Here is a 72,089-nt window from a genome sequence, read left to right on the forward strand (position 1 = left end):
CAAGATGATATTAAATCAGCACTAGCTATTATGATGTCTTGTTTTCTTCAAACAACTGTTCCTACCATCCAACCTTCTCTGCCTCATTTCTGTTGAGCTCTTTTTCTGTCATTAGTTGTCAGTTTGTCTTCTTCATTTTACTTTCTGCTCCATTCATTGTGGCCGCTCTGGCACTGTTTCTGGAATCTTGGTATTTTTCTTTTTTAGAATTTCCTGCAGTATTCTCTGTAGATTTGAACTGGTGGTTGCAAATTCCCCTAGTTACTCTTTATCCTGAAAGCACCTTGTTTTTCCCAAATTCTAGGAACAGTTTTGCAGGATATATCAGTCTTTGCTTGAGGTCATTATCTTTCAAAGCTTGAATTATTCCCCCCCACGCTCTTTGTGATTTGATGGTTTGTATGGAGAAGTCTGCTGTAATTCTGATGGGTATTCCCTTGTAAGTAGCCTCTGTCTTGTCTCTGACGTGTTTTAATATTCTGTTCTTATAGTGGATTTCTGGAATTTTGATTATTATATGTCCGGGTGTAGCTCTGTTTGGGTTGTAGGTGGCTGGGGTCCTCTATGCCTCATACATCTGAGAATCTTTAACTTTTGCTAAATTAGGGAAATTCTCCTGCATTATTTCCATGAATAGCCTTTGTAGTTCATTTGTTTGTGTCCCTACTTCTTCTTTTATGTTCTTAATTCTTAAGTTATAGATCTTCCTATCATCTTCTAACCTTTATATTATTGCTGTTTGTTTCCTTGTTATTTTTAAGAAGTTTTTCATTTCATGCTCCCACTTTACAAATCTGCCTTCCAGTTCAGATAATCTATCCTTAGGTTCTTTCAAACTGTTAATACCATCTTTCAATATTTTTTAGTTTCCTGGTAATCTCTTTGTACCTGCTTCACATATTCTATGTTTTCTCTATTTTATCCATGAAACAATTCTCCCCTTTTCTTTCTGTTCTTCCATTCCACCATCTGTTTTTTCTTGGGCGATGCTTAGCATTTCTCTAACTATTCTACTTATATCTTCCCTTACTTCACTAAATACTTCATTTTTGAACTCATCTATGAGGCTCTGGAGCTATTGTTTATGTCTATTGGTACTATGTCTGATATAGCATGTTTTCTATCCTCATTCTCCTTTGCATTTACTTTTCCTGGATTGGTGTTCTCAGGATTGGGGACTGAGGACCCTTTCTTGTTGCTCTCTCTTCCCATACTTTTTGTTCCTTCCATACAAGCATATATAGGAGGCCCACTTTCTTTGTCTGTTACAGTTTGTTTGAATATGCCGGCTAGGTGTTCCTGCTCACTGCCCTGTACTATGGAGACACAGGCCTGGACAGCTTCTGCTTGGTCCACCCCTCCAGGTCAACCTGCTGAAGGCTTCACTGCTAGGGTGCCCCACCAAGCACTGGGACCTGGTTTGGACTAACCTACTGGGTATTAGTCCATGGCGTCACCTAGGCCAAGCACTCCCCACCAATCCCATTTGAGATGGTAATATGTGACTAAAGTCACTGCAGCACCCTGTTCCAGCTAGTCTGCTCCATCCCAGAATGTCCTCTGTTGGAACCTCCTAGTCTATTAAGGGGTCCCCATTCCTCTCACTCTCAGCAGGTCAATGCAGGGCTCCCCACAAGTTCCGCTCTCAACTCTGTTCACTGATTCCTGCTCTCAGAAATTTTGTGCGTCTCTCTCCCTGCTGTGCCAACTCAAATGCAGCAGCAGTGGCATGGAATTCAAATCATGGTTTCTAGACATGTGGGTTCCAGCTTCAGTGCTGAGATTTTATCTGTTCCAGTTATAGCACTGGGATTGCATTTCCAGTTGATTTCTCTCAGCTTAGTTCATTCCTGGGTCTGCAGGGTATATCTTGCCTTGCTTAGGACTCCTCACACCACACCATTCCAGGATTCTATGCTGGCTGTCTCAGAGAGCCTCCATAGCTGATGTTATCTATCCTCCATGTTCTCCCAGAAGCCTCTGAAAACTTTTCAGCTTTGTCTATTTATCATGATGTTGCTTGTTGGCTTGTCATAGATGGCTTTTATGAGATTGAGATAAACACCATCTATGCCAATGTTCTATAGGGTATATTAAATGAATGGCTGTTGTACTTTGTCAAAACACGTTTTTTGCATCTACTGAGATGACCATATTTTTGGTCCTAGATTCTATTAATGTGGTATATTACATTTATTGATTTGTGTATGTTGAACCATCCCTATATCCCTGGGATGAATCCGACTTGGTCACGGTGTATAATTCCCTTCACAATTTAATGGATTCTTTTTGCAAGGATTTCTGGATTCTGTTTGCAAGTCCATTTTTTCAAAATGTTGGTTCAGTTGATATATCTTCTAAATGCCTACGTTTACTGGGGAGATTACTTGTAGCTCAATTTTGGTTGGATTCCTCTCTGGCTTTTGAATCAAGGTAATACTGATTCCAGCAGTGAATTCAGGAATGTTGCTTCACTTTGAAGTTTATTAAAGAGTTTGAGAACTAGAGGCATTAAGTATTTTCTAAGGTTCTTGTAGGATCCAGCAGTGAATCTACCAGGGCCCAAGGTTGTCTTTTATGGTAGGTTTTTTATTAAATCTTTAATTTCATTGACTTATACTTGTTTACTTAGAAATTTTAGATCTTCTTAATTCAGCTTTGGTCATTCATATTTATCTAGGAATCTGTCCATTTCTTGTTTCCCATATTATTACAATGCAGGTTCTTGAACTTGGGCGACTGAGGCAGGAGGATCACCACAAATTTGAGGTCAACCTGAGCTACATGGTGAATTCAACTTCAGTCTCAACTACGAGATGCTGTCCAAAACCAACCCATTGACAGAAAAACTGCAAAAATACAGGTCTCCAATTAGGTATTGATGATCTTCTGATTTCTGCACAATCTGCTGTGATTTCACCCTTTTCATTCCTATATACATGGATGTGAATCTGTTCTTTCCTTTTTCTGAAAAGGTTGGCTATGGGTTTTTAACTTCGCTTAATATTTCAAAGAACCAAATATTTAATTCATTGATTCTTTATATTGTTTTCTTAGTAGCCTTTGCATTAACTTCTGCTCTGATCTTTATAATTTCCTCTCATACAGGATTTTTGCTTAACTTGTTTTCTTTATGAAGAAACCTGAAATATTGTTTATTTGATCATGCTCTGTTTTTCTGATATGGGAATTCAGCACTATGAGATTTTCCTCATAGAACTGCTTTCACTGCATCCTGTAAGTTGTTCACTTACACAAAATTTCTTATTTCTTTTTAATTTCACCTGTGACCCACTGGTTGTTCAGGAAGGTTTTATTTAATTTTCATATTTATATGAATTTTTGTGGTTTCTTTTGCCATTGATTTGCAATTTCACTGCAAAAGGATCTGATGATATTTATGGGATAATTTCAGTACCTTTGCTTTACTTAAGCATGCTCAAGTAGTTAATATATGGTCTATTTTAGGAAATGTCTCATGTGCAGCTAAGAATGTGTATTCTGATCCTGTAGGGTAGAAAACTCTTGCAATTTACAAAGTCCATTTTTTCAAAAGATTGGTTCAGTTGATATATCTTTGTTGATTTTGGTCTAACTGATCTATTAGTGCCATTACACTATTGAGGACCCCAATAACAATTGTATTAATTCTTACTTGATTTCTCATGTCCATAAATATTTTGTCTGCACTGATATTTGTTGAATACATATTTATGATCATTATCTCTCCTTGAATTGAACCCTTTACAAGAATGTAATGGCCACCTTTGTGTCTCGTTAATCTCAACTTGACATTCGTCTTGTCTGCAAATAGAGTAGCTATCTCTGCTTTTGTACAAGGTCCTGTCACATGCAGTATTTTTTTCAATTCTTTTACTTGCTTTCTATGAATTTGTTTAAGTGTACTTCTATGATGTATATGGTTAAATTTTCTTTTTTATCTATTCTGCCAGGATTTTTTTTCTTTGGAGAATTGAAACTATTTACACTGACTGTTACAACTGATATGTATTGATTGTCTTTGTCATGTTTTCTTGTTATTGATATCCCCTCTCGTTCCCCTTTGTTTAATTACTTCCCTTGCCTGGCAGATCCATTTTCTTAGGATTCATTGAGATGTAGTCCTTGTTACCTTTTTCCACAATGTACTTCAGAGCATTTTAGAGTACTGGTTTAGGAGTCATGGCTTTCCTCACGAATTTTTTGCCATGGAAGTATCTTATTTCTCCATTTAAGAATTCTATATTTATGTTTTAAAGAAAATAAAATCTAAACAAAATAAAACCAAATAAAGTCAATCAAAATAGAACAATGAGAGTGATACTAGACTTCAAATCAAGATAAGAGGAAATCAACAATGGCTACCTTAATATTTCTTGTTATCTTCAAAATAACTGCCCATACCACCAGATATAATAAAATCAAACAAAACACAATAAGCCCAAACTAAAGAATGAAAATGGTACAAGACTTCAAAACAAGATAATAGGAAATAAATAACTGCCATAATGCTACTTGTAGCAATAGCTGCCATAATGCCACTTGTTATCTTCAAAATACCTGTCCAGACCTTCAGACACGGGTGTGTAAAATTAGCCAAACAACACAAGGAATAAGTTGCTTCTTTACTTCATTTGTTACCTTTGCAGAAATTTTGGGTATATGATCTGTAATTTGTACTTTGTCTGTGTCTCCTGATCTTATTCAGTGTGGGTTAGAGGTCTGAGGTGGTCATCATGACAGTTTCCTGCGTTTTACTGCTATATTCTGGGTGCACCCACCATTGGCTGCCAGGTCCTCAGTGTAGTGAATTTGACTAATCACTTGGCTTCCTCCAATCCAGGGTTCTTGGAGTGGTAGAGTCACAGGACAGTGATTCAACACTGATGTTCGCCTGATGGTGGCATGGCCTGGGGGCATGGCTTCTTCCCTGGGCTGGTGCTGGGCTTCCCAGACGCATCTAGGCCTCTCTGAGACCTGGGGGCATGGCTTCTTGTCTGGGCCTGCAAAGGGCACTTGCCAAATTTCTCTGGGCCCACTGCATGTAGCTTCAGATCACAGCTTCTTCCTATTAACTCCATTTGTTCCCAGGTTTGGTTCGGCTCTAATATTTCTTTACTGGTTTTCTGTCTAATTGATCTGTCTCTCTGTGACACTGGGACAATGAGGCCTCTTGTGACAACTGTGTTATTGCTCATTTCATTTTCTATGTCTACCAATAACTGGCTTATATAGTTGGGTGCTCCTGTATTACACTCATAAATATTTGTGATTGTTATGGCATTTTTGCTGTCTCCATCATTCTCATTGACCTCAATCAATGCTGTGTTATTCTTCCTTGCCTTATCTTGTGGCTTTCGCATTGAGCTCTCATGGTCTCTTGATATTTTTCCATTGTCTTTCCATGATTACTAGTTGAAATTCTGTCTTCAAGATCTTAAATTCTATCTTTTCCTACATTCAGTCTGTTTTGTACACTTTCATTGGAGGTTTTCAATCTCCTGTATCTCTGTTTGGGTCTGTTTCATGAATTTCATTTTTCTCCTAAGTTGGGCATTTTTTTTGTTTCCATCATTTGCTAAAGCTCATCTATTCTTTCATTTGTATCGTCTCTAATATCTGTGACTTTTAAAAATCATTTCTTTTTGTGCCTCATAGATCATTTTCTTGTCAGTTTTTTCTCTTCTGTTGACTTCCAACTTCATCTATCTCTTTGAGTTCCAGGCCTGTACAGGATGGACTGAGAGTTTGTGGCCTTATCCTGCCTCTGCATCTTGCCCTGCCCCACCTTCTCTTTTTTCTTTTGTTTGTCTTCTATGTTGATGCCAACCATCCTCCCATTACATATAACTATTATGAGCATTAAAGCCTCTCTTGAGGATATGAGATATTTGTTCCTGGAAATGATCTACAGATCTAGTTGGTTCTTTATAGCTATCAGAAGAAACTATTTTTTTTCTGGTGCTTACAGTTCTGTAATGATGTCCATGTTACATCCCAGAGATGTGTCAGGCATTGAGTGGATCTTGGCCTCTGGGTGTGGGGTTGGATCTGGTCTTCTGTCAGCAGAGTTCTCCACAGTTCAAGTGCTGTCTCCTCACTGATGCTTCAGATTCTTCCACATTACTGGCCTGTTGATTCCTTTACCCTGTAGAGTTGTGTGTGGTTCTCTTCACCAGGTTGCTGTCCTGGGTCTTGGGGTTCAGGTCAGTCTTACGCTCTTCCAGCCAGCCCTGCCACCTTGAAGGCCCAGAACTTGAATTCACAGTATTACAGCAGGTCCACCATCCAGGATGTAATGGCAAAGGCATCGATCATGATCTCACTGTCCAAGGTGGCCCCACCTGTGGGATGTAGTGGATCAGTACAAACTACAGACTCACTGTGTCCTAGCTTACCCACCTTCTGGGCTCTAATGGAGGAGCCCCTCATGATGAACTCACTGTCTTTCAGTTGGCTCCCTCTCTGAGACATAATTGAGGGTATCTACAACATTTTTGGAAAGACACTTTTGCAAGACATATCACTCTGTGTTGGAGGTTTCTTTGCATTTATTGCTTGAATTACTTCTGTATAAATTCTCCTTGATTTTTGAGAGTTTGTGTTGAGAAGTGATTCTGATGAGTTTTCCCATATATACAGTTTGTTTCATTTCTCTTAACATTTTATTTGTTGTTGCTGCTGTTCTTTGAGACAGTGTTTCACTATATGGTTCTGGTTAGCTTTGAACTGACTTTGCAGCCCAGGCTGGCATTCAAACTCACATAAATCCTCCTAATTCAGCCTCCCAATTGCTGGGGTGATGGGAATGGCCTACAGTGCCCTGCTTTCTTAATAGCTATTCATCATCTGTTCTGGTGTTAAATTTTTGGAATCTTGTCTATTACAGAGTTTGGTGTAGTTTTATTTATGACCATGGCTACTTTGAGTTCTTATATGCCTTACTCCTTTGTTTTACCAAAATTTTATTTTTGCCTGCTTGAGAAGTTTTCTGCCATTGATTTATCAACAGGGGCTTTTTATGTCATTTCTGCTATTTCCTGCTTTGTCATACACTCCCAAGAATCTTATGTTATTCTTTTTGCATCATCTGGTGGCTGTTAGATTCAGTTTTCATGGTGCCTTATAATTGTAACAAATCATGTTTATCATGATTTCTAGCAATCCTCACTTCAAGATCTGATAGTCTGTCCTCATGTTGACTCATTCTTCTATGTATATGCTTTTAATTTTTATTTTTGTTACCAGGGATTGAACTTGCAACCTCACAGCTGCTGGGCATGTGCCACTGAGCTATATCCCTGGGCCTGTGTATACTTTAAATGGGATTTTTCAATCTCCTGGTTAGCTGTTTCTAGTGAAAATCAGTCCATGTAAGCTGCTGTGACACCAATCCCTTTGATGATAAGATCCTGTTACACAAGGTCTACACTCAAGGCCTGGAACAACGTAAGAATAATGAGAAAAGCTCCTTTATAGGATCCTTAGTTTTAGTCAAACACCAAAATCCTTAACACTGGTCAGGAGTAGATCTAGAAGAGTCAGTTTTGGTGCATGGATGTGCTGACAAAGAGTTTCATTGCCTAAGAGATGGCCACTCTCCTGGGGCTGAAGGGATACCATACCATGTGAAAACAAATCAAAGCATGAAATAGGATCACAGCCTGTTGCAGACTCATTGCTTGATCAACAGTACTGGAAAACAGAAAAAATATTAGCAGTTCTTTAGTTGCATGATGACAAGTTTACCTCAATTCCTGAATTGCTTTTTACTCAAACTGTTTTCTTTAGCTTCATGTTATTATTTTTCAGGCTAACAGCCCTGAGCACTGCCTGTGAATCCATTCTGCCCAGTAAATGTCCCCTGTGGAAAGAATCCTGATATAAAAGGCAAGAGCCACATGTAACATGCACTAGGATGACAGGGTCTTGGGATGCACCCATGGTTCCTCCCCTCTCCAGTTTCCCCAAGGACACTGGGAAATGTGTGATTCCCTTGTCTGCCACTAGGAGCTGGGCTCTCAGCTCTGAAGCAGCTCCTATCTTTAGATTTCACATTATCAGGCCAGTTCACTCAGTTGATCCCATTGGAACCACACTCTTTACCACCAGCAGCACCAAAGACTAAGTGCCTCTCCCTACATCCAGGGATAGTGTTGGTTTTTAAGTGTCACCATTGAGTTGGAAGGCCATGCATGCCTGTGATGCCAGCAATTTGGAGGTTGAGACAGGACAATGAAGGGATTTTTTGTCTCTTGAGACAGAGTGTAGCTGTGTAGTTTGGGCTGGCCCTGAACTATGTACCCCAAGCAGACCTCAAACTCATGGTGATGCTGCTGCCTTGGCCTCAACAGTTCTGGGATTACAGATGTAGGCCCCCATGCCCAACCTTGGATCATGAATCTGAACCCAGTGTGGGAAACTTTTTGTCTCTATGTTTCTGATTTCTTGTCTCTGAAACTTCTGGATCCTGAGACAGATCTTGCTAGGTAGTTCAGACTATCTTGAAGTATGTATCCTAAGCAGGTCTTGAATTTGAAATGACCCTCCTGTCTCGCTCTTTCAAGTGCTGAGATTACAGGCCTGTACTTCAACACCCAGCTAGGAAACTTCTTAAGATCAGTCTCAAATACTTTAAAAAATGCTGGCCTTTAGTTCAGCATTTCTGGGTTCAATCATTAGTGCTTGTGGCATTAAAAACAGTCACCATTTTTTTCTTTCTAGCAACTTCCACTGAGTAGCAATATGCAGAGGAAAATATTTTAAGCCACAGAGCTTATCCCACAATCACAGAGGCATCAGTTATGTTGGGTTGTTCACAGGTTTGCAGTAGAAACATGAGGAGCAGAGCCCTCTTCCAAGCCCTTTGTTTATCTCTCCATCTAACTGGGGCCCAGTTCCCTTGACCTTAGCCTCCAGTGTACCTCACACCTTTAGATGCTCCCCTCTGCCATCCTGATTGGGTAGATCACCTGCTCTGTTAGAGTACAAAAGCCCAAGTCATGGCTTCATTCACAGAGATTTCTATCCTGTTCTCTGTAGGGGTGCAACATCATTCTTGAGGTTTTGCTTTTTGTTTGCTTGTTTTCTGAGACAGAGTCTCACTATGTAGTGTGAACTGACCAGAAACTCACTAAGTAGATCAGGCTGAGCTTGAACTCACAAAAATCTTCCTGCCTCAGCTCCTTAATGCTGAAATAACAGGCATGCACTAACATGCCCAACAACATTGCCTTTATAAATCTGAATTATATTTGATGTGGTGGTGGTCCTATGATTCAATTTAGGGACTCTGCATTAATTTACATCTTCAGCATATTTTAATTATATTTTTCAAATTTTAATATTGGTTGACTGACTGATGGTGATTCTGAATGTTGAATGCGGGGCCTTTGCTCGTAACTGTATCCTAAGCCTTATAGTTTTATTTCAAGACTGGGGTCTCAATTCCTACATTGCCCAGACTGAACTTTAACTGTTTTTATCCTGTCTCTGGGTTCCTGAGTACTGTCCTTCCTCACATCCACCCCCATCCTCACCTACTCTTTGTTCTTTCATGGTGACAGGAGTAAACCCACAAACTTGCATGTACTAGGCAAGCATTCCACCTGAGCTACACACCAAGCACCAGCCCTCTGTTTTTAACATAGCTTGCAATGGTTTTAAACACTTTCCATGCTCAGTGTTTCCAATGAGGAATGAAAATTCCCACCTTTTGCACAGTGTTTATAAGGAAACCTCACACAAATAGCAAAGACTATAATTTGGACACTTCTAAACAGAAACTGAGGGGCTGGGCATTTAGCTCAGTAGCACAAGCACCAGCCTGGCAAATGCAAGGCTGTGAGTTTGACCCCTAATACCAAAAAAGAAACCAAACAAAAGAAATATTTAGAACTTCAAAAAAATGGCAGCACCACTCCCACCACCATACAGGCATGTACCCCCACATGGAGCTACTCTGCCAGAAACTTTAAAGTGAATTGAAATTATCAATTTACCAAGTCCGTTTTGGTTATTGTTATGGCTTGTGTCTAGATGTCCCCCCAAAGCCTCATGTGGAGCTTTTCCGGAGATAAATGAATTTTTAATGTGTGGCATTATGGAGGACCACCTGGAGGATTATCCTCAAATAAATGTCAGTTATCTCCATTTGACTAAAGTTGGCCCTTTCTTTGTGCACTGAGATGTACAGAGCTGGCTAGGCCACTTTTTTGCCCTTTCAACTTTCTTTAAGCAATGTCAATAGAGCTGGCTGAGATACTGATGTATCATCTTTGAGGCCAGCTGACAATTTTCGTACCCTGTGGCTGAAGATCCACAATTCTGCACTGGGACGAACCTTGAGATAAGAGGCTATCAATTCCCAGGGCAAGAAAGTTTACATATCAGTGTTGAGTCACTAATCCAAAATATTATATATTATCTCAACTGTGTTACTCAGATTAATTGCTTTGTGTATCCTTCTCTCTGAATATTGCAGAGGTGGCTTCAGGCCTCCTATCTAGCCCAGCTCACAGTACTCACATATTTCCTGCCATTCTCATAGTGATGCATCCTTAAGCAACTGCCTTCTTCACAAATTAATAAAATGCAGGTTGAGGCCTGGGTTAAGGTCTTTGTTCATAAACCACCATCTAGGCTGAATTTAGGACCCTCGTGGCTCCCCATAACCATATATATGTATGTATGTATGTATGTATGCATGTATGTATATATATATATGTGTGTGTGTGTGTGTGTGTGTGTGTGTATGTGTGTCTTAGTGTCTTTATTCTTGCCATGGGTTGCACTGAACTTCATAAAGTGGAATTCCAATCTAGACTTCCAATAACTTTTCTACGGGATTACAAACATAAACTTCCCAGACAAAGACAGGGCACAGAAGGGCTTTCTATGTCACACTGGGATTGGTTCATGGTGTACTGTTAGGCTCAAGGGCACTAGGGTTACGTGGGTGCTACCATCCTAAGAAGTTTGGATTAAAATAGTGCATATAAGAGCTGCGGTCATCCCTTCTTGTTTGGCTACCTTCTGCCCACCATGAACTGTTTCTTCTCTGTGATACCTGATTGTTGTGCCACACTGCCTTAGAACCAACTGATTATGGACTAAAGCCTCTGCAAACTGTGATCCAAATAAACCTTTCTTCCCTTAATTTGTGAGTGCTGAGTATTTTTTCTCAGCAATGAGAAAAGTAACTAAGACAGTTGTACACTGGAAACTTCTTTACCTTCCTGGAAGACTAGATGCTATGAGTCAGGACGCATTCAGGCTTTGTGTTCATTATGTACATAACTGCAGAGACCTATTGATAATGGTCTACCTCCCTCCTCATCAAAACTCTTCTTCTATCCTGACAACAGGTAAAAGCACAGACACAGGGCACAAATGTAACATGGTTTTCCCTGTGGCCACAATCTCACCAGGATTCTGCAAAAAAGCAGAAATTTTCCAGCAAGCAAGGCCACAGAAGGGAGCACAAGACTGGCTCCATTCTTAGTGCAGCTGATTCCAAGCTGCAGAACAACCTCCCACCTGTGGGTGAGTCAGGCCTGGTGGGAAAATTTTCCTGAAAAGGACTGCATTTCATGGGTTAGTTTTCAAAACTGCTATTATGAAATACTGTTTCAGTGACAGTGGTGTTATCTTTTACATAAATACCAAAGATATAAATTTCTTTTTAAAATTATAGAGGAACCTGGACATGGTAGCAGTTTTTTATAGTCTCAGATTGTGGCACACTAAGGAAGGGGGATGGGAATTTTCAGCCAGCTTAAACAACTTTGCCAGATCATGTCTCAAAATAAAGATTTAGACAGTGCATGATGGTGCACATCTGCAATTCCAGGACTCCAGACACATGGGCAGGAGAATCATTGTAAATTCAAGGCTAGCCTGAACATTGTGGCAAGACCCTGTCTCTACTAAATAAAAATATTAAAGCACTAGGATGTAACTCAATGCAAATGTATAGGATTCAATTCTCTGCAAAGAAAAACAAGCAAATAATCACATTGCTGTATGCCCCAGGCTAAGCTCAAATTTTTAACCCTCCTGCCTCAGCTTACAAGAGTCCTGGGATTAAATATTTGTACCACTAGGCCCAATTGAAATTGCTTCCATATTGTGAAAATTCTAATTCAGTTGCACAGCATTGCAAACTCCATCTGCACTGTGCCACTGGGTGCCAGCTTAAATAAAGCACTCTTTTACAGACATCTTGCTGCCCCCCCACACACACTTACTGACAACAGACAACATCATGGGGCTTGTTTTTCGGGATTACAACACAGATCTCAGTTTCTTTTGTGACACAGTATTTTCAATACAGTCTTAATGAAAGATGATTGCTTGCTTAATTGTATTCATAGAGATTTTATTGTTTAAGGATTTCTTTTTCAAAACAACTTACTCTTTTATCATATTCACGTTGTTCTCATTTTTTGTCAGGGAGGGTGCTTTGGAGATAGTCTTGTTAGGCAGTTCAGGGTGGCCTTGAACTCACCATTATCCGTGGTTGACCTTGAACCTGATGTGATCCTCCTGTTTCATTCTTAAAATGCTACAGACATACAACATCATGTCCAGCCTCTATTTTATATTTACTGACTGGACATGGTGTTTTGCACCTGGAGATTGACATTCATTCACAGTGGTTTCCCTCAACTCATGAAAAGTCTGCGTCTGCTGCTCTGTCTCTCACTGCCTCTCCCTGTCTCTGTCTGTCTATCTGTTTGGAAATGATTTCCAGTGCATAACAAACACTTCCCTTTAAACTCCTTTTCCTATAAATTAATTAAATCATTTCCTTTCAACTCTACCCTCATAAAGCAATCAGTTTAAAAGTAGTCCCTGTGCTTTTCTTATGTATATGAAACCAATAGAAGAGAGCAGGTTGCCTTCTAAGGAAGATTAAAGATTTGAGCACAGGCTGGGGAGTTTCAGAATGTGCTTTCTAAGAAAACAATAGAAAGATGTGAGGGATTAGCTCAGTGGTGAAGCACTTGTCCAGTGTAGGACTTAGGTTCTAGTCCCAGTAAAGCTAAGTCCCCAAAAAACAATCCAAAGAGAAACTCACTGTGTTTTAACTTGCAGATAAACCCCATTAAGAACATCCATGTACAAATTCATGATCTCAGCATTTAATTCACCTTCAACTTTAATCCTAATTCACTACACATAAGCCCTGACCTGAATCTTAAAGATCAACTTCTCTCAGGTGTGCCCTGTCTGCCAGCATGAATCCATGCAGTGTCCAAAGTCATGTCCTGTAACACTTATAGATCCCTGGGTACATGGAGATTGGAGTTTTGTTTTCATTTGGGGATGCATCACTGTCTTTGAAGCACTGTTTAACTCTGCATTTTTGAGAATTTTCATTTAGCCAAACATACCCTGACCATAATAGTTCAGGCTTAAAGTTTTTGCACCCTGTGCAAAAACAGAAGAAACTTCATCTCACATACTGGCGTGTCTTAATCACCTATGAGTAAAATGCATCAGTGCTCTGGAGGTAACCAGAGATGGAGTCATTTGTTTCCCGTGGTTCTAGTTCTTGCCTTTCAAAATGAAACATCTGGTCTACCACCTAGCTTATCTGGAGAAAGTTGAAAATTGGTCAGGATTCACTGGCTACCTAATCATGTACAATGAGAGTAGCTATGATGGGAGGATATGTGAAAATGGTCACAATAAATTATGCATGTGTAAAAAGCTACCATAGTGAAACTCATTACTTGATATAACCAATAAAACCTGAAAAAGAGCAGAAAAGCATAGAATATAAAGGTCTTAAAACTATGTATCAATAAACTATGTATCTATAAATCTATATTTTCTTGTAGCAATAAAGACATTTACCTCATGCTACACTGGGAACTTTCCAAATCAGCACCCTTTCTACTTTAATGGAGCTTCTGTGTAAGAGGGACATACGGGAGGCCTTTGTGAACAATCATGAGTAGATACAGAAGAGTCAGTTTGGGTGCATGGCAGTGCAGACAAAGAGCTTCATTGCCCAAGAGAGGGCCACTCTCCTGGGGATGAAGGGATACCACACCATGTGAAAACAAATCAATGCATGGAATAGAATCACAGCCTGTTGCAGACTCATTGCTTGATCAACAGTACTGAAAAATAGAAAATTTAGAAGTTCTCTAGTTGTTTTATGACAAGTTAACCTGAATACCTGAATTGTTTTTACTCAAACTAGTTTCTTTAGCCTCATGTTATTCTCTTTTAGGCTAACAGCCCTGAGCACTGCGTGTGAATCCATCCTGTCTGAGAAATGTCCCTTGTGGAATGAATCCTGACATGACAGGCACGGGCCACAGGTCACATCCCCTAGGATGACTGGATCTTTTGTTGCACCCATGTTTCTTCTTTCCAGTTTCCCCAAGGAGACCTGGAAATGTGTGACCCCCTTGTCTGCCCCATAGGAGCTGTGCTCTCAGCTCTGCAGTGTCACCTATCTTTAGATTTCACCTTCTCAGGTCAGTTCACTCAGCTGATCCCACTGGAAACACACACTTTACAACTGTAGCACCAAAGACTAAGTAAGTGTCCTTTCTGCCCTCTGGGATAGTACTGGATTTTAAGAGTCACAGTGGAATTAGATGACAGCCATTTCTGTAATGTAAACAACTTTTGAAGCTGAGACAGGATGGTTACAAAAGGGTTTTGTTAGTTTCCTGAGACTCTGTCTGGTGTGTGTCTGAGGCTGCGTGTGAACTTACTATGTAGTCCAAGCAGGCCCAAATTGATAGTGATGCTCCTGCCTCAGGCTCACCAGTTCTGGCATAACAGGCCTTCATCATCAAGCCCAGTTTTGTCTCCTGACTGTCAACCAAGACTGGGCAAGTTCTTGGGATCCTGCTGAAAAACTTAAAATATGCTGTGGATGTAGCTGAGCACTCCCTGAGTTTTAGTCAACAGTGCTGTGGGAAGAGAGTCACCCATGTCTCTGTAACAACTGCCACTTAGTTTCTTGGTTTTATCTTGCTGAAAAGTCTATCAAGCCTTAGACCAGATCCTATAATTATAGGGCATCAGTTATGTGTTGTTCTGAGGGTTCCGATGAAAACACCCAGAGCCGCCTGTCCAGGTCCCACCTTACCCCCCCCACCAAGGAACCAGTTCCCTGTCTCAGTCTTGAGTATCTCTCAAAATTTCAGTGGCTCCTCTCTGCCACCCTGATTGGACACATGGTACTCTGTGTTGGGGTCAAAGTTCTAAGTCATGGTTTCATAGTTTTTTAATCTGTTCTCTGTGAGAATGATATCATCATGTTTGTAAAGATATCAGAAACATGAAAGTGTGTGTGGGGGGGGTGTTTGGCTTGCAACTGAATTTGGGTTTCTGCATTGGTGTATATTCTCAGTGTATTTTCATTTTTATCTTTTATTTCAAGATTGACATCACCTGGAGTGTTGGCACTTGCCTATAATCATAGCACATAGGAGGGAGAGGCAGGAACATCACACCAAATTCAGAATCAGCATGGTCTACACAGGAGTTCAAAGCAAAACCAACCTAAAAAACACAGTAAGACTGTCTCAAAAAACAAGCAAGCAAGGAAACTAACAAACAAAATAAAACACAGACTGCAGTCTAAGTCACTATGTTTCCCAGGTTGGAATTGAATGACTAAGTAGCTATTTTCTGAGGTTGGACTTGATTTTGGCTCCCCTGCGTCATGCTTCTAGAGAGCCACAAAAACATCCACCATCATAAGTGGCAAATCTTCGTGATCTGTAGTTTCATGGGTTAAAAACAGGAACTTGCACATGTCAGGCCAGCAGTCTGTCACACAGCTACACATAGCACTAGCCCTCTGCCTATTGCATTGTTTTCACAGTTTGAAACATTATTCAGATTCTGTGATGCCAGTAGGGAATGAACTTCCCACCATTACAGTGCTTCTGAGGAAACCACACACACATGGGAAACACTGGTTAGGTGTGGACATGCAGGTAACACTGTAATGCTTTAAAGGAGTTCAAGTGTTATACTGCCCTAGTGCTTTCAAAAATAGTCTTTCATCATCACATTCTGTCATCATGCACGGTGGCCTGTCCCCATCCTGCAGCATGAGTTTTTTTTCCTGCTTTTGCTTGGGCCCAAACTCACTCTGCAGAACCTGTTTATTTCCCTGTGTTTAATCAATCATTGCTAATAATAGTAAAAAAAAAGAATAGACTTTGCCAGAGCTCAGTGTGATGATACATGCCCACATTTGAAAGACTGGGGAGCATATCACATTGTTTCTTGTTATCTTCAAAATAGCTCCCACTTGGTAAGCAGCTATGGTGTGACAGACTACGGCCCCTCCAGGGGGAGAAACATCAGTGTCTCCTGAGATCCATGCCATCTTGGACCTTAGGACCTTAGGAAATGAAGCAAGCAGCTCACCTCCCTGGTAAGTGACTGCAGTGTGCAGGTTGTGGCTATTCCAGGAGGAGAACCACCAGTGTCTCTTGAGATCCATATCATGGTGAAACTTAGGATGATGTGAAACCAAGCAATTAGCTTGCTTCACAGTGTAGCAGACTATGGCCCTACCAGGGGGAAAACAACCAGCAGCTCCTGAATTCATGCCACATTGGAAATTAGGACCCTGGGAAAACAAGCAAGCATTTCCCCTCCCTGGAAAGTGTCTGTGGTGTGGCAGACTGACTCCTCATTGGGGAGAACCACCAGTGTCTTCTGAGATCCAAAGCATTTTGGAACTTAGGATGCTGGGAAACCAAGCAACCAGCCTTCATCCCTGCCAAGCAATAGTGAACTTACTGGTGCATGGCCTAGATTCAAGCACCCCACTTCCTCTACTCCCCTTCTTCTGTCCCCCCATTTGCAAATGGGAACCAGAAATCTGAGCATCTCTTGGGATGTTTACCATAGCAAATAAGGGAGAATTACTTCTATGATCTTTTTGAAGGCAAATATTTTTATTACTGTTTTTGCATTAATCTGATTAATGGTTTTGCACTATTCAATATTCTGTTTTGATAAGTTCTATCATGTTTTGTATTTCATTTTATTGATATACATGACTGAAGAACAAGTATTGTAAAGATAACGAAATATATTATTACTGTTATCCTGGTAAATGGTTGTGAAGTTCTGTACCAATTTCACAACATTGTCTCATTTGGCTTTGTCTGTCTTGTTCTGTGGTATTTTCCTATTTTCAAAATTAAAAAAATAGCTCCCATACCTCAAACATAGTAAAATCTTACGAAATAGAACTGAATAGGACAAATAAAAACAAAACAATGAACTCAATATCAGACTTCAATTTGAGTTCCATAAAGTATATTTTATCTTTAAAATAATGGCCCATGCCATCAGATATAATAAAATTAAATAAGAAAAAACAATAAAATGAAACAAAATAAAACAGTGAAAATGATATAAGTCTTTAAAGCAAGATAATAGGGAATTTAAAAGGTTGGCACCTCATAAAGAGATCTCCCATAGATGTGTTTTGTTATGTTCCAACCAGATGGTCAGACTACTGTGTTTATGCCTTCAACGTCAATGGAACACTGAACACTGCAAGCATTAAGTTGTGTTTTACTTCAATAGCTATGTCAGCCTGTGTTTCTCCAGATAAACCACTAGCTTAAGGCAGCAGTAGGGGTCAGAGGGACCTTGGCTCTTCTTTCTCCTAGCCTATGTGGCAGAAAGGGCCAATGACTGCTTATACTCCCCATGGCCCTCACATGGTACAGCCACAGAAAGGGGCTGGCATCTAGTGCTCCTTCTGTTGGCCCATGGATGGCCAAAAACCCATAACTTTTCATAGTCAGATTGACAGTGTATGTCTCTAGTCTCAGTGAATTGAGAAGCTGAGATACAATCACAAATTCAGGACTAGCCTGGCTTAGGTAACAAGAGTCTATCTCAAAATAGAGACACAAATCTTAAGAAGTAGATTAGCAATAGATGTCTATCTTGATTACTTTTCTCCTGTTGCTTGGATGAAAAACATGAAACATAAAATTAGGTAAGGAAAGGTTTATTTAGCTCATGATTGAGTATTTTTGGCACTCAATCTAAAGGTGCAGAAATGAAGGGAGAGATAGTGAAATATCTTTGATGCAAGCACAGGAAAGATGCACACTATGAGAATGCAGGAGCACTCTCTGGACAAAGGATTTATATCACCTATAAAGATTATGTTTTGGGGGGAAGGGTCTGGTTAGTGGACAGCGATGGATCATTGCCATGTGTTTGTATGTGCAGATTGGGGATTGGGGAATCCTTGGTGTGCACTTGGGGGAAAGACAGGTAGTGTATTTTTGAGCTTTTAGCACAGGACGCAAAAAAAGGACAAGGTGTGTTTATATGCTCTACTCACCGCACTGAATCATTGCCATGAGGATGCAGCAGATAATGTGGTTAAAAACCTATCTGCTCATGGTTTGTGGAACTTTCAGTCCATAACCAGCTGGCTCCAAGGCAGGGTGGCATGTCACTGGGGCAACAGTTCAAGGTGGTGAAAGACAGCAAAAGCAAAAAGAGCAAAAGTGGGGGACAGCAAGCCTCTTTTCATCCCATGTATTCCCAAAGACAACTCTCCCTCCAGGATAGGATAGATGTAGCATTCAAAAAATATCCTTGCTCTCTTCTTACCCTGAATGAAGATGTTTACAAGTAAGGACCCTGGTTCCCTGCTGAGTCCCTTAGTTAAAACCTCTCAACTTCTCAGGTAGACATCATGTATAAACCATAGCACTGTCCCAGTTTTGACTTGCAGTAGGATGCAAACAAGGAAACAAAAAAATTTTTCCACAATTTATTTACTGTTTGAGACAAGGTCTTGCTATGCAACTTAGGTAGGTCCTGAAGTCACTATGTAGCCTTGTCTTACGTTGAATTCATGCATTCCAAATCCCACAGCCTTTCCAGCATGGGAATTGTCATCCTTTGCCACCAAATCCATACATTCTGCAAGAAATTGTAACGCAACACACATTGAAACAATCCATTAACTAAAATGCTTTGATTATACACTGGTGGCTTATTTAACATATTGGAAGTCTAAGTGCTATGATTCAAGACACATTCATGTTTTGTGTCCATTATGTACACAGCACACCTGACACACTGCAGAACATAGGGACAGTGGGCCTCCTCCCTCACCATTAACACACTTCCCCTGTTCTCAAAAGAGGGGACAGCAGGGACACAGTGTACAAGTGCAACATGGTTTTCCATGTAGCCACCAACTCTTCAGGATTCCTCAGAAAAGCAGATATCTGGCAGCCAGCAGGGCTGCAAATGGTAGAACAATGTTAGTTCCTTCCCTAGTGCCTCTGATTCCAAGCTATGGGACAAGCCTGATCCTGCTGGTGATTCACGGCAAGTGAGAGTCATTTGTGAGGGGGACTGTATTTTATGTGGCAGTTTTCAAAACTGCTTGTAGGAAATACTCTTTTGGTAAAAATACTGGTGTTGGCATTGACATAAATAGCGAAGAGATATACATTTATTTATAGAGATACAGAGAAATCCGGGCATGGGGGTTCCCATTTGTATTCCCAGCACTCTGGCAGTGGAAAGAAGAATGCTGGTGATTTCCTACCCAACCTGAATGGTTCATCAGATCTGCCTCAACATAAAGATTCAGCTGGGCGTGATGCTTCACACCTGTATTACCAGAACTCTGGAGGCAGTGGCAAGAAGATCACTATAAATTCAAGGTCAGCATGAATGCAAGAAAATAAGTAAAACCCTGTCTCAGATAAATAGATCAATCAATCAATATTTTAACAGAACCATGATGGAGCTCATTGTGAAACTATTTAATTCAAACTTATGTATCAAAAATAAATAAATGAGCTGAAGTATGCCCTTTGATAAGCTCCAATATGTAATGCTCCTGCCTAGCCTGCCACCTCTCTGAGATTAACATTTCTATCTTGCTTATCTGACATTGCTACATATTATTAAAAGAAGTAAATTAATCTTCATAAATAGGGTTAAAATTTCATGAATTCATGACTGAATTTCCTCAAAGATTTGTCAGTTTAAATGGTCATGGTTTGATTGTGTTTTTGGGTTTCTTTTGTTTTTTGCTTTGTATTCCTTTGAATCCAAAGCCAGGTAAATGGTTTTTAAAATATTAAAACAACTTTTCTGTCCCTCTTATTTGTCCAGTTTAATTTAAAACAATCTTGCATTTTTCGTGATTATTTTAAAGGCAGAGTCTTGCTTTGCAGTGCAAGCTGAGTGTGATCTTAGAGTGTGTAGCCCAGACTCATGGCCATCCTCCTGCCTTAACCTTCTAAATGCTGATGTTACAGGCATGTGCCACCACACCCAGCTCTTGAAGGATTTTTAACCTTCAAATCAATCTTGCATTTCCCATGAACTTTCATCCCCTAATCCAGTATTTCTTTCCTATTGGCCACAGTGCTAGAGCAGGCAATTTCCTGGAAATCTAAAGTCAGGGAAGAAATAAAGCTGCTGAGTTGCCACACGTAACTTGTTGTCCTCAGCTGTGCCTGCATGGCAGCTCCCGACCAGAAATGTAGCCCCTGGCCAGGAAATGCCCGTAAGTGTTTAGAGTGCCTAATTCACCACTTCCCATAGCCTGACTACAAGTAGAGGGATCCAGGTTCTGTCTCTTCTTTCTTCTTCAGGGATAAAGCAAGTCTAATGATCTCAGCCAGGAGAGTGGTCCAAATCTTTAATCCCACCAATCAGGAGGCACTAGGAGGAAGATAAATTTAGCAGCTGCCTGGACTAAGGCAAATTGTTTCCTAAAATGCACACAGACACAGACACACACACACACACACACTTACACACACACACACATTCATACACTCACATACACATACTGCACAGACATTTTAAAAAGTGTATTTTAAGGATATATTTAAAAGAATTTGAGTATATATTGCATTCTATGACATGTTGTTGTCATTAATTTTGTTGTTTTGTTTTTCAGTTCTTAAATAGTTTCTTAAAACGTTTAGGCCAACCAGTGGTGGCATACATCTCTAATCTTAGCACTCAGGAAACTGAGGCAGGAAGGTCATTGTGAGTTCAGTATCAGAACTGAACACATTGTGAGTTCAAGGCCAGAGTTCAAGGTCTCAAAAAACAACAGAAATACAAATGATTTTCAGTTAGAAAATCAAACTTTTAACTGCCACTTTAAAAACACTGGCAAACACAGATGAAGGTCCACAAGGTCAAGGAGCTCACTGCTCCAGCCATATTTGAACCCTGGACTGGGACTCTCCTCACAGCCATTGTGTCTCCCAGACTTGCTCTTCCTCTAGGAAGTAATGATGCTTCCCAGTAGCCCAGCCCAGCAAATGCTGCCATCAGGTCCCCACAGCTACAGGGCACCAACCCTCCTGAGTGACCATGGAGGCTGACTTTGGCCTCTGAAAGCCAGAGGACCTACTGCTGACCATGGCATCTGTGTCCTGTCAGCCTAGAACTGAAGGGATAGCAGTAATGGGAAGTAACGCCATGTCATTGGGAAAAGGGGAATCATTAATTAAAAACAAACTGGAAGCTGAACTTGAAAACATACATGAAAGCAAAATAACTGACACTTATCAGTGGCTGTAACCTCTTTGAAACTGTGAACATTAGGTCAGATGAACTTGGGATATTGTTGACAACCACATCAGTGAGAAACAAACTTAAATTGAGGTTTTCCTATGCATTGAGCTAGTAGGTGATTGTGTACCTAGGAACTTTCCAACCAGGCAATCAAGAAAATGGAAAATTTTGGCACAGCCTACTAAACTAAACATAACACAAACTAGCATAATTAAACTAAAATAACTAATATAACACAACTAAACATAGCATAACATAACTAAGATAACTGAACATAACATAAACAAACATAACTAAAATATACTAAATTCAACAGCTATAACTTCAGATACAGCATAACAGTATTCACAAGTAATGGCATAGCGTTAATGATCTAAAGATCCATAAAAATCAATGTATATACAGTAAAGATAGAGGGGCTGGAGAGTTGAAGAATGAAAGAAATAAAATTTCAGAAGTTAGTTATTGGAAACAAAGAAATTGACAGAGTATTATATTGCAGAGTAAAAGGAAATTGATGTTATTAGAACAAAAGTAACAGGAAAAAAAGCAGAATAAGTGGAAAAATAGCAAACTAAGGAAAAATGAGACCAAAGAAAAGTTATAAAAAGGTTCAAAAAGGGAGAAAAAGAATCCCAAAAATCAATGAAAGACGGGGAAAATTGAGTACATTTTTTTCTTTTTTTTAAAATTAGAATTAGAAGTCTCTTTTCAAGGGTTGAAGGCCTAGAATCCAGGAAGTCATAAGTTTCTCAACCTAACTCTGTTATCTGTGGGTTTCTGAGTGCCTCCTCCATGTCAGAGACCTCTCTGTCCTTGCATCAACAGACAAAAGTGCCTATAGAAGCTCCCCTTGGTAGATGCGGAAAGCAATCATACCAATGGTCTCTGCTGGATGTAGGCAGTAGGGGATGGGTGTGGGGCTCAAGGATACTACAGGATTTTATGCCAACAGTTTCAAATCCAGCCACTGATGAAACTTGCATTCATGGGGTCTGTCTTTTCAGTATGGAAAGAGGCTTGTGTCCTCCCTTTCCTGGGCTTAAACTTCTTCTTATCTAGGTTCAGTCCTCACCCTCTCCACATCTGTCTTTTGTGGCTGCCTTTCACCAGTCGCTGCACAAGTGTAACACTGGAAGCCCTAAAGTATAGTTGTTTTTTAGGTATTTTGTGGCTAGACTTAAACAATGAACACCTTTCTGCATTGGCACCTGATTAAACACTCCTTGGTAATATTGTGGACACCTCACTGGGTTTTTTCTCTAATTCTAACATGTTGTAAAGGAGTCACTTTCAATGTAAAGTCCCCCACAGTTTTTGTAGCATATAATAACTGTGGACTTTTCTGGGGCTAGTGTTTCTGCCCATAATTTCTGGATCAGCCAGCCCTGAGTTTATCTTTGCTTCCTGGACCATGTCCTAAGTTACAATCAGGTTGATTAATTGGCTAGTGGTTCTTCTGTTCTCTGTCAAGAAGAAACGAAATATGGAGTCAGCTCCCAGTGAGTAGGTGACTGGGTCAGCATGGACTCCACAGGCACAAACTTGGTTGAGGGCCAATATGTTGTTGCATCCTTCATGCAAACGGTGCAGCCGTATCATTTGATAAAGTGTTTGTTAATTTGAATTAATATTGGCCAAGTGGCTGATGTTTCTGTGATGAAACTGGAAAGAGTATTAATCAGATGCAGCCATAGTCTGGGTCTTCCATTTGGGTATGCAACTATTTGAATTGTGAGTTCAGTTAGCTGAGCTTTTTGTTAAAAATGAGACACCATTTTTACTCAAATAGTCATGTCCATAGTTTCTGAATCTTCAAACTCTCTGGGCTTATATTCATTCCCTAGGTATGGTCATCATCCATGATCAGATTGACAAGTTGGCTAGTGCTTTTTCTCTTCCCTGCCAGAACCACTTGCAGGCAAACTATAATTATTAAAATCTGAGTGTTTTCCAAATGATTTGTTGAAGGTCCATGCAGCAACTGTATCACTTCAAGAAAAAAAAATAAAAGAGAAATGCTATTGTAATGATGAAATATTAAGATTTCAAACTAAAACCAAAATTTGGGGAAATTGTATCCACCACTATGAACTTCACAACTGTTTTTCAGCATATTGTGATTTTTTATGACTGAGCTCCTATAAATCCACAAGCAATGGTTAAGACAGAAGCTTTAGAAGTGTTTCATCCTTCTCAACCGGTGCAACCTGCATCAAAGAGAAGGTGGAATTCCTTCTTCTGCTCAGGCACCTGGAGACAGATAGGACCAATATGCTGAGCAGCAAGAGCATCTGAAACAGGCACTCCAATGTGTCAGGCAGCCGGAATCCCTGGTGAGCCTGACTGAGATTTGCAGAGTTTAAGGGTTGGCACTGAAGAAATCCCTGGCATTTTGTGCTGCTAACAGGTGCGCTGCCCCCTGCCATGTTGATAAACCTATTCAAGCCAGGTCCTTCTCAGCGGTATAGAAATATTGGTGTTCTGTCACCTCTCTTGAAGTAATCTGTACTACAGTCACATTTCAGCAGTTTATTCTCAAATCTAGTGGTTCAGTGATGAAAATTTGCTAGTTTACACTGTAAAAATAGTATTCTCATCATTTATACGAGTGTCAGCCCAAGATATAACTGAAGTGAGTACCTAATTCCATACTGTATTTGCCAATGTGGTCATATAAATCTTCTGTCCCCAGAATCTTAGTTTTCATCACCAACTGATCATAATTGTTATGTCTCTGGGAAAATGACTCCTATTAGAAGATCATACTTGCCAGAATATAACTGAAACTCTACACATCCAAACTATAATCATGCATCTAACATTTCTCAAATAGCTCAACACATATGAAGAATCAGGAAGAAATTAAAACACTTTATTCTTGACCAAGTTGATAAAATTCAGGCAAACCCCAGTCTATTAGCTGCAGCTTCCTATGTGCTCAAACATGACATTAATAGGGCTTCACATATCGTTGCATGATTATCATACTGTGACAATAATCCAGGAATCTCATTTATGTAAAATTGAGTATCATAGTCTTTGAATTTCTGATAGGATCATTTGAAGTCTGTGTTCTTTTCATGTTCAAATCAAAGTGAGGATTCATGATGCAGGGTTATTTTGTTGTAGTTGTTTTGTTCTTTTTGTTGTTGCTGCTGCTGCTGTTGTTTTTACCAAAGACATTTTTTAAATTTTAAACAGAATAAAAACAATCAAAATAAAATAGAACAAAGTCAATCAAAACAAACCAGAGCAAGCGACACAGGACTTCAAAACAATAGGAAATCACCAATGGTTATCATAATGCCTCTTGCTGTCTTCAAAACAGCTGCAGATACTTTCAGACATAGTAAAAATCAAACAAAACGACCAAATAGAACCAATAAAAACAAAACAATGAATGCATTAAAAGATCTTAAAGCAAGAAAATAGTAAATCCAAAATGGCTACCATAATATATCTTGCTATCTTTGAAATAGCTGCCCATGCTATCAGATAGATTAATATCCAACAAAACAGAAAAAAACCCAAACCAACAAAACAGTGAAAATGATACTGGACTTCAAAACAAGGCAATAAGGTATCACCCATGGCCGCCACACTCAGAAGGTGATCCTCCATAGTCGCTACACTACCATCCTCTGAATAGATGCTCAGATCACAGACTTTAGACCTGAAAAGTCAGTGAAACACTCAACACTACAAGCATTAAATTGTATTCCACCTGGATAGCCATCATCACAGCCTATGTTTCTCTGGATCAGCCGGTCACTTACACTTGGAGCAGGGCATAGGGGAATATAGGCTTTTCTTGTTTCCCAACCCACATGCTGGAAGGGGCTACAGTCTGGCCCTCTACCATATGCCTCATAATCCCAGGACTCTCCATATCTATGTGTATCTGGGCAAACTCTAGTCCTGCCTGGTGGGGGTCCTAGGACAATAGGTAGTTTGGTGCAAGAAGCTGAACATGATTTCTCAACATCTGTCAAACTCTATGTTCAGAGACAGCTGGGAGGAAGTCCTTGTCTCAGATCTGTTTTCATCAAACTATGGTGGAAGCCACAGCTCCCCTCTCCTCATGCAAACAATATGGTTTCAGTGAAGGAGGAGACACAGATCATGGTCATGAGCCACGGGGACTACTGTGAGGCTGAAGCAGAGCCTGACAACTTAATACCTCAGTGCTTCTCTGAGGAGATCAACAGTGATATTAACCAATGTGAACTTTTAAAAAGTATTACATAATTTGGCATGTTAACATTTGAAAATCCAACAGCTCAGTAAACTGTTTTCTGAGTGATCAAGTAATTTTTATTAAGCCACAAAAAAAAACCAAAAAAGTAACTTTTGAAACATGAAATCAACCAGCAACAGTTTTCAAAATTCACTAAGTAAGTTTTAGCTCGCACAATGCAACTTTGTCTACTTATTGCTTGATAAGCTTTGGTGTAGTATCAAAGGTATTATTGGTATGATGTCTTTCTACTCATTACAATCCTGATATCAAATCACTTCTGATCCCATACTAAGAATATTTCTAATTCACTGTAGACAATGAGTGTGCCACAGACTTATTCAGTTCTGACATAGCTACAGAGATAGGGCAAAACCCACAAGTTAGGGGGCAGTCCTAAATCATAGGTAGTGGATCCTCAAGTTACAATTCTTTCTTTTATCACTTTAGATATTAAACATATTTGTAAAAACACAAAACAATAGCACTCAGGAGGCTGAAGCAGAAGGATCACTGTGAGTTCAAGGGAGCCTGAACTGAATAGTGAGACTCTCAAAAAGAAAAAAAAACACAAATAAACCATAAAATGATACCACAATTCTCACTCAATTTTTCTTTTGAAAAAGAGATTTAATTTTAATTAAAAACTTAATTATGTGTGAGGAGGGAAATACAAAGGGCTGATAAGAGTAAAAAATGATCAAAATATACTATGACCATGTTTGAATCTGCCAAAATGAAACCCATTAACCTGAATAATGAATTTTGTTATTTTAAAATTAATCAATATGTTATTGATATATATGTTTTAGTCTCAGATATGATAAATACTGATATAACTGGGGGTATGCTGGCAAACTGTCTGAAAAACATCTGGTGGTTTTCTAGGGTTTTGCTTTATCAAAACTTTTTATCTTTACAATCATTTTAATGAAATTTCATATTATATTTTACAAAGGGAAGCTATGAAAAATGTAATTATACAACATATATGAGTCCTTGACCTTTTATTAGAAAGCCATCCTTTTTATGTCCATCACCAGTCTTTAGCCATCCCTAAACAGAGTTTCTTTCCTTTTTATTGGTACATCATCTCCCATGATCTTTCACAGCCAAGTGCTTAATTTTAATGTGACTCCAACAGTTTTCTGAATTCTTTTGTTTTTATTTAAAGGTCTTTGGAAAACCCTTTCCCTGGATTGCCTTTGGAAAGTTAGTGTCGTCATTGGTATGAAGCAGACTAAAAGCATATAGGGTCCTGCTTCTAGTCCTTGATTACTCTAGTTGTATGTAATGGACATCTGATGGTTTTTCTTAAGAGATGAAGAATGTTTCATTATAAAGCTGTGAATACCACTTTGTTGGTGAATACCTAAATGACTCTGGATTTTTTTCCTGTAATGAATTAGCAAGATAATGGCCTTTGTCCTGTTAAACTAGACTCTGTGGGAGAAGGCCTACTTCTGGTTATTAAATCTTTGCAATCCCATTTCAGCACCCATGACATGGAATATAAAATGCTATAAAAGAATGAAAGAGGAATTCGTAGAAGAATCATACTGCATTAGTTTCAAGCACATATACAAGGGTTTTCCTGGAAACATTTTAGTGAGACTTGCAAACAGGAGGTGAAAAGAACCCGATAATTGAAGATTTGAGTTGGAGTATATTGAAATTCCAGATGTTTCATTTGGTAGTAATGTGACTTCAGAGAGCTGCTTAATATGTCTTTGCTCCAATGATGTCATCTACAAAATGGGTAAAATAGTGGAACCTTCCTCAGAGGATTTCTTTGAGAGAACACATGTAGAAGTCTTAGAATAGGCCTCTTCCATGAGCACTCATCATTTATGTAGGAGTAGGATTCAACCCACCCCTGAATTCTACCAAAGAATTCAAATTGCCTCATTTGTAAAAATGCAGCAAGAATGATGCCCGTCTCAAGGTAAAAACATGGAAACAAGGTCCTTTCTTTATTGCTTTTGTAGTGGTGGTTGTTGGTTTGATTTGGCTCTGTGGGTTCAGTTTTACTCCTGAAGAATCAGCTGTTTCCTTATGAAGCGTATTTATACACAGATTCTCTCACCAGGGAAACAGTCAACATAGAGAACCCAGAGTCACATCACTGTCCCTGAAAGCTGTAAGCAAACTCTCAGGGTTGTTTTGTTCTCTGACATCAGAAGTGTGCCATCCACTTACCAGTCAGTAGGATGACTGGGAAGAGGAAAATGTTGCTTCACTGTCTCCATAGCACTTCTCCCTTCCCCAGAACCTGTCCAGGTGTAAGAACTTGGGACAGCCCTCATCATGCTTTCAACTGCACTAAATCCACATCATTCTCTACACCAGGCTGGCAGATTGAGAAGTACTCAACTACTATCCTTACTGGAAACTGGGTGGAAGAGAGGAGGAAGGTAAGGAGGAAGAGTCCAGGGTGGACCAGAGCAAAAACTGACAGATGTAGGGTAAAGTTCCTCTTCCTTCCTTCCTATTCTTCCCTCCTTCCTTTCTTCCTTCCTTCGCTTCTTGCTTCCTTCCTTCCTTGGCTATACTGTTGGGGATTGAACCCAGGGTCTTCACACTGAGCTACATTCCCAATTCTTTATTCAAATAATTTTTTGAGATGTTTCATCAGAATGCTAAATTGTCTTGGCTGGGCTCTTATATGAAATCTTCCTGCCTCGGCCTTCAAAGTGCTGGGATTAAAGACGTACTTCATCATACCTAGCTTCGTTCCTACTTTCAAATCAAAGGTAGATAGGGAATCTGTGCTCTATCTAAGGCATATTGAAGTTATCATCTAGTCCTTGGTATATTTTGTATATGTAGTGTTATGGTGGAGGTGTCATTATAGTTCAATTTCTCATTATCATTCTTAATGGAATGTTTCTAGGCATCTGAATATATCCTATCCCAAGTTCTTGTATGCCATTATTTGACTACCTTCTCCACTCTACCAGGCCAACCCCTTCCCAGAATAGGGCACTGGCTGAGGAAAGTGTGGCAATCCCTGTACTTGCACTGATGTCCAGTGATGTGCCACGGTTCTGTAGGGCTTGCTTTACAACACATCCCTGCCTGTTTTTTTTCACTTTTAATTTCAAATCAGACATCATAAAATGGAAAGATTGCCCCTGTTCCTTGATAGGCAAAACTAAAATAGAGAAATGTGCATACTTTCAAAACTATGATATAGATTCCAGGACAACAAGAGCAAAGTAGAAGGCATGACAATGCTGGATTTCATTTTACATTATAAATGTACAGCATGAAATTACTAGATAATGGAAATCGGGTGATAAATATTTGGCAAAATGAAAAGAGACAGAGATAGAGGGAGTGGAAGGGAGAAGAAGGGAAGGAATGAATAAAATTAAAATGAGTTATTCACATGTAATTATCAATAAAAATAAAATTACTAATAAAAATAAAAGCAAATAAAATGGGTATGATGACAGTCATCTCATGTCTGAAACAAACAAGCAAACAAAATAACCAAACAAAATACATAATAGGTTCTTGGTGTCCCTTAGTGTTTTATCATTGGAAAATAGGAACTCAGATAGAAAAAATGTGGCTCAGCTCATTTGCCGGATTAGGGGAGTCATGGGGAACAGTAGCAGACACAGCTAATGAAAGCCACCAGGGGACTTCAGATTGGTAAATGTCTTGGGTAAAAGACTATGGATAGAGGACTATAGAACATCTAACACCAAAAGAAGAAGCAGGGATAAGATTTATGAAATATTAAAACAATTAAAAAGAAACATATGGAAAGAAAACCTGGAAAAAGCACATACACCCTTGGCAAAAAGTATACTAGCAAATGCCTAAGAATATTTTCAAACTTTGTGAGGGTTGACCTCAGACTTAGAACATGATATACTTGTTAGAATATGAGCTGCTTGTGTGTTCCTTGCACAAATCCAGTATACAGACTCTGGGACAGTTGGTGGCTTTCCCGCCCCACAACTCTCCAAATTGTTAGTCTTAAAAAAACATAAAATTCAGTTGACCCACAAATCAGAAACTATGGTTCATCCAAAGGAGTAAAATAAAATAAAACCTCTTAAAAATAACATAAACATCCAATTATTAATAAAAAAGGCTTAAGAGTCTTCAATTTGTTTAGGTAAGCTATTTAAGTAACAAAACAAGAAAATATTTGGACAAAGGGAGAATACAAGAAAAAGAGACCAATGACATAATTTAAAACTGAGAAATGCAATACATAAATTGAATAATTTAACAGATGGGTTCAACAGCAGATTCGAAAAGGCAGAGGAAAATATCACCAAATGAAAAGAGTGAACAGAGCTTAAAGAATTTACGTGTCACCATCAAATACATCATAAATATGTCAAGGGAATGCCAGTGAAAGTAGAGAGCTCAAAAGGCAAAAAGACTGTTTCAAAATATAACTACTGAAAACTTTCCATATTTGAGTAATGGATGGCTTTTTAAATCAAAGATGGCCAATGAACACTAACAGGATACACGTTAAGAAATCCATGTTACCATGTATCATAATTAAATCACTTAAAACCAGAGGCAAAAAGAGAATCTTGAAAGCACCAAGAGAAAAGTAGTCTGTCATGTCAAAGGAATCTGCAACAAGATTGTCTTAGTTATTTTTCTCCTGTTGAGACAAAATACCTGACACCCAAAATGAAGGAAGGGAAAGTTTATTTAGCTTACATTTTTTGGAGGTTTCAGTCCATGCTCTGAAAGTCCATACTTCAGTCCACACTTCAGTCCATACTCTGTTGGCTCGAAGGAAGGGTGCCATGGCTAAGGAGAAGTTAGTTGTTCATAGTGGCCACAAGCAACAACACTGAAAAGTGCAAAAGTGGAAAAGTACAGCTCCCTCCCTCCTCTATATTGTATGCTGTCTCTGCTCCGGGGCTGTGCAACACTCCTACCTCGAATCCCACCAATAGACAATGAGCCAGTCACAAATACTAGATTCAGCTGCCTCCATGACTGCATGAGCCATCCAAATACAAACCATAACAAGGATTGTCAGTATATTTTGAGCAGAAAATTTAGAAGCTGGAAGTTAATGAGGTAATAGATTCTAAGTAATAGAAAAATCTATTAACTGAAAATTCTAGATCCCACAAAACTGTTCTAAACAATGAAGAAATTAAGAAATTTCCAAATAAAGGAAGACTAAGGGAGTTCATCACAAGCATACTTGCCTTACAAGGCACACAGAAGAGAATCTTTAAAATGAAAAGATACTACCAACTTAAAGCCATAGGATATCAAAGCCCCAAGTTATGGGAAGCAAAAATAGACAAAATTAAAAGGAGCACTAGATTGCTATACAATGATAGTAATATTTTTAATATTAGATAGAACAACCAAATAGAATACCAATATGAAACTAGGAGACTTGGACCAGGCTGTGGACCATTTTGGGCTATGTAACACTCTGCTTTACAAGAGTAAAATAATTTTTCTCAAGTTCAGTACAAGGATAGAGGTTCAGGTTTGGATAGAAAGTTCTAGAGATACATGAGGGGAATGGTTGCAGAACAATATGAATGTGATTAATGTGTCTGACCTGTCCACTGATAATGATTTTGGGGGTGTTTTAGTGTTGTAGTCAGGGGTTGTACACAGAGAACAATTCTGGTCAGGACATGGAGTTTATAATATTTTTATCATGGTCACTGAAAGTTAACACAGGAGAATGCAGGAAATCTATCCGCAACACCAATGACATAGATTATTTAGTCAAGAGTCTAAACCCCATGGCAATGTCCCACATGAGTCCAGATAAAAACCCAGAGCTCAGAACAACGCCTCCATGAGTCCAACTGGAAGTCCAGAGCCCACAAGAAGGACTCACACAAGTGTCTTTTACGGATTCGTGCCGGGAAGACCTAAGGGTCAGCGGTGGAAGCCAGAAAGTCTATGCCAGCAGGATGAAGGAGCTGTGCTAGTGCGATGAGGGTTCTACACTGGAGCCGAGAAGTCACACTCACAACAAAGAGCGGGGCTGTCCTGAAAAGCACCACAGCTGTCCTCAGTGACACAGAGGCCCCGAGCTCCTCCAACAACAAGCACAGTCAGGTACGTGCCAGGAAGCAGCATGACAAGTTCATCCTGGAGACCAGGCAGCACATATCTTCCCCTCCAGAGCCAGGAAGCAATGCTTGATGTGAAAACCAAAGCTTCTCCAGGAGAACCAACAGCTCAGACAGCAACTCGTAGGAGAACCAACAATGCCTCCATAATGCCTCAATCCCTCTCCACACCTCTCTTCTTCTCCACCTATTTATCCTGGCAACCCTTCTCAGGTGGAGCATCTTCTCTAAATGCATGCTGATGTAATCCAGCTGGCGTTAAGTTGACCACTAGTTATCAAACCATAACATTTAGTTTTTGTCTTGTTTCTTTTTAGTTTTTGGTTCTGGGAATCAAACTAAGGATCTTATGCTTCCCAGGCAGAGGTGTTGTGCTGCTGAACTATATTCTTAGCTCATAATGGTGTTGTACTCAGGGGGTGTACATAGAGAACAATTAGGATTAAGACATGGAGTTTATAATATTTTTATAATGGTCACCAGGAGTTAACACAGGAAAGTGCAGGAAATCTATCCGGAACACCAAAGACATAGATAATTTAATCAAGATCCTAAACCCCACAGCAATGTCCCATATTAGTACAGATAAAAACACAGAGCTTAGGACAATGCCTCCAACGAGTCCAACTGGGGATCTAAAGCCCATAAGAAGGACTCATGCCAGTCTCTTTTACAAATCTGTGCTGGAAAGACGCAAGGGTCAGCAGTGAAAGCCAGAAAATCTATGCCAGCAGGATGAAGGAGCTGTGCTAGTGGAATGAGGCTTCTATTATGGAACCAAGAAGTCACACTCACAACAAAGACCAGGGATGTCCTGAAAGGCACCACAGCCATCCTCAGTGACATGGAGGCTCCCAGCTGCTCTAAACGACAAGTACCATCGGCTACATGCCAGGAAGCAGCGTGACAAGTTCATCTTGGAGAACAAACAGCACATGTCTTCCCCTCTGGAGCCAGGAAGCAATGCACAATGTGCGGACCAGAGCGTCTCCAGGAGAACCAACGGCTCAAACAGCAACTTGTGGGAGAACCCACAATGCCTCAGTGCAACAACGCATTAATGCCTCAGCACCCTCAACACCTTCCTTCTTCTCCATCTATTTATCCTGGAAAATTTGCTCAGGTGGAGCATCTTTGTTCAATGCCATGCTGTTGTAATACAGCTGGCATTAAATTGACCACCAGTTCTTAATCCATAACACATGGTTAAAACTGTAAATATTTAATATTATGACACATTGAATTTTAAGAAAATATAATACAGTGAAAACAGTGAGAGAGAGAGAGAGAAAGAGAGAGAGAGAGAGAGAGAGAGAGAGAGAGAGAGAGAGAGAGAGAGAGAGAGGAGTTGGGAAGAGTGAGCAAAAACAAAGAAAAAGGAAAGGAAGAGACAGGTAAGTGAGAGGAGTGTGGAGAATTTAGTTAAGGAAGGAAACAGGTGAGGGCCATGAGGAGACAGCCAGAACAGCTAGAAGCAGCTTCTGAGGATGGCTGGTAATGAACCCTTGAACCTTTAATCAGTCCTGCAGGATATCCTGGCTTGTATTTAACTTTGTCTGCCAGTCTTTTGATGACCAAGAAGGTGAGGAACAGGCACAACAGAAGTTTGAGAACTGTAACACCTCAGAGGTTCTCCTGAATATTTTGTCTTTTTCACTTCACCAGAGATACTGACAAGACACCCCAGAGCACTCACAGTAAGCAGTATGTCCACTTCTCATTCCACAAGCCAGACAAGAGCACCAGGTGGTATGAGAAGAGCTGAGGTAAGAGAGCAAGCTGGTCCCCCACAGAGGCATGGGGTCCTCCCCACATTCATGACATACAAGCCAACATCTTCCAGGCTCAATATGTCCTGAGCAGTCAGGAGCAGTTTCATGAGCATCTTGCCCCCAGGGACTTCCCTCAGTGTCCTCCTATCACTGCTTCTATGAGTAGGTGATATTTAATCTCAGCATGGTAACAGCCCTGTAAAGAAAAGGGGTCAACAGTTAGGAAAGAATAGAATAAAGGTCTCATTAGGCTATATTAGAGACATCAATAGAAAATGATATTACAAGTCGCTTTTGCCTCTGCAGTTATATTTCAGCAATTAAGAGAACAAAGGTAGAGAAAGAAAGAGAAACTAGACCTAGAAAGGCCCTAGCTAACAAATTTAATATAAGAGTTTACCAGAGTAAGACCTGATAGACATAGCAGATGAAAGCCAGAAGCATAGAAACGTGGCTAGTTACCCCCTTCCCTACTTCAAGTAAAATGAAAGAAAATAAGCGTAGGTCATCTAACTCTTAGTTAGTATATAAAAATATGCACACCTACAACCATGCATCTATGCATATACTACATTGGGTCACTATGTTAGATACCACACACAACACTGTTCTTAATCACTAACCCTAAGCTACCTTTCTGTAAGTAACCCTCAATTTATGTATCACAAAAGGTTAGGTAACAGTCAATTAAAGCCCACCAAAAGGAATGTGCATGTAGGCAAAGGGGTCCAAAGACAACCAGAAAGCCAATCAGAATTGACAAGTTCCAGGTACTCACATGGAGGGAAGTAGTCATTAATTCTAAAAAAGAAACCAGGGTCACGTGTTCAGGGGAATCCATCTTTCATGAACCTCCTGCACCCACTCTGGGGCAGTTTTCTGTCTTCTGATGATTCTTCCTTATAAATAAAGCATCTTCCTATTTTAAACTCTTTCCCTTTCATTCATTTTATGATACCAGCCAGCTGCTTCTCCCAGCAGTGCTGACTCCAGATGTGACAAAAATGTGATCCCTTCCATAAAACTCATTCAAAAAATATTCCTCATTCTTTTACAATAAGATTGTAAATCCTAGTTAACATGTCTTTTTAACTGTAAGTTGCAGTTCCTCCATCTTTAAAAAGCAGTGATATTGGTGGGGAGCATATCTCAACTTGCAATGCGCCCTGATGCATGGTGAGAATGTACATCCTAGATGACCTGTCTTGAATAAACCTCTTCAAATGTACTCAACTCTGGCTCTGGTGTCTCTTGTTTCTCTGAGCACCCATGCTCAGCTCTGGAGTGTGTCCCTTATCTCTAATAAGCTCTTCTTGTGTGTCTTGTACTGATGCATGCTGAAAGTTCTTTTTGTGCAACAGGTCAATGAACATGCAAATTTATTTTACAAATAAGGTGGAGTCAGTTCTTTATTTTAGCCTTAGACCCAACCAGACAACATTTCCAGGAACAGGACGTAGAGCCTTCTACTTCCATTTCTGCTCTTGGTGGCTTCTGCTGGGTGTGCCCTGGGAGAGTCACCTTGTGGGTGTTCACACCCTGGGCACAGTTGTTTTCTAACACATCACACTCCAAAGAATCCAGAGAGGCTTCTTCGGTCAGCCTATTGCTCTTATAGCTGGCCCCTCTCTCCCACCCCACTGATCTTACACCTGCTTAATCTCAGAAAAGTGGCAGGGTGGCACATTGTAAATTGGTAGGAGCCTGTCAGAATCTCAGCATTCTCCAGCTGGAAAGGACCCAAGAAAATTATCAAGATACATACTCAGAGGGAATCAGTGTCTTCCAAATATTTATGGCTTATTGGTAAAGGAAGGGGAAGATGACATCGCTGTAAATCAGGCAAGGCATGATTCAGATGATAACTTTTTTAGTGGCTATCTTCATCATTCAAAGATCCATGTCAGGACTAACAGTGGCAGGCTTTGGGCTGTTGGATGGGTTTCTGGGCTGCACAGGCATGGCTGAACACAAAGGCACGTCTGAATCACACTGGTGCCCACCTGAAGCAGGCATCCCCTTTCTATGCCAATGCTCTGGCTTCTCACCCTCACCATTAGTGTGTGCTGAAGACAGAAGCACACTTTCACAGAAGCAAGGCACAGTGAGCGCTCCTAAGGTAAGCAATCACCTATGTGTTTGTGTGGTAGCTTAGTTTTCATACTTCAGAGTATTAGCTTTTCTTGAACACCTTTAGGCGTATTACAAATTTTGCCCTAGAGCATAACATACAGTCTGCTTAAAATTAAAAAGCCTCTAATTCCAATGCAAATAAGTAAAACTGAACAACTGAATGCTCATTCCTAAGAATTCTGTTCCAAAACCTGTTCTGTGCTGGATGCTGGCATAACACTGCCCCCACATGGTTGCATCACCCATCATCTCTGCTTCATTGTGACTCCTCTCTGTTCTTAGGCATATGCTGTCTGTTCTCCAAACTGATGTTGGTAGCAGGTTACCATTACCCACAGAGGACCCTCTTCAGGGAATGTTCTTTGAGAAGGTCTACCAATCATATTTTTATTTCATTTAATTATCCATTTATTTTTAATGGCAATATTTAAAATTGAATCAATGCCTTTGTAACCTTGGCAGTCATTCCTTTTCATTTTTTTTTTTTTTAGACCGGATCTCATTAAATTTCCTATGTGGAATTAGAATTTGTAATACTTCTTCCCCAGACTCCCCAGTACTGGAATTACAGGCTTGTACTGTCACACTCAGCTTTAATTTTTAAAATTTATTTATTTATTTAAAGAATAAAAACAGAAAAACTGTGGATATAATACATAATTTCAATAAAATAAACAGTAAGAAATCACTAATTGGTAATTACATATTGTCCTCTTACAAATAGTTGTTCAAGTTACAAAAGTGAAGCATACAAAGTGACATTCAAACAGCAAAATTGCAAACAGTTCTGTTCAATTATCCAACAAAAACTTAATATGGTCATCAATCCTATACAATTAAACATACATGCAGTTATATCATTTATAGCACTTTTTTTACATCTCATATTTACAGTAGCAATTATATATTTTGAGTTTTATCACTCCTATATTTCTTATTACTTTTTATACTATAGTCACAATATGATATTTATAAATATGATTCTTGACAGAGGAATAAAGATGGCAGATAGATAGCAAAGGGCTACAGAGGTTCCCTGAGATAGTCAAAGTAAAATTCAACATAATACGTTGGGGGAACCCAAACAGAGGGAGATGAATTCTCTCATCCCAAGAAAAAATTAAGGTGACTTACTGACCATCTGAGGTCCCACCATGACTTGCCAAGGTCCTATTGCAACTTGCCAAGGTCTTGCTGCAACTTGCTGAGTTGTCCAAGGTCTCACAGCTTCAATTCCCTGGAGGTGAAGTTACATTGAGTTTGGGGGTCAGTGAGCCAAACGGACAGCTGAGTTGGCAGGGTGCCTACATCAACCTGTGTTGACTGATGGGAGTGGAGCCATTCCATAAATAGGAGGGCTTCAGCGGATGACAATCTGGAGCTTGGCAGGAATGGAAAGTACAAGGGCAACAGTGACTTCAGTCAATTTTTTCCTTCCAGAATGGGATTGGTGGACTGACCTCGGCCTGGGTCACGTGACCTGGCTGAGACCAGAAAAGTTATCTGAAATCAAGTCCCTACAGAACAGGCACACACTAACCACATGAACCCAGTGAAGCCTCAGAAGTTTGACTGATCCTGAGGGGAGGCAGCACAAAGTAATACAGTGCAGGCCACAGCAGCTTGACTGATCCAGAGGAGAGGGATGCTGTCCCTGTCTGCAACTCACTAGCACAAGGCAGTGTGAAGGGTCATCTAGCCACCAATTCTTCAGAAGAATTGTAACTAAAAAATAAAGTAATTGGGGCCTCCTGGAAGAAGCAAAAAAGATGGGGACAGGAAGCACCAACAAAAAGTCCCCAGATCCCAACCCTGAGAACATTGATACAGGACGGGTAAATACAAAGGAGAATGAGGACAGCAAACATGCAATATCAGACATAGTGCCCCTGGACATATTCGGGACTTCATAGACGAGTTCAAAAGTGAAATATTTAGCCAAATAAAGCAAGATATAAGAAGATTAATTAAAGAGATACTAGGCACCCCTCAAGCAGACACAGACGCAAAAAGGGAGGAACTCAAACAAAGTAGAGAACCATCTGGTGAAGAGTATAAAAAAGTATACAATATATGAAGCGGGCTCAAAGAGATCACCAGGAAATTAAAAACTCTGTGGAAAGATAGCAAATCAGGTTGAAAGAAATGATGGATAGATTATCCAAACTGGAGTATAATTTGGCAATGTGGGAGTATGAAAGGGAAAACTGTTTTAAAATAACAAGGAAACAATCAGTAATAATACAGAGGCTAGAAGACAACAAAAGGGTCTATAAGCTGAGAATAAACAATGTGAATGAAGAAGCAGGGTTAAAAACAACAGAACTACAAAGGTTATTCACAGAAATAATTAAGGAAAACTTCCCAAACACAGGAAAAGAAAATGATATTCTGATACATGAGGCATACAGAAAACTCTAGCCACCTACAACCAAAACAGAGCTACATCCAGGCATATAATAATCAAGATCCCAGAAATTCAATATAAGAACAGAATATTAAAATATGTTAGAGACAAGAAACAGATAAGCCCCATCAGAATAATGGCAGCCTTCTCAACACAAACCATCAAGTCAAGAAGAGCCTGGAGTGAAATATTCCATGCCCTGAAAGAAAATAACCTCCATCCCAGATTGATATACCCTGCTAAACTGTCTCTAGAAATTAATGCAGAAACAAGATGCTTCCAAGACAAAGAAGAACTTGCAAAATTTCCAACCACCAATCCAACTCTACAGAGAATACTGCAGGGCATTCAAGAGAGAAAGAAAAGTACTAGGATTCCAGGAACAGTGGCAGAGAGGCCTCAATGAATGGAGCAGGAAACAGAATGTAGAAGATAAGCAGACAAGTGATGGCAAAAAAAAAATAACAAAAATGAGGCAAAAATTTATTCAAAACTGATATGATTGACAACTTGAAGTCTGCGAGTATAGTTAACTACACTAAAGATGACAAAACTCTACAATGCACATTCTGGTTTGATAACTGCCTGTTTTTGAAGTTCTATACCATATACAAAGTTGTGTTTTTATTAAGACTGTGATGTACTGATATATTCAATTATACTATGTCTGATGATACAGCCAATTCTATTGGAGATAACAAGAGACAACACATTTACTATGGTAGAAATCTGTGTACAATGGTTTATAAGTTTATTTTGTTTTGTGCGTTTATAGGAATATATTTGGTTTTGCCTTGCTTTGTTTTGTTTCTCCATCTAATATAGAAAGGATAGAAATAAATGTTTAGACTCATGCATGTGTAGAATCTATAAACAGTTTATGAGAACTGATCTTATGACACATGATGAAATGAACAAATAGTTTGAAGAAAAAGAGTCACTAAAATACCCAGTGGTGATCCTGGAGTGTCATAATGTGAAATCCAGCAATAGTATTATTCCTTGTTCAGAGTCATATTAGCCTGCTTGGTTTTATTCAATCTCAACATAATTGAAGATACGGATAACAGCATGTATGTTTAAGTGTACAGGTTTGATAACTATATTTCGAAGATTTTGTTGGATAGTTGAACAGAAATGGATGCAATCTCACTGTTTGAATCCCCACTTTGTATGCTCCACTTTAGTATCTTGAATAACTCTTTGTATGAAGACAGTCAGTAAACATCAACTAATGATTTCTTGCTGTTTATTTTTTCTTTTAAATTATGTATTATTTGTACCTGTTTTGTATTTTGTTTTGTCTTTCTTTAAATTAAATTTTAAAAAACAGACATTACAGTACCCACTGCTGATCATGGAGGGTCATGATGTGAAATCCAGCAATACTATTGTTCTTTGTTTAGAATGAGTTTAATCTGCTTTAGTTTGTTTAATCTAAATATAAATGAAGATATGGATAACTGAATGTATGTTTGAGGGTTTCAGATTAACAACCATGTTACTAAGTTTTTGTTGGACAGTTGAACAGAACTGTTTGCAGTCTCACTGTTTGAATTCCCACTGTACATGTTCCATTTTTGTAACTTGAGCAGCTATTTGTAAAATGACAATATGCAAACATCAACTAGTGATTTCTCACTGTTTATTATTTTCTCTGAATGTATGTATTATTTCTACCTATTTTCCGTTTTGTTTAGTCTTTCTTTAAATAATATTTTTAAAAAGATTTGTAATTAAAAAAAGACTTTAAGAGTATTAGCATCAAATCTTCTCTAAATTTCTTGCAGAATTCAGCCGTGAATCTATCAGGATCTGGGCTTTTCTTTGTTGGTAAGTCTTTAATTATGTTTTTGATTTCAATAGTTGATACTGGGTTATTTAATATTGTTGAATCATCTTGATTGAGCTTTGTTAGTTCATATGTTTCTAGAAATCTTCCCATTTCCTCTGTGTTTTCCATTCTATGTGAGTAGAGATTTTCAAAGTAGGTTTAGGATCTTTTGAATTTCCATGGGATCTGTAGTAATTTCCCCCTTTTCAGTCCTTATTTTGTGAATTTGGGTTTTTTTTTCCTTTCTTTTTCTTTATAAGGTTAGCAAGATTTTTGCCACTTTTGCTCATTCTCTCAAAAAAACAGCTCTTTGTTCTTTGATACTGTGATTTGAGGAACTATTTTCAAGAAAATAGTGTGTAATCTACTAGCAGGTAATTTCTTACTGTTATGGTTTTTTGTTTTGCTTTGTTTTGTTTTGTAGTTCTGTATTGCGTGTACACTTACGCCGCTTTGGTTTGTTTTGTGTTTTTCTCTTTTTCCTCTTAAATAAAAAAAAAAACCAGCTCTTTGATTCATTAATTCTTTGTATTCTTTTTTTAGTTTCAATTGAATTGATTTGTGCTCTAATCTTTAAAATTTCCTCTTTTCTATGAGCTTCAGCTTTAACTATCACTTTTCTTTCTAGAAGTTTGAGATGAAGCATTAGATTGTTTATTTGTGCTCATTCTGTTTTGTTGATATGACAATTTATTGTCATATATTTCCCTCTGATATATGTATATATATATCCCTCTTAAGACCATTTTCATTGCACCTCACAGATTGCAGTATGTTGTTGCTGCATTTTCATTGAATTATAAGCAGTGGTTTATTTCTTCTTTAATTTCATCTGTAGCCCACAGATTGTTCAAAAGTTTGTTATCTAATTTCCATCTTTTTAAGCATATTTTGCAATTTCCTTTGCCATTAATTTCCAATTTCAATAATGCACTATGGTCAGATATTGAGCATGGGATAATTTCAATACCTTTGCAGTTACTTAAGAATGTTTTGTGGGATAATATATGCTCTATCTTAGAGAATATCCCATGTGCAGCTGAGAAGAATGTGTACTGTGATGTGGTTGGCTGGAACACTCTGTAAACATCTACTAAGTCCTTTGCTTGCAGGTATGATACATTTCTCTTATTTCTTTGCTGAATTTTTGTCTAGTTGATCTATCTCTTTGTAACAATAGGCTGTTAAGGTCCCCTGTTATAATTATGTTCTTGTGTGTTTGGCTTTTCATGTCAATTAGCATCTGTCTTATATACTTGGGTGCTCCTGTGTTTTGTGCATATATAATTGTAGTTCTTCCTCTTGAATTTTTCCACTAATGAGTATGTTGTGACCTTCTTTGTCTCCTTTAATCATTTTAGGTTGGAATTTCACATTGTCTGAAAATAGAATTGTTATCCCTGCTTTTCTCTGGGTTCCTGTTGCATGAAACACCATTTTAATTTTTTGACTTTTAATCTATGAGTTTCCTTTTGGTTCAGATGTGTTTCTTGTATACAACATACTGTGAGATCATGTTACTTGCTCTTTCCAACCTATTTCTGCCAAACTATTTCTTTTGATAGGTGAATTGAGACCATTTACATTTATGAATATCATTGATAATTATTGGCTCCAATTTGCCAGCTGTTTGTTTTCTGTTTTTTTCCCATTGTTTAATTGCTTGTCCTACCTGGTGGTTTCTTTCTGTTGTTCTTCTGGGGATTGTGGCTATTTTTATCTTTATCTAATATGCATTTTTTTGGTACTGGGGATCAAACTCATGACCTCACACTTTCCAGGCAGGCGCTTATGTCACTGAGTTAAATCCCCAGTATGCATTTTAATATTCTTTGTAATGTTGGTTTGGTCGACCAGAATTTCTTCAGTTGTTCTTTGTCATGGAAGTGTATTGTTTCTCCATTAATTTTGAATGAAAGTTTTCTGAGTACATCACTCTGGGTTGAAAGATGTTTTCTTTCAGGGCTTGAAATACCTCATTCCAAGCTCATTTTGACTTGAGGGTTTGTGCTGAAAAGTCTTCTGGGATTCTAAAGGGCTTTCCTTGATTGATGACTTGTGTTTTTCTCTAACAGATTTAGTATTCTGTTTTTATTCTATATGTCTGGGATCTTAATTATTCTATGTCTAGGTGTAGGTTTATGTAGGTTGGGATTATTTGACATTCTATATGATTCAATTATATGCATATCAGATTTTCCCCATGTTTGGGAAATTTTCTGCTATTACTTCTGTGAATATTTTAGTTATGTCATTTGTGTTGACTCCTGCATCTTCAATAATGTCTATTAAGCTTATATTGTTTCTCTTAGCAACATCTTGAAGTTGCTGAATTGTTGTTTCATGCTGCTTTGTTATTTTTAAAAATTCTATCCTTTCATGATCGCTAATTGTGATCTTGTCCTCAAAGTCTGAAATCCTATCCTCAGCTTCATTTAAATGATTCTGCTAGCTCTGAACAGAAATTTTCATTTCTTGCATGTCTTTTTGAGTTTGTTTAATGAATTTTGTTTGTTTTTTATATTGTTCATTCAGGGTTTCAATCAGCTTCTCATGCTCCTGTACTGTTTTTTTCTCTTTCTTCTTTAGTTGTGTTCAGCAACTCTTTACTATGGTTGTTATTTCTATCTTTACATGGGAGAGTACTTCTTATTTGATTTCCTCTATAGCCTCATGGTGTGGTTGCTTTATTTCACTTGCTATCTTTTCAGAGATTTCAAATGTGTTACTTTTGAAGTCCTCTATTTCAATGTCTCCTGTACCTGCTCCTAGTGGACTAGATGTTTGAGATTGCATTTTGCTTTTTCATTTTGCAATTTTTCCTTTCAAGCTAATATTTGGTCCTTCAATCCTACTGGTGTCAACTGTTGGTAGTTTGAATCTTGGGGTCCTAATGTAAGGGTGATGTTTGTCCAATCCTGGGTCCCTCAATGAATAGATGTGCCAGTCACCTGACTTCCCACTACAGGGCATTTTGGGTAAGTCCTATATTCTTCTTGGGCTGAGAAGCCTAATAGTATTGATGTAGGTCAACTTTTAGTTCCTGCTATTACTTTATATTCAGGTTATTTCAAATCTCCCTGACTATAGTGTTTGTGTAAGCTGAGGCTCTACTGTGTCCCTATTGTGTGCCTATGTGTCTCATAAGCCCTTTTGATTTTCTCTAAGTTGGGCAAGACCATATTGGCACACTCCTCACCCTGCCTGATGATTTCTGTGTGCAGAAAGGGGTGACCCACACTCTTGCCAGACTCACCAAGGTTTTGGAAGCAACTTTACTTCTGGCTCTATTTACCACTGTATACCTCAATTTTAGGGGCCTATTCACCACACGGAATGAAGCCTGCTTAGATCTTATGTTTGGGTGAGGCAATCACTGAATCTCCCTTCAACATAGCAGAGTTAATCTGCTGTTGCCCAAACTTTGGGAGAAAGTGTGGGAGCTGAATGTCAGCAGCAGTATTAGATCCAGGAGGTAGGGAGTGTCCTAGAGAAGCCAGCAGATGTCCTGGGTCTGTACATCCGCTGGGAACAGGCCAAAGTCTCAGGGCAGGGTGGCGTTACACAGTGCTAACTGGAGTCATGCAGTAAGCATGCAGCTGTGTTGGACAAATTCCAAGGTCAGCTATTTTCCCCCAGGGCAGGCAGGCAGTCACACAGGAATATCTTGGCAGCCCAGACCAAAGTCCCAGGGCAGTGATGCGTTCCTCAATGCCAACTGGATTTGCACCTATTTCTGGGTTTTGAGCAGATTTTTGAAAGCTTCCTCGGTGCACTGGGAATCACCTGGCTCACTTTTACTCTCAGAGCAGACTGCTGGCCACTGTTTGCTACTTGGAGCTCATTGGATGCGGGCCAGTTTGACCCACGGGACTCCCTGTGTCCTTTCATGATTTCACATGCAGAGCATGGTCTTACTGCCTAGGAGCAAAGTTCCAACGTTTCCATTTATGCTGAAATTCAACCCAATTGCAGTCAGGGCCCCGTACTTGATTTTGGCCAATGCTTACTGCTTGGCGATGGCTGGATGTGGCCTGGATACACTTGTTTTTAATTTTTTAAATTTTTGAAATTTTGCTGTCTCAGTGACTTCACCAATCCTGTAATTTCTGAGGGCTACATAGTTCCTGGAGATATTAGGCCATTTGCTTCTGAAGGCACCAGTCTATGCAAACTGGTAATCCCTAAACCCACATCCTTAACTATCTTCTTATCTAAGATTTACTGGCCACTATTTCATGTCCTCTGAAACACCATAGGAGTTACTATTGAAAAATTATAGATCCATATATCCTGCAACCCTCTGAAATTATTGAAATTCTGCAACTATAATCTTGTTCAAATTTGCCTGGCCTGCTCTGTCACGGATCATTCCCACCACATCCTGACTAACCTGTGCTGCATCCTGTGGCTATGGCTGTCAGGTGTGACCTTTTTTATGAGAAGAGGAAGTAATAAACTCTTGTCTCCAAGAAAGTCGTCTGTCTGTCACATTATCACATTTGATTGTAGCAAAAATCCTGTGCACACAATCAAGACATCCAGGCCAAACCTGGAGCCCAAGGAAACAAGAGAAATCTCTCCTTTCCCTGTTCCATTGTCCTCAGGCAAAGTGCCTCGCTCTGAAGATATGAAGCTCTGGCACTCACTTCTCTGACATTGAAAACATACTTCCCACACCTGGCGGTGTAGGTTTTGGGAACCCTGCTTTATGTCTGTGCCTGTCCCTGTCATCTCCCTGTTCTTGTTGTCCAGGTTATGTGGGAAGCTTCTCCTTGCAGTCTGGGTTCAGTGTATAATACAGCCTAGCAGACATAGATGCCCCTGTCTGTGCCACACAAGAGCACAGAAGCCTATGTCGCCCTCCCCTGGAAATCATTCTGGTTGCCTGAGATTCACTTCCAGGTCAAGATTTCCCTAGAGGAAACACAAACTCTGACAAACACCAAATAGTTTTCTTCTCCCCATAAATAACTTCTTCTCCAGGAACTCACTGCCCTGCTTTCCAGCCCAGAGAGCCATAATACTTCAGAAGAGAAACCAATTCATAGGAAAGTCTCTGATTCCTCCCACAGTCACTGGTTGAAATAAAAGGCAGATGTGAGGCTTGTTTTAGCATCTTTCACTTGCTTTTGAAACAGGGGTTTGGGTGGATGAGCTGGGCGGCAAATCTAGGGGTATAATTTCAGCTCACAAATTGTTTGTCCTGTGAGTGCCTCTACCTCTCCCATTAAATCAAATGTCCTTTTATTCTTCATATTTGTCACTGTAGCACATTCTGGATGAAAAGATCTGGCCTATGTCGGGGGAGAATTAGGTGCTGAATGTACAGAGAAGTGACAGAAGCTGCCTGGAACGTGTTTTTGAAGATGGACTACATCAAATGGGACCACCACATCTCCCATTTGATGGCCCTGGGAATAGCTGCCAGTGACAGGTAATACAGAGAGTCAACAACGTGCTCCTCATTGCACTTTTCATATGCTATCATTCCTAAACCACATCCTAACCATCAGCTCATCTAAGGAGACCAGATTTCTAACAAGACAACAGCCCTGGGGCTCCTTGCTAGTCCTTGGAGTCCTCCTGTCAATCAGTATCACAGCACCTACCATGTTCCTCAACTCCTCTCTCCATCCACAGCCAAATCGGTGCCTCACTTTGACCAGTAACATTCTCATTGTGTATGTCCTTCTAGGGCCTCCCATACAAACACCTGTCCATGCACCACCAGGAGCCTGCACAACACCATCTGATCAGCACATATGATGACCATTACAACCAGAATAATTGTAACCCAAGCTTGGCCACGCTCTGCACCTGGAGTAGACAGAAGTTGCTGTGGCTGCCAGAGAAGGCTGACTTTCCCCTTCTTGGTATTCTTATACTTAAGGAATCTCCCCTTTGTTGGTCTGTAAGGAGACTATAAATGCATAGGACCGAGGTGAGCACACTTCATGGAGAAGAACCAACATGAGGGACCCTGACTCCAGAGGAGCTGCAGAATGAGATTATAGGGGAATGAATGAGTCTTGTTTTCCACTCAGGCCACCACTTGCCTTTTTTCTTGACACTGAGATAATATCATATGATCCTTTACCTAGAAGCCATGTGCTTACCTGGAGCACAGATGGCAGAGAGCAACATCCCCACTTATTGCCCATCAGTTATTGGCTGGATGGATAGAGATGGATTAATTCTCAAAGGGCATTCCTCAGATGGTGTGGTAACTGGGGACATAGTGATACCAAGCACCGATAAGTTCTAAACTGTGATCTGAAATTCTAGTGCAGAGGCAGATGGCACCATTCCTGAATAAGATAATTTGAAATCCAGAAAATAAGATAATTTCGAACACAGGAAGGTGGTGTGGAAAGAAAGTCAGTAATAAAGAGAGAGTGAGCTGAGATATTTGTGAACCTCTTTTGGTTTCTGCCAGCCTACGGTCTGAGAGAGCAACCTTGTGAAACTTGTAGGGCCCCACCACCCATTCTCATGCCCCTTTTGTGCAAAACTCTCCAAAATTCCATGACAACCAAATGTGTTTCTCTTGCAGGTCCCCCTACAAAGTATGAACTGTATGAATGGCTGAAGCAGAGGTGGCTTGCCTCCAAGCCTTGACCAAGAGAAAGTATTTATACCTCTTCCTACCCCAGACCACCAGTGTGTGTGATGTCCAGAGAGAGTATGCCATTTTGGTCCCTCCCCATCACCTTCATCCTGTCCAACATTTGTGAGACCCACCACTCTATCATCAGTTCAGCCATAAACACCTGGAAATTCACAGGTTTGCTGGATCTGCCTGACAACAAAAAGCCATAGAAGATCCCAATATATAAGGTCTGGCCCACCAAAGGGATCCTGAGAATCTTGAGCTGGATTTTATGATACTGTTACCTTCAAACCCCAGGTTCCCTTTCTTTCCTATCTCTGAAATAAAGTTTTCAACATTGTCTCAGGACCATGCACAGGCAGAAGACAAGCTAACTCTGTCCCAGAGTACTAGAAGTTTGATCTCATTTCACAGGAGGGGAAAGTGAGCCTAGGAAAACAATGGACTCACTTGTGTTCTCACAACTAAGTATGAGTCCTTCAGAAGTGTCTGGTATAATGGGAAAGCCCATCACAAAAACTCCAGGGAATAGTGGAAGAGCTGTTGAGAGGTGTTAATGAGGCTGGAGGGCAGCTCACCCAGGGTTATTTAGGCTGGGGAGCCAGGCACTGGCTGTGAAGAAGGAAGAACACAGGGTCTCTCCCCTGAACGGCCTGCATAGTACTATGCAGGATCTGTGGAAGGAAGAGCCTGCTGTTGGGTTTGGGAATGAGGTTGGTGCTGTGCATGAGTTCAGGTGAACAACTCAGGGTGAAATTTTCCACCTCCATCCAGGATACATTTCACCCTGACATGGTGGCAAGGTTGGGTTAACAATGGTGGGTCCATAATCTGGCCTCTTTGGCTTTTACATTAGGTATAGCCCAGCTTTTCCTTGAAGAACTTTTCTCTACCATATGCTTCCACCTCATTTTCTGCATTCACTACAGTAAGCATAGTATATATTGCCTACTATAAAACTGGTGCTTTCTGGACAAAGTGAGGCACACCTGTAATCTCAGCACTTGAGAGGCTGAGGCAGGAGGATTGCTGCAAGTCTGAGGCCAGCTGGAGCTACAAAGTGAGTTCAAAACCCACATGAACTACATAGTGAAACCCTGTCTCAAAAAGATAAAAAACAAACAGCAAACAAACAGAAAATCCCACCTGGTGCTTAACAGTCAGTAGTTGTGTGCGTGTGTGTGTGTGTGTGTGTGTGTGTGTGTGTGTGTATGACACCACGTCTCTTTTAGGAATCTTATCTGGATCATTGCCTTATGACCTGATTCTCTGTCTTGATATTCCCCATAAACCTCCACTGCAAATGAACCTCCATGCCTAGGCCTTGGCCAATTTTGGTCCCAGAAGGCCTTCTTTTTCCCGAGAGTTCAGTATCCCACAATTTGGACTTACAAATAACCCCTCTCCTGCCTTTCTCCTATCACCTTCAGAGAGGAAATCACCTCTCTGCTTCTCCTTCCTTAGCACCAGCATGTATGCATCCCAGCAGGCTTAAAGTGCTCTTGCTTCAGGCAGATTGCCTGCTGTGTCTGCCACCAAAACCAAACAACCACAGACATTTTTATGCTTCAAAGAAAAATTAAAATTATTGAGTAATTGTCTATGAATCTTTCTCCTTGTATCACCTTTGGCACCCATTACTGCATTCTAAAAATGACAGGGAGGAAGAAAAAAGGAAATAAGGTAAGAAGAAAGGCATGGAGGGAGAAGAGGGGAGAAGTGGGGAGGAATAAATTCAAGTTCAATATTTGTTGCAGGTTAAGCATGCACTGACATTCAGGCCTTGGGCATAGAGGAGATTGATTGTTCTGTTGAATCACTACCAGCAGGATGTAAGATTGGGATAATTTGCATCATTTCTGTCTCACAGATGAGAAAAAAGTCCAACAGTGATGGGCTGAATGGCCTGACATCATATAACTGTTGAGACTATGAGTGGGAGTTGAACTTGGGTACTGTGTCAATAAATGTATATGCTAGATTTTATATCTATACCACCCAGAGAAATGCCATGAGAAACCCTGGCTTCCCAGCGTGCTTGGCTCCTGGGCACTTGAATATTTCTGCAGTGATTTTGTCCTATGAACAAATACGATGATTCAGTTGAAACCTAGATATTTGCCGTCCTTCCAATATGGTGCCTGCTGTCCAGGTTTCCTATTCTAGGGTTACTCCAGCACCACATAGAGCTGTTTTTCATTTTTGTGTTTTTAGTTTATCTTAATTGATCCATGTTTGCTGAAAATGAAGCTTACCTTCATCCTTGGGAGTAGGTACATGTACATAACATATCCTTATTGCTTTTTATTGCTTGTCTGCTTTCCACTCATCTCTCTCCTTCCATCCTACATCACCTGCCCCATTTCACCATTTTCCTTATTCCCCCAAGTATCTATTTGAATATCCTGTCTTCCCTCCTGACTGGAAACAATTGAGGCACATGTTACCATGTGATAGGAATTTTTAAGTTCTACTTTAATCTCAGAAACAACTTAAGACTGTACATCCAGTGAGCCATCAAGAAGACATGAAATCTGCAGACAGATCATTGAGCCAGTGCCTCACTGGGGACAATGTGAAACTTGAACTTGAGACCTGAGGACTCTATGTACTTCTGCTTCCTACAAAGCCCCAGGTGAGCCACAGACTGGGCAAGGTACAAGAGTCCAAGTGATATAGGGGAAAGAAACTCACAAACTATTAGACTTCTGGTACAAGTTTGTGGTCTCTAAAATCAAAGAATAAATTTTAGGAAGAACAGAAAGCAAGAGCATAATATATTTTTGGAGAAAAAGAAAACCTCTGTCTGTTCCCTGTGTTATCCTTTGCTAAAAGAATGCAATCACTGTTGAAACTATCATTATAGCTTTTATCTAGATGTTCCCCAAAGCTACATGCAGTCATAGGTGTCATTTTTGGAGATGGTTCGATCTAGACTATGTGCTGCTGGGAACAAGGATGTGCTGCTGGGATTGATTCACTGGTGCTAGGATTAAGGGAGTGAGAAACTAGGTGTGAAAATGCACATGTGCAATCCCAGCACTCTGGGAGTATGAGGAAGGAGGTTCAAACATTTGATCTAACATAAAAATTTTTTAAAAGGATGTAGGGCAGGGGGATAACTGAGAGGCACAGCACCTCCATGGCATGTGTGAAGTTTTGAGTCTGATCCACGGTTTTAGAAAAAAAAAAAAAAGACTGGTAAAACTCAGTGCTAAAGCCTTGGTTCACTCCTCAGTACTACTAGGGAAAAAAAAGCCTGAGACGGGATTGTAAGTGTTCATGGTGGATCCCTGAGTCCTATTAGCAAACTTGCACTGCTGCTCAGACAAAGAAGTCCAGTTTTCCTGTGAAACCCAAGAAGACTCACTGTCCAGTATTTGCAGGTTTCCTTACAATCCCCAAAAGTAGCAGGGGAGCTCTTTTTTGTGTGTTTGCTAATACCATGTGCACTGAAATACCTGGGTAGACTTTGAGGTAAATTCCTTGATTTCTGATCATTCTAATGGAGGGGACTCCCATTGGAGCACAGTGACCCTGTTGGGCCTTCATTAGTTCATAAAACAATTGCATGGGAATTACAAAACTCTACTCAGAAAATTCCAGTTTAATCCAATCTTAAAGGACATTTGTACCATGACTAGCAATGGGAAGAAAGGAATTTTTTTTTGAAGAACACAAAAATGGAGAACTTTCACCAATGGGGCTCAGTTTGGAGATCAGTAATAGCCAAGCTTTGTGAGAACCAATCTAAATTGAATGACAACAAAGGAGTAGTGGGGGAATAGCATAGGGTAGGGTAGGGCAGAATAGGGTCTCCTTTACATTGTGTCCTGAAACTTTCAAAGAATTGATGTAGAACAGGGTTATTCCTCAACTTAGTATTTTAGATGGTTAAGCATAGCATTTGCATGCTGTGGAGGGAAGCACTGATTTGAGTTTACTGTGTTTCATTTGGAAAAAGAAAATCTAATATTGTATGTCTGATAGTGACTCCTGGTCCAACTCTATCTGCAAGTTTGGGGCTAAAAGAGATCCTGAACCTGCATGTATGGCCATTGTAACCTCAGTCCAGATGATGAACCACTAATTCCCACTGGGAGTGATTGTCACTCGTGAAATTCCCCTGTCAGAATGAAGTTGGTCTGGAAGAAATGATCTCCTAGTGTGGCTGCCACTGCAACAGGCTCACAGGTCTCTAATGCCCATTTTTTTCTCTCCAACATTCTTGAGAGCTCCTAGCTTCTACTCTCTGTGGTTCTTAGACATGGAAAATTGTGACTCCCCAGATGTGGCCAGTAACGTTGGCCCCTCAGCTCAGCTCACATATTTGAATTTCATCCTCTCAAGCCAGTTCACTGAGCTGATCCCATCCAAACCACCCTCTCCCTTTTAGGGCACCAATGAGCAAGTCCTTCACGCCCTCAGGGATAGTGCTGGTTTGAGATTTTTTTTTTAATCAGGGCTTTGTAATGGCTTTTAGTTTTCAAATTCCATCTATATACATAAAATTTTGACAATCATACATTTACCCCTCAAAAACAAAACAAAACAAAACCATGCCCTATGTATTTGAACTGTGGTGAGATTTTGCACATGGTCCCATGAAGAATGCCCTGTCCTAACTGCATGGCTTCCATGTTTCCATCTCATAGATTTGGCCTGACTCCACTCAAAGAACTCATCACTCAAAATCATTCAAGGTTTTTGAGATTTTGGTATTTGAGATTAAACCTATGGGTTCTTCCCAAAGCTACATTCCCAGCCATTTATTTATTCATTTATTTGCCTTGGACATTGAACTCAGAGCCTTTGAAATGAATTACATCCCTTTTTAATTTTAAATGCTTTTTAATTTTAAAGGCTGAGCCAGGTTCTCACCCCTTGCTTAGTTCCCCACATTGAACTCCAATTTGTTGTCTTCCTACCTCAGCATTCTAGAGGGCTGAGATTAGTATAGTTTTGTGCCATTATACTGCAACTCAATTTTCATTTTGAGATAGGGTCATGCTAATTCTCCAAACTGCCTGGCTGGAAATTTGCCTCTTTTTCAGGTCTTGTGATTGTTTGTTTGTTTAGAGAAAATATCTCTCTAAATCATCGGATTCCCTAGGCTTAGTTGAAATTTTTCCCCATTTGTCCTCAGGCTCCAAGACAGCTGGAATTATAGGAGCACACACCACTAGGCATAGTCCTTTGCTTTTCAAGTGTTTAGTTTGTATTTCTTAAAATTATTGACCACAAATTTTGTGGCTTTATGAATTGGTCAATTCAGATGTCTAAGAGATGTGTGTGGAAATCTGCATCTCAGAATTAGCACTGATCACCTTAACTATAAAATGCTTTATGATACGGTTATGTGACTTCCACAATTGCTTATAAAAAAGACCTTTTTTTCCACGCAGGCATGGTGGATGAAATAGGAAATGATCTGGAAGTAAAGGGTTAGAGGGAGAAATTACTTTCCAGGAATCTTAGAAATTTGAAATGAGCTCACAATCTTGTCTAACTTGGGTTAATGTGATTGGTTGTAACCATTGTAATGAAAGAGAAGACAGCAAGATGAAATTGGGGGTTCAGATTTCAGGTCTATGTCAGAGACACAGAAAGAAGGCAGTAAAGTTGAGTGGATAACAATGTAAAGGTTTACCTGAATGGATTCTGTCATAAACCACACATGCTAAACTCCACTGAAGGAAAACCTAGTGTATCATATGGACTTGACTTACTGGTGAGAGAACCAATTGGGGTCCATTCACATTCCAAGACCATACAACAAACTGAGGCCAGGCAGCAGAGGGGAAGGAGAGAAGGAGCAAAAATAATTATTATAAATCTTTATCCAATTCTCCCACCTTTTTCCTCCCTGGGAGTTTCAGTCCCTTTGTGTTCCATACCCTTGCCATCTCCCTCCTGGCTCCCACCCTCTATTCTCCAGCCTTCACTTGCAACTCAAAAACCCAAATCCCCTGATGACTCATTGACCGTTGATGGACAAGGAGTATGCATGGCAGAGATGCTAGTGTGAGAGGGTGTCTGACGACTGGGGTGTAGTAAGATGATGAGTCCCACCAAGAACTAGAAAGTTGGGTGTCAAAGAGTAGCTTGCTTATTTATTTCTGCAGTATGGCCCAGTTAGACCAGTCTATGCTGGGAAGAGGAGGTAGAGTAGAGAATAACAGTGTAGCCAAATTCTTACAAATAGCAGTGAACAAGGAAGAAGAAATGCACAGAAATGAGCAATATCCCAGAAACATGGATGTTTAGTAACTTGGAGAGACACCCTACTGTTCTCTCTGAGCCCTGGATCCCAGGGGGAGATAACAGCTATTACTGTTAGACAATAGAGAAGGTCCAGATCCATGTTGATTTATCCCAGCACATCAGAAGTAGTTTTATGGTGGGGCAGTAGATAACCTCAGTGAGCCTGTGCCTTCATTGTCCCTGAAGTTCAGGTTAAATTCTGACCATGGGGTTGAAACCACAGTTTTTCAGCTGGTAGCAGTTATGCACCTTCTGCAGGCTCAAAGTCAGCTGGAAGCTGCTAGATGAAGCCAACATTTTTTTCTGTGTTCTGAGTTCAGTTGGCCCTTCTCCAGGTATTCCCAGAATGGCCAAATCCATGCTACTCACAAGCCAGTGCAGTCTTTAGCACCTGTTCCTCTTTGCACTGAAGCATCTCTCTGGGGAGGCCTCTGGCGTTGCCAGCAGTCACCCAGTCACTGGGTGTCCACAGGTTTGCACCACTCCCCCCATGCAGTAAGTCCTAACTCGGGCAGATGGCACCACCTACTACCTCCTCCTTCTCAGCTGAAGTTTCTCTATTTGCTCTCCCTGTGGCCTTCATTTCTCACTTCAGATCCTTTCTCGTGCATCATGTTCACTTCCCTTCTCATCTTCTTTGAGCTTCTGTATTCCAGTGTCTAGGTACCAAACCTCAGAGAGGCTCTTTCTCTGCTACTTACCACTCTGCTGTCTTCATGGAAGTCACAAATCCACCAAGCATATATAAATGAATATAGCTATAATTATATTTATTTTTAAAACTTCGGACATACTTGGACTCCTAGTTTGGTTGTTATATTTACTTTTTCCATATTGGTAAACTTATCATATGAAATCTTTTTATGTCAAAAATATATCTTTATACTTAAAACCTTTTTATGTTTTCTATTGTATCTTATTTACGGCTTTCTTTCCATAACAAGACTCTAGAAATTTAAAATGTCTGTAGCATTCTGGTTATACTTTTTGGTCTCAGTGTGTGTTTATATTTTAATTCAGTTTGACTGACTAAAAGACCCCTAAATTTGCTCTGATTAAAATTTTATCACAGCCAAAGAGAAATCAGAAATGAACCACTAACTTTAGGAATAGAATTATCTAAATGTACAAAAAGAAATGTTTTAAGTATGTCAGAAAAAAACTATTAATTTAAACTGGAATCTAAAAGTAAATTTAGTAGTCATCCACGATATGTCCCAGTGGGCTCTTAGAAAGCTTGTTCCCTCTCCTGTTTTTTTTTCTGTCTGTCTTGGTGTGTGTGTCAGGGGGTAGATGGGGAGTGAACACAGGGTTTGGGTATGCTAGGCAAGCACCCTACCATTGAGCTACATCTCCAGTCCTCCCCTGGTAATTTCAGAAAGGATTCAGCTTTGAATTTGTCATCCATTTTGATCCAGTGTAGGCTGTGTATTGCTTAAGAACTTTATTTTTCATCAAATATATAGTTTTTTAAACCAAACTCATCGAAGCTCGGAAATGAAAGCTATAGTATTTGTCTAAAAGCCCCAGTTTATTGGCTTACAGGTGTAGGAGAGCCACTTAGGAGTTGACAGTGGTTGAGAAGAGGCTTAGTGACAAGAAGAATGTGATTCAGAAAGGTTTTTTTTTTTTTTTTGGTCTTTTTTCATTTTTATCGGTACCAGGGATCAAACTCAGAACTGCTGGCTTGCAAGGCAGGCACTTATGCTGCTGAGCTAAATCCCCAGCCCCTAGAAAGTTAAGGGATTATTGGAAAGACTCCCTGAACTCAGAATCAACCGGGGCAAAATATTTAAAAGGAAAAGATTATGTGGCAAAGAAACTTTATCTGTTTGGGTAAACACAAACAAAGCAGACTTGCTGCAGTTTTTGTCCTCATAGGGCTTAACTGAGTTAACCTTTTATGAGAGTGACAGATGCTCTGAAGGCTTTCAGCTTTGTGACTGGTGTCCACAAAAGAGCAATCACTAAACTAAGATGACACAAGATATAGGGAAGTCTTTCTTACCTCTTGATTCAGGTCATCAGGAAAGAGAATCAAGATAGAGAAAGACAATTCATTTTCTCCACCGCACAGAGTGAATTAAAGAAGCGATATGCGCAAGAACCATCAGTGGGTAAGTCCTTGCCAGCAGATGAACTAAAGTGGTAAGAAAAACTGAAGTGTGCTGGACGTGGTGCTGCAGGCCTGTCTGTAATCCCAGTACTCATGAGGGTGAAGCAAGAGAATTACCATGAGTTCAAGACCAGCCTGGAATACATAGTGAGTTCAAGGTCAGTCTGAACGACACAGTGAGCCCCAATCTCAAAATAAAATGAAACATAAAATAATAAAATAACTCAGGTGAGCATTCGCTGATATTTCTCTAATCATGCTAGAGGGGAATCAGCTCATCTGACATCAGTGAAACCTGGCCCCTAAGACTTTAAATTTGGACACTGTACTAATCACTTTTACTCTGTGGATGGAGTCCCAACATCACATGGAACACAATGCTACAAAATGACAGCAAGGAGTATAAGAAAATAGAGTCTATTTACCTCCCTTTAGAATTTTGAGTGAGCCTCCACATATCATACTGAACATGAGGGTGAGGTCCACGGTGACTGAAGAGACAAGGTACAAGCAGATTTATTTGGAAGCTATAAAAGCAAGGAAGTAGATCTCTTCCTAGCCAGAATCAGGTCTTGAGCAGGATACCTAGGAAAGCTGTGTGTCTGGGAGCTTTTAAAGAGTTTACAAGGGAGATCAAGAAATTGTGTCAGCAAGATGACCACTACACTATAGAAGATTACACTCTGTTGAGACATAATTTATGTAATGTTCAAGTAGTGCTTGTGTAGGGATCATAAACCCTTGAGGCAATGGCCTGCCTTTTCATGTTCTGCAGAGGTCCAAGCTAGCCAGAGGACACCCGGAAGGTGTTTGGAAGATCCCTGGAGGGTGGTGATTCATCAGATTCCATTGTGGGTTACCACATGCCATTTTGGGGCTGCTAGCTGTATTGGTTAACAGAATCTTAACCCCTGTCTCATTAATTTCTTTCTCCCAGGGTCTCCATGTACAGCAGTAATGGAGACTAAGACTGTACATTTAGTAGTGGGGAAAAAGAGCAACTAAAGTAAACTGGAGGCCAAAGTTGAAGAAGTTTTCAAGAAAACAAAAAACTAAGCCTTAAACATTGCTGAAAGCTCCCTTCAACTGTGAAAATGAAGCCAACTGAACTTGGGTCACTGTGAGCAAATGCTCTGGTTAGATGGGAAGAAAGTTTATCTCAGTTATTTATAAGCAGTGAAAAAATATGTGATTGTATACCTAGCATCACTACACCAAGATTATCAAATAAAATGAAAATGGCTAGACTTAGTAACTCACATCTGTTATCCAACCAATTCCATGAACAAAGTGGTCACAATGGCAAGTCAAGCCAAGCCTATGTAGCAAGATCCTGTCTCAAAATAAAAAATCTAGCTGATCAAAATTTCAGTGATACAGTGACAGACGTTCCACCCCAGTACTGAAAAGAAAGGAAGGAAAACCAATAGTTGGAAACTGCAACCAATCAAGTAATTCCTTGCTCCCACACTTATCCATACCCATTGAGGTATCTGGTCTGAGAACACCGAGACTGAACACTTCCTTCAGTCTGGTAATCTTCACAATGTAAATTCCTTATTCCTCAAATAAACTGTTGTTTTCACTGTGTGTGTGTTACAAGAGTTTGAACTCAGTTTTTTCTACCACTTAGTGTCATTCTCTATGCTTATCACCCTGGTAGCCAATCACAGATCACACAGTTACAGATTAACTGACCATGTCATCATGCTGCTCTGTATGTGTCATTCCACCCACCCCAGTAACCTGTTTGCTGTGTCAACTTTTGTTCCCCTTGTAAGAGACAGTGTCAACCATTGTTCATTTATGAGAGACAAATGTTCCTGGAATTGACAAATCAGGGGCTATGCATTGGCTAACCACCCACTGTGAAATGCCTCTGACTTCAAGCAGAGGGGAACAAAGACCCACTGCATTTATGTTTCTCATTGCTATGTACTTAATGATCAATGAACTAATCATAAAAGAACTATACAAATCAGTCAAAATTCTAACTCAGTTGCACAGCTTTGCAAATGCCATCTGTACTGTGTTGCTGGGTCAGCTAAAATAAAAGCACTTCCTTTAAGAAGACATGATCATCTTGCCCTGTTTTTCATCTCGGGGGTCTTGTCACATTTTTCATCACATGGGGCCTTGTTTTTTGAGTGGGTTACAACATTTGGGGGCTCTCTGGGATTATATGGGGACCCATCCCCACATTTTTTTTAATGATAGATCAGCTTGAACCATCTGTAAGTATTTGGGTCTTTTGCTCTTTGTAATTTGAGTTTGCATATTTGAAGTTGCAGAGGAGCTTTACTGGCTCCTTCTGCACTGGAGCTGGATGCTCTCTGGGAAAGGGCTTCTGGCATATTTGGGATTTGGGATTTTTATCCATTTGATTTTGTGCTTGGTATATTTTTACTGTAGAGCCACTTGTTTGTTTGAATCTGTTACCTCAGTACTAACACTTAGGTTTCTTTTATTTCTCTTAAAATACTGTTATAGGTTCCATGCGGCTTATTGGACTTAGGGGTCATAATGAAAATTTATTTTCCTTTAGATGGCCAAACCACAGACAGAAAAAACTTTGTTTGTGTCCTTAACGTTGCTCTTGTCTTTTGTGGCACCTTGTTTAATATTTTAGTCCTCAACTGAGTAAGTACAATGTCGGCATGCCTTTGAAAGTATTTTTATTTCCTGTTAAAAAAACAAACAAACAAACAACAACAACAACAACAACAACAAATATATATGGTTTTTAAAATCATGTTGACTTTAAAGCCAGGTCATAGTGTTATTGAGCTTGTTTGAAAAGTTACAGTTTTTAAAATGTAACATTTTATGATGGTAAAAAGACATAAAATGATTTAATGTATTTTAGACTACTAAGAAAGTTACTTCCAGGATTTTGTCTAAAAACCTAAAAAAAGGTAATTGATGGGTAATAAGTAAAAAACAGAGAAAAACAAATATGTTCATAATTTGACAGAATTGAATCAGTAATTCTTTACTGAAAATATTTACATTCAAATAAGATTATATTCTAAAAAGGGGGAGGATCTGACTCTGCACTCATTGCCCCACTTGGGACTCCTGCCAGCAGATTTTTCAGGTTTTGTTTCCAGTAGAAGAGAGAGAGAACATTCATGCTGCAGGATAAAAAGCAGTGTGCATTGCAAAAGAAAACTAGTTCTCTGATCCTGAATGTCAGAACCATGTTTTCCCTTTCTCCCGCCCCAATCAAACAACCAGAGATAAGAAGGCTCTGATTAGGCATTGCCAGTTGTTCTCAGAAGCCTGTAAGGGCTGCCAGAAAACCCACCAATTTGTCCAAGGTAGCAGAGGTGAGACAATTAGATGATGAGTTCCCCCTCTGAATTTCTGGAAAGATTGCTAAAGGCCTATCACATTTATACACCCATAGATCTTGTAGCACCTGAAAATGTAAGGGCCATTAATAATGCCTTTATAACTGTTAGCCCCTGATATTAAGGAAAAATTGCAAGCGCTTGAGAGATTGAAGAAAATGCCCCTCTGTTAGTTATTAGAGTTTGCTTAAAACTGATTTTTTCCTCCAAGCTGCTGCAAGCATTCAACAGATTCCAGTTCCTGTGTCTAGAAAGTAAGTGTGAGAATTTCTAGAAGCCATAGGATATTGCCTGCTTTAGATTATAGATACATGAGACTAGGTTTTCAAGCAACTGAAATCATCCTTAACAGAAGTTCCAATTCTGGCTCTGCCAAATTTTCCAAAACCTTTTTCCCTCTATGTTAATGAAAATCAAGGGATAGCAAAAGGAGTACTGACTCAGAGTTTAGGACCATGACAAAGGTCTGTTGCCTATATTTCAAAGAGACTTGATAATGTGGCAGCTTGTCTGCAGATGATTGCCCCTGTGGCCCTGCTGGTGAAAGAGGCCCAAAAGTTAATATTTGGACAAAAACTTTTAATTATGTCCTCTCATTCACTTGAGACTCTCATCAAAGCTTCCCCCAACCGGTGGCTGCCTAACTCCCGAGTCATCAGGCATTACTTCTGGATCCAACTACCATCAGTTTCAAGAGCACAGTGCCTTTGAAACCAGCTACTCTGCTGCCTGATGATAACTCCTCCTCGCTCCATTGATCATCTCATGGGGCTTCGACATGACTTGACAGATGAGCCACTATCCGGAGTTCCATCATATTTCTCCGATGGAAGCAGTCACATCTATTAATGTAAGTGGGTCGTGGGAGCCACCATCATGGGCACTCAGATTTTATGGGAACAAATCTTTAAGCCAGGAACATCAGCCCAATGGGATGAACTCATTGCCCTCACTGAGGCCCTCAAGTTGTCAGACTGATAGCAGATATGCATTTGCTACTGCCCATTTTCATGGGGCCATTTATCAGGAATGAGGTTTATTTACTTAAGGGGGCCAAAAGATCAAAAACGCTCCCCCAATATTGGATTTATTAGCTGCCATTTGGATGCCAAGGAAGGTGGATATTAAATAATCTAGCAGACGCTGCTGCCCAAAATGCGGCCACAAAATCAGTGGGGATTGAGACAGCCTGGCATTTCTGCTGATTCCCTCTACTCTGTCAGAGCCCTTTTCCACTCAAAAAGACTTGCATTTTGTAGCTTAACTCCAATCAAAGCCTGATATCCCGAGGGGCTGGTACCAACTGCCGAATAGGAGAGTCCTCCTCCCCACGGCCTTGTGATGAGAACTCATCCAACAATCTCATCAGTCCACTCAGAAGGGAGGATCAAAATTTGCTGCTCTTTTTGAGATCATTTCTTTATCCCTCAGTTATTGACACTTACTTAGTTTGTGAGCTTTAGATGCCTTCAGTGGGACTTAGTGAACCCAAAGCTACCACAACAAATGGAAACCACTCGTTATCATGGGACCATGACTGAAAAACATTGGGAAATAGATTTAACAGAAATGGGAAAGCCTAGACTTCAATGGAATAAGTACTTATTAGTAATGGTAAATATTTTCACTGGATGGGTAAAGTTTTTCCTACAAAGTCTGAGTCAGCCTTGATAGCAGTTTCCCAATTTGGCCTCTCTTTATCAACAGGGTCTGACAATGGCCTGGCTTTTATAGCCCAGATAATTCAAAAACTTACCCAAGCTTTGCAGATTGATTGGAAACTCCATTGTGCTCACTGGCCTCAAAGTTCAGGACAAATAGAAAGGATGAACCAGACTTTGAAAATGGTAATAACTAAGATGTCATTGGAAACTGGCAAGAACTAGGTGAATCTCCTTCTTTTTACCCTCTTGCTTCTACCATGTAACCCCTATGTTGCAGGTGTTTATCCTTTTGAAGCTCTATATGGGAGACCTCTTTTTTTATTCCTAAGTTTTATGAAGAAAAATTAGCTGATCTATCTAACCAAGATCTTGTTAAGTTCCTCCAGGCCCTTCAGCTAGCTCTGAATTCCATCAACTGCTTATTCTGAGAATAACAACCTCTGCTTTCAGCCCATCCCAAGGATGAATGTCTGGCAGTAATACCTAGGATACTAGTCCTCCTCAAGAGACATCACCATGTGACACTCAAATCATGATAAGAAGGCCCCTACATCATGGTCCTCAGCACACTGACTGCTGTCAAAATCACTGAAAAGCCTGCTTAGATTCATCATTGCCACTTCATGCCAGTTCCTGCCTCTGACAGAAATCAACCTACAGATAAGTGGACTGTTGTTCCCTCCAAGGATTCTTTAAAGCTTAAAATTGGCAAACATATCTGCCAATCTTGCTCTTATGTGTTCTTCCTTATGGAGACCCCAAGGTGATACCTCATAATCCACTGTTTGGAACTTGAAAAATTACTGACTATTTCACTGGCGAATTATTGATAACCAGTGCTACTGTCAATGGGATAATTAAGATAGATTTATTTGCCCTATTAGATAATATCCCAGAAAAAATTAGACAGAAGAGTATGTTGTTGGGTCTGCATGCCATGCTGCCTGATTGCTAATGGAGACTTGCAGGCACTTATGCAATGAAAAGGAATTACAATCCATTGGCTGGTATCTTTGCCCCAAAAGTACCAGCCAGCCTCTGATCACAGGTGTTCACAGTCCGTAGAGACAAAATATTTTTGTATACATTGGTGTTGTAAATCTATATCTCTTTGGCAGGGAAATAAAAGGACTCATTACCTTTTCCTCACTCAGGATATCCCATCTTCTGTTCTCCTCCACTAGACTTCCTGCTCCTGAGATCTTTTTGCCCTCTATGATTTCTATGCCATCTCTAGACCCCTTCTTGCCTCTGGACATTGCTTATGGCAAATCAACTTTAAATTTCTGTGCAGATGACACCAATTGTTGGTAGGATGGTAGACCCCTGCTCACATTGAACAATATACAGAGTATTCCAGGAACCTGTGTTTACTCTGCCTCCTACTCCTTCTGTACTTCCCCTTATGCTGTGTTCTGTAATCTTACCTCTTCAGCTTTGATTCATAATTTTTCTTATCCTGCTAATCAGCACCTTGTTGTTTTCAATAGAGCCTGGTTCGCCTGTACTTCTGCTGTAACTCCTTTTTCCATGCATCACCTCTTCACCCAGTGCCATGAGCTTTGCATATTAGTCCATATCTTTCCTCAAGTGTATTGGTACACTGGAGATAATGGTAGGAGTCACTTGTTCCCTAGCTTTGACTTAAAGAGTCCAGTCCGAGTGAAGAAAAATCCTGTATTCTTACCTGTATTACTGGAAATTGAGATAACAATGTCAGAAGGTTTAGGAGTGTCCAGCGTAATAGTTGGAGACCAAAATTATAGACTCTTAAGTACACTCATTGACCAAGATTTAGCAGCCATTAGTGACTCTGTCTCCAAATTAGAGGGTTCTTTAAGTTCACTGGCTCAGATGGTTTTACAAAGCCAGTGGGGTCTAGATCTCTTTTTCCTAAAGAAAAGAGGCATCTGTCTCACATTAGGAAAAAAAATTGTTGCTTGTATGCTAATTATCCTGGGGTTATCTGACAAAGTATGGCCAGCCTTAAACAGGAATTAGAACAAGCCAGACAAGCTGAACAGAATTGATTTAAATGATGGTTTTCTCTTTCTCCCTGTTAAAAACCTTAATCACCGCAGCCTCTGGACCTCTGTTAATCTTACTTACCTGTTTAACAATTGAACCCTGCTTCATAAACAAATTGTCAAGTTATGTGAAAGGTCAGGTTCAAACTATAAAACTCGTGATTTTAAGGACACAATTTTGTGAACAGATATCTCTGCTTGAAAACAACAGGAGCCAATGATTTGGATCACTGACAAAAATCAGTGGAGAATGTCATGCTCTATGCTTATCACCTTAGTAGCCAAGCACCAACCACACAGTTACAGATTAACTGACCATGTTGTCATAATGTCCTTTATGTTTCATTCCACCCACCCCAGTAACCTGCTTGCTGTGTCAACTTTTGTTCCCCTTGTAAGGGACAAATGATGTTGTGTCAACTATTGTTCCCTTTATGAGAGACAAATGTTCCTGGAATTGGCAGACCAAGGGCCATACATTGGCCAACCACCCACTGTGAATTGCCTCTGACCTCAAGCAGAGGGGAACAAAGGCCCACCTTGTTTCTGTTTCTCATCACTACATAGTTAGTGATCAATGAACTAATCATAAATGAACTTTACAAATCAGTCAAAATTCGAACTCTGTTAAACAGCTTTGCAAATTCCATCTGTACTATGTCGCTAGGCCAACTAAAATAAAAGCACTTCTTTTAAAAAAAAAAAAAGTCATCATCTTGCCCCGTTTTTCATCTCAGAGTTCTTGACCAGTTTTTCATCTCTTGGGGCCTTGTTTTTTTTTTTTTTTTTTTTTTTTGTGAGCTAAAACACTTAGCTGTATTCCAGCAATAACTGGATATTTTATGGGTATATAGATTGAAGCTAGCATCTTTTCCAGGACCCACATCCCCAGGTGCCTTTTGGATTTTTAATTTTGAGATAATCACACTAAGTAGGTGTCGGTGTCGCTCCCGTCCGGCAGGAAAAACACACGACAGATTCTGACGGTGTGCAACCTTGTCTTTATTTGTCTCCGCGTGGGCCCCGCGAGGCCTCTGCTCTGCCACCAGTCCTTTCTTACCGGTGGACTTTCTCTATCTCTCTCTGTGCTTCTCTCTCGTGGCGGGAGAGGCATTCACTTTTATAGGGTAACAGTGGCCAATCAGTTCAAAGCGCGCGATGCGGGCTGATTGGCTAACATCAGTTGTTGCTAGGCAGACTATTCTATTGCGCGGGCTGCTTACGTCGCCAGGGCAATCAGGGGGCAGGAAGCAGGCGCCAACTTGGCTCACTCGATGGGAGAGGTAATCTAGCTCAGGCTTTGCTCTTTTTTACAGGCCTCACGTCCGCCAAGTAAGGCGACCGGGCTCGGCCGCAGCTCCCAACATCTCCCCCTATTTTATTTACTTTGAATGAATGTACACATCGCAGCCCGCCCTGGATCGAGTGCAGAGGCTTATGCCCTGTGTTGAGGCCCACCGTAGGCCCTTGGCTTGGACCTTGGTCGGCCGTCCCTGGGTCCGCCAAGGCCTTGAGACCCTCGTCCTTTTTCCAGGGCCAGGAGTGAACTGGACGGAACCTGGATGCACATAGGCATGCACTCATGCCCCTCCGTGCAATCCCCTCGGAGAGACATCTAGATCTGGGCAGATTCTAGTAATCCAGCGGCTTTCATGCAGTATGGGGTAGGGCCTGGCTTAGGTCGAGTCGTGCTGGGGAGGCACGCTCTTACCCGTCATTGACTCACCCACCCTGCTGTGTGGTGTCAATAGGGAAGGAATGCGGAAGACCCGCCACATCTAGACCCGGTCGTAGGCCAGTCGAGCGAGCCATGCGTAAGCCTGGGGGTCATTGTGCCCATCACGGGCTGCTGCCAGGGCCGCATGGGCAACCAGGCGTACTTGACGCCGGGCCGCCGCAAGGTGCCCATTAATAAATGATGTGACCCATCGGAGCAAGCATGGTCCTATAAGCAGGAGCAAGAACAAGGAGCATAGAGGGCCTAACAAGGGTAGCACATAGGGGAGCAAGCCGTTCCAGGCCCCCAAAAAGGGATTGTCCTGCAGTTCTTTTAGGGCTCATCTTGTTGTCGGGTCTGCGGTTGGCCTCTGGTGGAACAGGCCTGATCTTCAGTCGAGGGACTTGTCCCGTCAACCTCTCTGGGACCCACAGTGGTTCTCGTCCCGGTTCCTGCAGAAAGACACAAACCGCGCCTCGGTTCCAGCTAACCACCGGATCCGGGCCCATCCATTGTCCCGTCAGGACATCTTTCTATCTAACCCATCCTTTATTTTTTGGGGATGGGGTACAATGTGCCATAGCGGGGGAGCAATTTTCACTGTTTATGTTTAAAAAATTGTATGTGAATAATGCCATAGATAACCGCGCCTTTGGAGGCAGGCCTTGGCTTACTCCCCCTTTTTGTTTTTTATTTTTTTTATTTTTTAATTTTTTTTTTTTTGGTCTTTTTCGTGTTTTTTTTTTTTTTTTATCGGTACCAGGGATCGAACTCGCGATTGCCTGCTTACAAGGCAGGCGCTTATGCCGCTAAGCTAAATCCCCAGCCCCCGTTTCCTCGACCGGCGTTTTTCTCAGCCTGCTCGGCAGAGTAGCCGCCCATGAAAATACCGTCCGCCCCGCGGCGCAACGTCATAGGATGGCGGTCGCGACAGAGTGGAACGGGGCGTCACTTCCTGTGCCGGCTGAGAGAAGGGAGGGTTCCCTGTAGCAGCCTCTCGGCGGGGAGCCGCTTCTGAAGAAGAGCTCCAGGGTGGAGCGGATGGCTCTCTATCTCCTCCCCGCCAGAGGGCTCTCGGGGGTCCTTTTTCCTCTCTCTGCTTTTTTCGAGCGGCGCACGCACACAATTCGCGGCGCAACTCGGCATAGGAGTCAAGGCACGCATGTATCATTTCCCACAGGGGGCGAATAGCCGGCGAAATATCGCATCCCAATGCCGCCGAGGCGAGGTCCCCGCCTAACTTCTCCCATGATGGCAGGTTTAAATGCCCTGTGGGTAAAAACCAGGGAGCCACCCTATCTACCTCTGCTATGAATAGTTCCAGTGTTTTTTGACCTACCCTGAGGTCTCTAGCTTTTAAAAGCTTTCTAAGGGCCTTTACCAAGGGCTGCGCCTCCGCGCTCGGTAAATTAGCCATCTCTAACCTCTAAGGGCTGTAACTCACCGCGTGTGACTTAAAGAACCCGTCACCTACGCGTGAGCCTGAGGGGAGTCTAAAAGCCCTGTAGGTGCGCGCCACCCAGAGCCCAGGCTTATCCCCACTCACCTGTCCGGCAGCACCACGCTGGAGCGTTGCACACCACCAAGGGGAGTGATCAGTTCCCCGTACGGGCCACAAAATGTCGGTGTCGCTCCCGGCCTGCAGGAAGAACACACGACAGATTCTGACGGTGTGCAACCTTGTCTTTATTTGTCTCCGCGTGGGCCCCGCGAGGCCTCTGCTCTGCCACCAGTCCTTTCTTACCGGTGGACTTTCTCTATCTCTCTCTGTGCTTCTCTCTCGTGGCGGGAGAGGCATTCACTTTTATAGGGTAACAGTGGCCAATCAGTTCAAAGCGCGCGATGCGGGCTGATTGGCTAACATCAGTTGTTGCTAGGCAGACTATTCTATTGCGCGGGCTGCTTACGTCGCCAGGGCAATCAGGGGGCAGGAAGCAGGCGCCAACTTGGCTCACTCGATGGGAGGGGTAATCTAGCTCAGGCTTTGCTCTTTTTTACAGGCCTCGCGTCTGCCAAGTAAGGCGACCGGGCTCAGCCGCGGCTCCCAACAAGTAGGTACTGCCTGAGCTGTGATCTATCCTCCTCCTCAGTCTCCCAGACACCTTATATTATGGGTGTGAGATCTAAGTATTGTATAATTCAAAAGATCAGAGAGACCAAAAGGGAAAAAGCTGAATTTCACTAGGTGGAAACCTAGGTGGCCTGATGGAGAGTTGTGGGTATAATTTCATCCATTTTGTCTTCATCCTGGAAATTGTAGGTGGGTGAGCAGGTTTGCATGAAACAGGACAAGGGCAGAGCATTTTGTAATTTAGCCATGTGAAAACTCAAATTTCAGGATGTCATAGGACTCTGCTTAAAGTTGTCAAATTTACCTGTATCCTGGAAGGAAGACAGATCCTTGGATGTCATAGACTTTGGTTACAGGCACATAGTTGCTAATTTTATTTTGTAACAGAACAAAGAATTATAGCTTCAGGGAAGCTGCTGTTTGAGGGAGATCGTACTTCACAAGGGCTAGCTACACAAATTTTGTTTTGTTTTGTTTCTAAGACATGATCTTACAAAAGTACCTCAAGCTGGACATAAAATCACTGTGTAGCCCACACTGTCCTCAAACTCAAGGACATCCTCCTATAAGGACTAGGGATATAGCTCAGTGACAGAGTCTGCCTTGGAATCGTCAATTCCTGTGTTCAATTCCAGGTAACAACAACAACAAAGACACCCTCCTTGTTCACCCTGGAATTACAGGTATATAGCACATTAGCTTAGCTTGAGACAGGGCCTCGCTAAGCTCTAAATCTCCTGAGATTGGACATTGGCAAATTTAAGGCCAATCTGGACTAAATAGGAGACACACTCTGAGAATTTTTTCTTTTTTAGACAGACATACTATATAGTCCAGAGTGGCCTTGAACTATTATGTGGCTCTGCATGTTATTGAATTTGAATTCTTCTTCCCACAGCTTCTGGAATGATAGCCAACCACTAGCACACAATGATTGAAAACATTTTTTCTTTCATTTATTTATGAGAGGTTCTTGACTATGCATTGCAGGCTTTCCTGGAATTCTCTGTGTAGCCCAAACTGGCCTTAAACTCATGGTGATTCTCTTGCCTCACTGTCCCAAATCCTGGGATTACAGGTGTGTGCCATCATATGCAGTTTATTTTGAAAGAAGTTCTTTTTCAATCTTTAAATTACCTATGCTACACTTGGACTTAAAATATTTTTGTTTCAACCACCCTGAGTGCTGGTATTATAAGTACATGCTTCCTTGTGCAAGTAAATCAAAATCCTATAAACATCTTTGATGATACTGTTCCATACAGTACAAGCCTTGCCTAGTATGAAAAATCCTGGGTTTTATCACAAACTTGAAAAAGAGGTGTGGAGAGGAAGAGAGGGATAGAGAGAGAGTGAGAGAGGGGGGAAAAGAAGAGGAGGAAAAAAGCAGAGAAAAGAAGAAAAAATGTGGAGAAAAAAACTGTAAAGAAGAAAAAAGGAAAAAAGACCTTGGATTATGTTTTCAGAACTGAGGATTAAAGGACTTAGGGATGCATAAAAATTAGTTAGCAAAGACTTTGAGGGAGATAGTGGAAGAGTAGCAGGAAGAGAAGAAAGAGCCAGTCTGAGATCTGGTGTATAGATGAGAGAGAAGAGCACCCACTTTGGTAAAGCTGGGAAACTATGGGATAAATGTACAGGATAATTGCTTTGGGAAATTGATGCAGCTGAGCTCCCTAAAGAGATGAATGCATCTGACATTAGCTATACATTGGTTCAGCTTTGAGGTAAATGTTGGTGGAGCATGGCAGACTTGGAAAGGTCTGTGGGAAGTTCCTGCCTCATGGTTCATTTCCCTTTTAGCCACTGCATTTGCTTCGATGATTGCTTTGTGCTGCTTTCCAATGAAAAATAGCCTCATAGGATAGAAGCAATATGAAAATAGAAATACAGTTTTGTTATTGGCTCTCACATGGACTCTAGTCATGAGGGATGCTGGCACTAAAATCATCTTTTCTCTTACTCTGTGTCTGAGTGACTTTGTTTGAGATCCTGTGCAGTTTGCTGCTTCACTGATACTGAAATATAGGAAAAGGAAGAGGAAAAGAAGGAGGAAGATGGGTTCCTGGGAACTAGGAATTCTCTTAAGCCAGAATTGAAGCCCATATTGAGAACAAAGAAAGATATTTGAATGAAGATCAAGCAGGTGGCAGGCACACCTTTCTCTTTGATCCTGGACTAACTTCATAGGAGGAAAAAATAAAACCTACAGAAGCACAGTGACTTGTGATTGCCAGGTGATCTTAGAGCCCTCCACTGAGAAATACATCTGTGAACCAGAGCAGTGAATGCAACAGACTGAAGAGGCTGATGAACTATTTGGGTGCAGATATATACCAGGAGAGAGTGGTTGATCAGTTGCCATCTTGAAGGGAGACAAATTGACCTCAATGGCCCCCAGGGACAGGGTCAGTGATCTGAGTTCAAATTGGCAGGAAATCAGTGAACCAAGTGCAAACCAATATGTAGCGCAGTTCCAGGCAGCAAAAGCCAAGTTCAAGCTGGCAGCACTTCAACAGGCTTAACAAAGCTGGTTCCAGCTTCAAAACCAGAAATCAGCCAGAACTTCAATGAAACTAAAGGCACACGCTTGCTGAGGTTATCCACTGAACGACCATAAAGATATGGCTGACTTGTTGGCATTAATCATCTCAGAGATAGACTATCTCTGCTTATGTTGTCTACAAGTGACAGCAGAGACACGCTTTGAAGAAGACCCTCCTTCATTTTCTGTTTCTTTCTTCTTTCTTTCAATTCTTTTTAAATTTTTTTCTTTTTCTTTTTTTCTTTTTGGTACCAGGGATTGAACTCAAAAACTTGTGCTTGCTAGGTGAGTGCTTATGCCACTGAGCTAAATCCCTGGAAAAAATTTTTCTTGAATTTTTTCTTTTATTTTTCATATGAGTTAAACTGGATTTCAAGGGTTTTTTTTTTGATGTTTTATTCTGTTTTGTTCTTGTTTTTATTCTTCTTTCTCTCTCTCTCTTGTCTTATTCAGCATTTTCCTAAAGTTTTCATGATCTATCTTTGTACTCCAACATTGATTCTGATCTCTTCTTCTTCTATTTCTCTATTTCCCCCTCTTAACTTCCTTTAAATTTTTTACCTCAGGGTAAAATCTCCATGTTGAGGGCTTATATGCTTCACATAATTTTCCAGTTCATTTCAGGTTTTGTTATATAACCACAAATCAATTTGATGTGGTTAAAGTTGGCAAAATAATAGTTATCACAGTTTGTCATTTTCTGCATGGTGTTTGATGCTATTATTATTGCTGATTGTACCAGTTTAGCCAAAGTGGCATAATTGTTCACATCAGTTATTCTTCCTGGTATACCAAGACTGAAATTTCCTAAGGGTGATAAAAAATACTATAGCCCGTTGCTAAAGAACTAGAGACTGGGGCAATTAGGCAGCACCTTCTCATCCCCAATAAATTGAAGAGGTGGATCTTGCAACAGACTCAAAACAAAAAGCCAGCTATAGCTAGAAGACACCTGTAATCAGAAGTTATTTCCTAAGATTTACACATACAAGTGATAAAGCTACTTGCCATAGGCAATATAGAACCATCAATTCATGGACTTAACTAAAAATTAAAACAAACAAACAAAAAGGCCATGAGAGGACACTGGAGGTGCAACCCCAAACTTCTAGCTCACCAACAGGAGCAATGAGGTGAACAATCCAAAACCCATCATCCTTCTGAAGTGGTAACAGCAGAAGAAACAAAGCAAATGAAAGAGGCTCTAGAAAATATAAAATTGGAAATAATTTCTCAGATAACTACAGAGATGTTGACTATAATGAAAGACATGCTTAGTGACCTTTAGCCAATACAGGTGAGAAAATACAGGAGTTTAGGAAAATGATGGAAACTATGAATTCCCAATGTAGGAAATAAAAGGAATCCAAGAAGCAGATTAAAAAGATTCACATATTTAAAAAGCGTGTACAGCAGAATGAGCCAATGTGAGGGCTGATATTCAGATATAGAAGACAGAATTGTCAATAGCGATCATAAAAACAAAGATTCTTTCAAGAAAGCAGAAGACTACAAGAAATCAATCCAGCATCTGCTGCATAATGCAAAAAAGACTAACATAAGATGGATCAGAGTAAATGAATGGTTAAAAACCTACCAAAAAAGATAAACTGGGGCTCTGACTGATTCATTACCTGATTCTACAAGAAATTTAGAGAATATTTATTGCCAGTACTCCTCAGATTTTTACAAAAAATTTGAAAGGAAACAAAACTCCCAAATTCACACTTGGAAAGAAGCATTATTTTGATACCAAAACCAGAGAAGGATCCACCCAAAGAAGGCCCAACTTCCTATTGAAGATAGATGCAAAACACCTCAGTAAAATTCTTGCAAAGAGAATACAGCAAATCATCACGAAGATTAAGATTTATCCAAGGGATGCAGGGATGATTCAACACACATAAGTCAATATGTACAATATATCATATCCCCAGGGCCAAGCACAAAACCATGCCATCAACTCAATAGATTCACAAAAAGTATGACAAAGTCCAATGCCCATTCATGACAAAAAAATAAATAAATAAACCTACAAAAGATTGTAAGATTGTCTAATCTCAACTTGATAAACTCCATTTATGACAAAACAACAGGCAGTATCATATTAAATGGATGAAGTAGAGAGCTTTCTTTATAAAATCAGGAGCAAGGAAAGGATGTCCACTATCAAACACTCAGAAGCACTTTTGCATTCTTCCACACCTGACTCTGTGGAAAGCCATTGTAAACTAATCTTATAAGTCCTCAAGTATGTTTTACATTAAATTTTTGCTGATTAGGAACTCAAAAGTAGAGACAAAATGTGGAAAATGCTGAAGATAAATGCAGAGGCAAATGATGGAGCCAGAGACTGCATCCCGTTATATGTACAAGAAGTAGAGACTGGGCTGGATCTAAGGAAAAAAATAAGATGCAGCTGAGTAAAGAAGAGCAAAGTTGGTGGCTGGAGTGAGGAACCAAAGCTCCACCGGCTGGAGAACGTGGGCCTTACTGCTGTAATAATAATCCACTGAAGCCTGAGTCCCTCTGAGGTGTGGTAGAAGAATCGACAGTTACTCTGTAGATGCTGGGTTTCAGCCACTGTAGGATCTTGGATTTCCATCTCTGTGGGTCTTGCCTGTCCTGAGCCTCTGTGCCCAGCTTGCCACCTGCAGGTTTCATAGGAACCACAGATTCATGTCATCATGAAAGCTCTGCTGTCTCATGTTATTGAGCTGGGTCACTTTATCCTGGAGCTATGCTCTGTTCCTCTGCAGAACTCTAAGGAGTTTACTCTGTATAGCAGGACATTGGTTTTGTCTGAGCAGATAGAGTCATTGAGGGACATCAGAACACCTGACAATTTCTGGGTCTGTACATTATACTTCTAAATACAGAATGTGGGCTCCAGTGGAAGCCAGTCTCACCTGATATCTACGGTCCGTGTTTCTTTCAGGAATCCAAGTACTTCCTCTGTCACCCTGCTGCCTAGTTGGTGGCAAAAATCAAAAGTTTTCTACGGGGCCCTTGGAAAGGAGCTTAAGGTGTAGGTGAATTTCACAGTGGACACAAAAGGCACAAATTTAGTGTGTTTGGAAAAAGAAAGAATATGCAGTAGGTGGCTGTTCAGTAAGGGAAATGTCATGGATGTATATGTGACTTTAGGGAACTCATTTCCTATAAAATCACAAAGGAAATCTGAGATTCTAGACCATCTTTCAGTGCTAGTGCTTACATGAAGGAGCAAGCACTGAAGTGATGACTGTAAAGAAACATAGAGTGTAGTATAATATGTCTATAATTCCAGCAGACTGGAAGGCTAAAGCAAACTTGACTTGGGCAAGGTAGCAATCCAGTAAGACCTTCTGTCAGAAATTTAAAAGGGCTGACAATGCAGCTTGCTACAAAGGTCCTGGGTTGAACTGGGAAGGGGAAGATAAAAGACCTTAAACTAATTTTTGAAACAATTCAGAGGTGAAACAGGATGTTATGTATAAAGAACTGGTGGTCAACTTAATGCCAGCTGCATTACATCAGCATGACATTGAGCGAAGATGCTCCACCTGAGGAAAGTTGCCAGGATAAATAGGTTGAGAAGAAGGGAAATGTTGAGGGTTGAGGCGTTAAGGAGGCATTGTGGGTTCTGCCACAAGTTGCTATTTGAG

At 40.5% G+C, this 72,089-nt stretch overlaps 1 pseudogene; it reads left to right on the forward strand.

Moving 5' to 3' along the window:
* The first annotated feature begins 25,686 nt into the window (after positions 1 to 25,686).
* On the forward strand, positions 25,687 to 46,809 carry LOC100717193 (cilia- and flagella-associated protein 107-like; annotated as a pseudogene).
* The last annotated feature ends 25,280 nt before the right edge of the window (positions 46,810 to 72,089 follow it).

This window comes from Cavia porcellus, unplaced genomic scaffold, assembly GCF_034190915.1.
Source record: "Cavia porcellus strain 051 isolate PalLab524CR breed Dunkin Hartley unplaced genomic scaffold, mCavPor4.1 scaffold_25, whole genome shotgun sequence".
In the NCBI taxonomy this organism is placed as follows: domain Eukaryota; kingdom Metazoa; phylum Chordata; class Mammalia; order Rodentia; family Caviidae; genus Cavia; species Cavia porcellus.